Source organism: Camellia sinensis, chromosome 1, assembly GCF_055761805.1.
Source record: "Camellia sinensis isolate YWXY chromosome 1, ASM5576180v1, whole genome shotgun sequence".
NCBI lineage: Eukaryota > Viridiplantae > Streptophyta > Magnoliopsida > Ericales > Theaceae > Camellia > Camellia sinensis.
Window position 1 is genome coordinate 26,726,929 of NC_138961.1, and position 72,089 is coordinate 26,799,017.

The 72,089-nt window shown below is 34.0% G+C and overlaps 2 protein-coding genes and 1 non-coding gene across 11 annotated transcripts; 2 read left to right on the forward strand and 1 right to left on the reverse strand.

The window, feature by feature from the left end:
• Positions 1-10,164: 10,164 nt before the first annotated feature.
• LOC114323443 (N-lysine methyltransferase) lies at positions 10,165-18,544 on the forward strand. Of its 2 annotated transcripts, none has more exons than XM_028271051.2 (6): positions 10,165-10,481; positions 10,734-10,930; positions 15,934-17,340; positions 17,739-17,807; positions 17,879-18,077; positions 18,200-18,544. In XM_028271051.2, exons 2-6 carry the CDS (start codon positions 10,928-10,930, stop codon positions 18,268-18,270), a joined length of 1,749 nt encoding a protein of 582 aa, XP_028126852.2. In that variant the 5' UTR covers positions 10,165-10,481; positions 10,734-10,927; the 3' UTR covers positions 18,271-18,544. The 2 variants fall into 2 exon arrangements, with proteins under 2 accessions (XP_028126852.2, XP_028126853.2); XM_028271052.2 differs by having other exon boundaries at positions 10,347-10,481; positions 10,802-10,930.
• A 4,759-nt stretch (positions 18,545-23,303) lies between these two features.
• LOC114323442 (protein FAR-RED ELONGATED HYPOCOTYL 3-like) lies at positions 23,304-44,487 on the forward strand. 8 transcript variants are annotated; one of them, XR_014332984.1, is made up of 7 exons: positions 23,304-23,577; positions 26,715-26,877; positions 38,447-38,521; positions 38,690-38,859; positions 43,741-43,827; positions 43,903-44,106; positions 44,186-44,487. XR_014332984.1 is itself a non-coding variant. In XM_082874651.1 (4 exons), exons 1-3 carry the CDS (start codon positions 43,017-43,019, stop codon positions 44,104-44,106), a joined length of 924 nt encoding a protein of 307 aa, XP_082730777.1. In that variant the 5' UTR covers positions 42,874-43,016; the 3' UTR covers positions 44,186-44,487. The 8 variants fall into 8 exon arrangements, 1 of the variants encoding a protein (XP_082730777.1); XR_014332987.1 differs by lacking the exon at positions 38,447-38,521 and having other exon boundaries at positions 23,309-23,577; XR_014332992.1 differs by lacking the exons at positions 38,447-38,521; positions 38,690-38,859 and adding an exon at positions 26,953-27,078 and having other exon boundaries at positions 23,310-23,577.
• Positions 44,488-62,414: 17,927 nt separating this feature from the next.
• On the reverse strand, positions 62,415-63,877 carry LOC114323439 (uncharacterized). Its single transcript, XR_003651150.2, has 2 exons — positions 63,515-63,877; positions 62,415-62,753 (listed from the first exon to the last, which is right to left on the reverse strand). It is a non-coding gene; the product is annotated as an uncharacterized LOC114323439 (transcript).
• Between the last annotated feature and the right edge of the window lie 8,212 nt (positions 63,878-72,089).

Sequence of the window (72,089 nt, forward strand, 5' to 3'; positions counted from 1 at the left end):
CTTATTAATTACAATTTTAATTTTTTTCATAATCAATAATAAGAAGATAATAATAATTTTTAACTTAATATTAAGTATAAAAATTTAAATAAATTATTACAAAAGTATTTCACATAAAATTTTATAATTAATTTCGAATAAAATAGAAAAGAAAGTATTACATGTAACTGGTGTATTATGGACAATGTAAAAAAGTCATATATTTAAATCTTAAAATAAATTATATAATGGTAAGATAAATTAAATTTTTACAAAATTTGAGTAGAAATTTTATATAATAGTGATATCATGCCATCATTAACTTATGATATCACCAACAACAGTAAAACAACATATAAAAAGTGAACTCCACATGTAAATATAACTAACACTCTAGTAAGTTTTACATATATATAGTGAGATTAATTGGGCATGTTTGGTTTGGTTTTGGAAGAGTAGTTTTTAAAAATTGTTTTGGAGAGAGAGTTTAAAAAATTTTTTGGTTTGTTTGATTGTGTATTTTGAAAGTAGTTTTGGAGTTTGGGAGTTTAGAATGATTTGATATTTTGTTATAATTGAATAAATGTATGTGCGAGAAAAAATGATTGAGAATGAGATAGAAGAGAGAAAAAGTGATTGATTGATAGGTAAGAGAGACAAAGTGATTTTGAAAATTATTTTAGAAAATTTACAAACTAAACAAATTTTTTAGAAAAATTTTCTCAAAATCGTTCTACAAATCCAAACCAAACATACCCATTATGTTTGCATATCAATAATGATGAATATTACCTTTATATTGAGATTTTTTCACAAATTTTTCATAGTGTGTTTGGCTTGTATTTTGAGATAAATTTTCAAAAAAAAAAAATTTAGGGAGAGAGTTTAGAAATTTTTTTGATTTGTTTGATTGTATATTTTGAAAATAGTTTTGGAGTTTGGGATGATTTGATATTTTGTTGTAATTGAGTAGATATGTGTGTGAGAAAGAGTGATTGTGAAGGAGAGATGAAAGAGAAAAAGTGATTGATTGATGTGTAATAGAAAGATAAGTAATTTCAGAATTTTTTTGAGAAAATTTGTAACCAAACTTGTTTTTGGAAATTTTCTTCCAAGAACATGTTTCAAAATACAAACCAAACACTCTACATAAAAAAATTGTTGTTGTCCCTTCATTTTCAATAAAACAATCACTATTGTTCTCATAAATTTAAAAATACTATTTTTATTTAAAATCTATTTAAATATTATTTTTATTTAAAATTTTATTTTTATATATATAAAAAAAATGTAAATCCAAAACTCAGGAGGCCACGTAACTCCTAAGCCTTATTTGGGATAAATTAAAAAAGTCAAAAAGTTATTAAAAAAATTAAAAGTCTATACTATTCAAGGGTAGCTTGTGGGGGGAAGCCACTGAAGCAAAATTATTATTTTGTCCTTTGAATTCAACTAACCAAAAGTCAAAAGAGTAAAATGGTCATTTTGATTTTACTATAATATTTTATTATACATCTTTTGTTAAAAAGTTAAAAAGTTATCATAAACATACATTTTTTTTTCTCTATTTTTTTAACCGAAAAATTAAAAGGTACACTTAGAGCATCTCTATCAACTTACTTAAATTTTATCCTAAAATATTATTAAAAAATTCATTCCCTATTTTAGGAATCACTTTTTCATCTACCTTCTGTAACAAACTCTATATTCTTTCTCTATTTTTATTAAAATAATCTTTTAAATTATTTTTAAATTTGATATTTTTTTTAATAATAAAATAATTAAATAATATAAAATAAAGTCAAAAATGAGGCTCAAAGGCAGTGCTTGAGCAAATGAGAGAGAGAGGGGGGGGGGGGGGGTTGGGTTTGAAAGCTTAAGCAAATGGGAGGCCCCAATCCCAAGCCCCAAAAATGGAGGCTCAAAGCTGATAGGATAATTACAGAAGAAAGTAATAAAAGTAGAAGCCAGGGGCCGAACGTCCGAGGGGTCGATTGGTTAGGTCATCTTTTAGCATTCTTCTTCTTCAGTTACAGGACACTCACAGACATTCGGGAGATGTCAGGGGACTTCTCCTTCATGCCTAAAACAAAATAAGATAAGAATTTATCAGTTATAAGGGAGCTACAATGATTCCCTACAAATAAGAAGTCATTGTAGCAATCCTAAATTTAAAGGATGGTATAAAGGATCTATTAAAAAAGAATTTGTAAAGGATTAACCCCTTATAATAACTTTTGCTATTATAAAGTAACTAATAGAGATGCTATTATATAACATATCCCAAACAACTACCGGTCTCTATATAGCTCCACCATTGGACTCACATGATATGATGGTGAACTTTAAATTTCAAGAAATTGTTGTAATTATTATCGTACTTATTTGTGTTAAGATACCAATAAAATTATTAAATTATCAATTACAGTAAAATTAGAGATCTCAAAAATTCTATTAAAATTTTTATTAAATATTTTTCATGGGTGTAGGACCTACATGGATCCACATTGTGTGGGTCTCACACCTATATAAAATATTTGATACAAATTTTAGTAAAATTTTTAGGGTCTCTAAGATATTTGTTGTTATCTCTTAAAATAATAACTTAAAAATAATAAATTCTATTGTCTAGATTAATTACTAACTAGATAGAGCATCACTTTGAAATAACTTCTCGAGCTATAGATCAATCGTAAAGGGAGTGTTGGCCAGTCGAACCTGACTTCCAAATTAATAAAAATCTACTAATTACATGAGAATTTCTTTAAAATCCAATGAATTATTAAATCTATTTTAGCTAGTGGTCCATTTGTGAATTCACTCCCCCCACCCCCTCCCCCTCAATAATTTTATCTTTCGTTTTGTTTGTAACAATGTTAATTTATATAACTCAAATTTAAATCACAAAAATAAAATGGATAATATTTGTCATCCTACCCAATCAAAATTTAAAAAATAGTCTTGTTATACAACATTTAAAAAGATTACAGATTGATGATGACAAATATTCTTATAAATGCATTCATTATCTAATTGCTCTTTCTTATCAAATTCCACATCTACATTGATTTGTTTTACAAGGGCTTTTGCCTATGAGTTCTATAATTATAGCTTTGTTAACACAAGCTATTAAGATAATACTAATTAGGGTGCCCAGACCAACTTTGAAAGTTCCCCTAATCTAGTGTATTCTCCTACCAAGAGCAAAAAGGTGTTGAGGTATTTCCCTTCTAGATGAAAGTACTAAAATACCTTATTGGGATTAATAATCTCCTTGTATTCTAACTTCCTTATCTTTAAACAAAAAAAAAAAGAAAAAAGAAATATTGGGATGTGGGTTGACTTTTTGGCTTTTTAACTTATTGACTATTTTAGTTTGAGGTTAAAAAGTTTCGTTTGGAGTAGATTTTTTGACTTTTGTGAGAGAAAAAAAAAATTTATTTGGTTTGAATGTTTCATTTTGTCTTATTGGGTTAAAAAGTTTATTTTATTTTTTTGTAACTATTTTAGCCAAAAAATTTCATTTTAACTTATGTCAAACGATGGCCTAATATACATATTTTTGGTACATTGGTGGGGAGAGGAAAGAGGGAATGGAGTTATTTATGACAAAACTTGAACTCTTGAAGAAAGTGCAAAAGTTTTGATTAATTAGATTAATCTTAATTAATTTTAAACATAATTATTACTTGTTCTATATTTCACTCTATAAAAACATCTTAGGGTTGGTTTGGGAAGTGTGTTAGTTTTTTGATTTTTTGATTTTTTTGGTTATTTTAGCTTGGGCTAAAAAACTGTTTGGGAAGGACTTTTGGCTTTTTGACTTTTTTGATTTTTTTTGTGAGAGAATAATATAATGATTATGAGTTGGATGTGATGTTTTGTTGGTTATAGCTAAAATAACCTATTTCGTCTTTTGTGACTAAAATAACTAAAAAAACCTACAAACCTTCTTCCCAAACGGTGCCGCGTGGTATATAATATTTAGATACGGTTGTTGTATATAATATTTAGATACGGTTAAACTTTTCTTAAGTTTAACAAATAGTTTGGGATACATGAAAAAAGTTAAAAAATAAAAAATTACTCAAAAAGTTAAAAATTATTACTATTCATAAAAAAATATAAAAAAAATTAATTTTACATTTAATTATTACAACGGGTGCTTGTCTCCCCTACAGACTTTGCTGACTTTTTGGGAAAAATTGCACAGGCGGAGTGCACAAACAACACTGTGATGTTCGGCCCATAGGGGCCCATCACGGGTCTCGTTTTGATAATCTGAACCGTCAATATGTAAAACTCGTCGAATACTATATGCCTGTAAAAAATCACATTAATTAGATGTCGATAATTACATGATCAAATTAATTTTGTATGAAAAATGGATGGTGTTATAGTTAACGGTTGACAAAAAATAACACGATCAGATAGCTATCAATATCCGATCAACGTGTTTTTTTACAAGCATATAGTACTTAACGAGTTCTACACATTGAACGGTTCCGATTAGCAAAATGAGACTTGTGGTGGGCCCCCACGGGCCGAGCACCACAGTCCAATTCAAGTCTGAAAATGAGGCAACAATTTCCTATCTCCTAATCAGCCCACTACTCTGCCCAGACTATACGGGCTACTTCACTAACTTTTCCTATACACTTATTTATATAATTTTTTAATACACATTTTTTCGTAAAAAATTAAAAAGTTAACCTAAACATCCGTCTTTTTTTCTTCAACTTTTTAGTCAAAAAAAAAATGCACTTATTTAGGACACTCCAAAATATGAATTTGAGAGAATTGCTTAGGTTTATGAGATTCATCATATGTTTCGTTTTGATGATTTGAGCTATTCATTTTGTAATGTCCTCCATTTATATTATTCATGGAATAGATCGATATGATAACCATAATTTTTCATTTTTTGTATTTCTTTTAAAAAAATGAATAATTTGTTTTTTAAAATACACTTATCTATTTTATTGTAATCTTTTCACAAGGTGTATCTGACCCCGTTTGGTGGAGCTGTGAAAAAGTGATTATAACTTATACATTAACAGTTTATAACTTATAATTATGAACATAAGCTGATTTTTGACTTATAAATTAAGTTTTTTCTCCCCCACTCAAAGAATAAGTTGATTTTTGACTTACAAAAAGTTATAAGTTGTATTGTTAAGCTGAACCAAACACATTAAAATAGCTTAAATTAAGCTAAAAGCTGAAATAAGCTCTACCAAACAGGGCCAAAGTGTGACATGTAACAAATGAGAAAGAAAAATGTTCCAAAACTCTAAACAATGAGCTCTAAGGGAGCTTTAATCAGTGGATCCCACCTACTGATGTGATGGTTTAGCCTGTATTTTTTTCTTTTTTTTTATTGCCAGCTCATTAGAGCTGCAAATTTAGAGCTCTAAATCACTATTAAATGAGAAATATGTTTAAGTCTATAATTGACCAAGCAACAATGATTCATACCACTAAAAAAAAAAATCACTAATAACACTAATGTATTGGAAATGCTAAAAAGAAAGAAAAAAAAAAGGTATAGGTAGTATCATTAATGGTACTATTAGACCACTAATTTTAATACTCTTAGGCTCCGTTTGACAAGAGCTAAACGGGACTTTTTTGGCTATTTTAGCCACAAAAGACAAAATAAGCTATTTTAGCTACAAAAAAATAAAATATCACATCCAACCCATAATCGTTACATTCTTCTCCTCAAAAAAGTCAAAAAAATCTTACCCAAACCAAACTTTTTAACCCATACTAAAATAATCAAAAAAATTAAAATGCTAAAAAATCAATCCATTTTCCAAACAGAAGCTTAATTATTTTTCTTGACGAAGAACACAAATGAGAAATATGTCTATGTCCGTAATCGACAAGAAACTTGTTCTTGTGATTGGATTCGAATCCCAACATTAAATTGCCCTCCCCACTAAATGGTGACAATGAGTTCGTGAGGCATTTGGTTTGCTGAATTTTTAGAATTAGTTTTTTATTCTTTTAAAAAATTAAAACCTAATTTGATAAAAATAAAATATTAAAATATATTTTTTAATTTTGAAAAAATATTTGTAGCCAAAAAAAAAAGAAGAGAGAAAAGCATAAAAAATAATAATGTGTGTGTTTCGTTTGAGTTTTTTGAATTAACTTTTTTGAAAATTAAAATTTATATTTTTCATATTTTTTATTTTTAGTGAATATTTTTAAAATTTGAAGCCTTAGGTGTATCTAAAAAGTAAAAAAATGGTAAAAAAATAATTAAAAAAATTAATAAATACGTAAAAATACTATATTGAATTCTTGTGTTTTTTAAAATATATTTTTGGTATTTAGTGAATTTTTAAAAGATTTTTTTCACAAAAATTATACTTTTTATATGTATTTATGTTAAGTGTGTCTAAAAATTAAAAAAATCAGTAAAAATAAAAAAACACAGAAAATAAGAAAGTATTATTTTTTGAAAAATGTTTTTGGAAAACCAAAAACAAGCAAGCATTGTTTTAAAAAATTTCACTTAACTAGTTATTTATTTATTTATTATTATTTAGAAAATAGATTCTACCAACGTTAAGTTGTTACATTACTTTCTATTTTTTTGCATATCTTTTCATAAAAAGTTAAAAAATTTATTAAAATAGTATGTTCTCAAACTAGACCGATCAAACAAAATAACATTCCTTATTTGGGAACTACACATTTTAGCAAAAAAATAAAAATAAAATAAAAAGTCACTATAAGTTGTTGTATCACTCTCTATTTTTTTGTACATCTTTTTGTAAAAAGTTAAAATGTTACTAAAATAGATTGCTCCCAAACGAGACCATTGAACAAAATAACATTCCTTGTAATTATGTTTAGGATAAATTTCACTTTATCCCTTGCGATTTAGCCCATGTGTGATTTACTCCCCTAAGGTTTGGAAATGACTACATAACCTCCATGTGGTTTGTGGAATGAAATGCATTGTTAAACATTTCGTTCAACTTAACAACAAGTGTGAGGCACGTGGAAGATATGAAGGGGTTATATTCTCATTTTCATATTTCAAATGAGGTAAATCGCACATGGAATAAAGCACAGGAGATTAAAGTGCACTTTGCCTTCTAAATAAATAACGAAAATATAGGAATATTTTAGACTTTTTCATTAAATCATTAACAGGTTTAATGGTGCACTTCAGTTCACAAATCACAAGTAGGGCCGAATAAAGGAACTGTAAAAATCCACAAACCAAACCGGTCTAATCTAATCCAATCAAGTAGGTTTGGTTTGATTTTTTGAATTCGTGGTTCAGTTCTGGTTTGAAAAATTGAGGAACCGTTCTCTACGGATCGATTCCAGATTGAAGTTCATGGTTCCGGATTAAAACCGATCCAAATTGTATGTAACTTAAATCACATACATACCATACACCCTGTGAAATAGTACTGATGTGTTTAGCTTCAATTTTCTAAATTTTTTTCTAACTTAAAGTATATACATACCATATTCTCTTAATTCAAGAATTTTAGTTCCAGCTCTAATAATAGTTAGGCAATTTTCCCCTTACCCTTTTTTGCTTTTCTATTTTTTTTTTTTGAAAAAGCAATTTTCACAATGCAAATCTGTATCACAAGAACTATTAATCTTTGGAATTGTTGAGGTGAATAAAAAGTAAATGATTTTACTTATTTATTCGATAAATAGGTTATGGCCACGTCATCAAGTATAGTCTTTAATTGGATGCGTTTTTATGAAATAAGTTCTCTTTGATCGTAATTGAGTTTATTTTACAGGATAAACTCTTTAGATTAGACATTACAACAAAGCGATAAATTTTTTACAATGGATTGGTTTTGGTTTTATCCCAAATCGAACTAATCCGGACCATGTTCATCCCCAATCACAAGAGGATTATGTGATCATTTCTAAATGTTAAGAGAGTAAACCTTACATGACGTAAACCACAAAGGGATAAAGTGAAGTTTGCTCTTATTTTTGTTAGTGACTTTTTAATAGCGCCTCACTTATATCACCAACCATGCAAACAAAGATGGATCTAGGGGGTAGATGTAGGCGATCGCACCCCCAAAAAAAAAAAAAAAGATCATATATTATATTGAAAAAATTTAAAATTATATAGACTTATACATTTGAATATATTTTCACACCGTCATAGTGATAATTCTCATAGTGATAATTCTAAATCCTTCTCTAAATACGAAGTGCATAAATTCAAAATATAAAATAAAATACAAATCTCTCATAAAATGTGGGTCCTACATATGACCCCACAATATGTGGGTAATATGTGGGGCCTACCCCTACAAAAATTTCTGTGTATTATTTTGTGTTTTTAGATTTGTGCACTTACAGTTTATCTTTATCCTTACATCAATAACATAAAATGTCTTGAACTCATCATGACTAAGAAAACACAAACAATCTTAGCTCATCAGTCTTCAAACTAAGTATGTGGACACAAATTCACAATTTTACATTAAATGTATTATCAGTTACACATTTAATAGAGGAATCTCTTAATTACATGACCTTTCACACTACGCTGGCTTCAAAATTAGTGTGGACTCTGCAGTGTATGTGAGATGATACACTATTGGACTGTCAAAGCTATATCAGCACCGTTCAAATAGCTGACTTGTGAGATATTCTCAATCAATTGGGTGCTAAATCAAAGGCCGAGATTCCATTTCAATTCTAGTAACGTCAACCAATAATTTTACCACATATATGGTGTGTAATTATTACCCCACTCATTACAATAATCTAAAAAAATGTTATATTCAAATGTTAAAAAAAAAATGAAAAAAATTTCTTCTTATTACAAGGTTTAAAAAAAGTAAAAATATAAAAATTCTCAAAATAAAATAAACAAAGAAAGTTTAGAAAAGGTAATAAACAGATACGAAGGAAGAGGTGCCCTCCATGGAATTTTTAAAAGGGAGCAGCGTGCCTCCAGTTTAGATCGGACTGGACGGTACTGTTCGGCTTGTGAAAGCTTGTCACGAGTCTCGTTTTAATAATCTGAACCGTTATTATGTAGAATTCGTTGATTATCATATGTTTGCAAAAAATCACATTAATCGGATATCGATAGCTATATGATCAAAATCAGTTTTGTGCAAAAAAATGGACGGTGAACAAATTAATGATTGACAAAAAACTGATCTGATGAGATAGCTATCGATATCCAATCAATGTGATTTTTTACAAACATATAGTACTCGACGAGTTCTACACATTGAACGTTTAGATTATCAAAACGGGACTCCTAGTGGGCCCCCACGGGCCAAAAATTGCATGAGGATTTCAATTATTAAATTTATTTCAATTAATAATAATTATTATTATTACTTTCATTTTATCTCCTTAATTCAAGAATTTTAGTTCCACCTCTAATAATAGTTAGGCAATTTTCCCTTTACTATTTTTTTTTTCTTCCAGAAAATTAATTTTCACAATGCAAATCCGTATTACAAGAACTGTTAATCCTTTGAATTGTTGAGGCAAACAAAAAGTAAATCATTTTACTTATTCATTCGATAAATAAGTTATGGCCACGTCATTAAGTATAGTCTTTAATTGGATGCACTTTTACGGAACAGGTTCTCTTTGATCGTAACTGAGTTTATTTTTACAGGATAAACTCTCTTAGATATTAGATATTACAACAAAGCGACAAATTTTTTATAACTAAACCATATAACAGATTAAAAGAGTAGAGTTTTACTATATTTCTTAATTTATTACCCCCAACTACACCTCTTCTTTTGACATGACAAACAATTTTGAAAGGATAAAGGAGAAATTGAAGAAACTTAATTGATTAATATTGTGGGGTCTTTTGAGAAGTAAGTAAAAAGTTAACTTTTAACTTTTTATCTATTTTGTGTTACATAACATTTCATAATTTTTACTTATAAAAAGATAAAGTAGACTAAAAAAAATTAAGAAGTCAACTCTTTACTCACTTCTCAAAACGTCACTGTATCTCTATAAGTATTTAATTTTACTATTTTCACTAAAAATATAAATCATATACTAATACGAAATATGCAATTTAAATATTTTTTAAAATTTAATTTATGTAGATGAATATGGCCTTTATCGAAGGTGACACATGTAAGTACACACTGTATAAAGCAAGAACCCTAATCAAGTGGTTTATGACGTACCAAAGTAAACCATTTTAACGGCTGTGATTGATTGATCGATTTCACAACCCTCAAAACCGTATTCCATCATCTCACACAGAAACCATCCTATCCATATACAACGCCACGTGTACGGTCCATAAAATTCAACCATACTGGATAACAATAGACGGGACCACACCAGATCATTCGTCGTAGTATAAAAAGGCCCGAACTCTCATTTCCAATACTCAACCCAACACACAGGTCCTTTTCTTCTGCTTCTTCTTCTTCTTCTTCTTCGTCTCTTTTCTCCGGCGAGGATTCGCCGGAAAAATACTCCGGCGGTGGCTCTGGGTAAACCCTAGTTAAACTCAATTCTATTGTTAGGGCTTCATTTTCTTTTGTATCTATCGTTGATTCAATTTCACAACTACTCGGTTTGATCGTTAACTCTCTCTATCTCTGTGATCGATCGTTCAATGCATGTTATGTATATATATGTGTGAATGTATTTTTAATCGAAATTTGGTTCAAATCGAGTTTTGAACTTTAATGCTTGTTTATGATTTTTTTTTTTCTTACTAGGTTTTGGTTTGTTGTTTGTAGATTGATTGAACAGAGCTTTGAGCTTGGGTTCTATGGTGTTTTGAATGGTTTGTGGCAATGCCTTGCAGAGGCGAAATGGTTTCGGGAAGAAGTGTTGAAGGAGTTTGAAGGATTGTGAAGGGGCGATTTTGGAGTGTGGTGACTCTGTGAGTTTACTTGAATCGAAAGGACGAGTGGGTTTAACTGGCGTGAAAATGGTGGGTTTTAATGCTTTTTCTATGCTAATGCTGTGCTTTTTTGGGCAATTTATTTATTTATTTTTATAGTCCTTAGTTTCTTTTGTTGGTATGCTCGAACAATTATGGTATTTGTGTGAATGCTTATCTTGTGTATTATTTGCAAGTTTGGTTGGTGTTTTTGAATAGACTTAAATTGAATTTCTATCTTTGAAAGATTATAGATTTCCTACATTTAACTCTGGAAAAATTCCATATGTTGACAGGGTTGGATTACCTTGTCTGGGTGGTCTTTCAGATTTAATCGTGAGATTGGTGGTTGAAACTCTTTATTTTTAATTAATCTAGTATAGGCAATCAATTCAATTTAGAATGTTATGTAATGGTGATTCAAGTTATTACTCTATTTGTTCTTTTTCTTTTTCTTTTCTTTTTTATTTTTTAAAAACTTTTTTGAGTTACATTTGAAATTTTTTATTTGCACAGCCAACATACTTGGTTACTAAACTAGGTAGACGGATGGCAATTTGAGAATCTTCTTAATCCCTTTATTCTTGGTAATTTACCTTGTTGTTTATGGGTGTATACCTAATTTGATAGATTTTGGAAAGTTGCTCATTCGTCGTATTATTTTGTTGATTATTTACGAGATTTGAGCTTCATTGATGGTAGGAAATTTATTTTATTGCCTGTGTTCCTCTTGTGTTCTTGAATTACTACCCATCTGGTGCGTAGAATAGTTAGAAAAGAAAGTAGAGTTAGTTTGATATGGAAATGGAATATAAAATCAACCATTTATACATATGTTTTTTAAGTTCTTATGTACTTAGTATGCCCATAAAATTGTGTTAGATGCTTGAAGGACTCTAAAGGTAAGAATTACTTGGACGTTTGTGAACATTAAACCATCATATTCAAAATATGGGTTGCTGAGGTATGGAGAATGATAATGCAAATTTAAGGCGTTACTTGATTTAACCAGAGTTTTAAAAGGCTTTCTTGAGACTCGCCTCGATGCTCGCCTCGCCTTGAGGCTAAGGTAAAACGCATCAAGGCTTTGATTTTTAGGCATTACTCCCCAAAGGCTTGTTCATCATAGTTTTAGACATGCGCCTTAAGTGAGCTTTTTACGCCTTTTGCACATAAGCATGTGAGGAGTATGCACATGTAGAAGTTGCCTTGGAAATTTGTTAAACTTAGTCTATTAGATTGTTTAAACATAAAAAATTAAAAAGAATCTATTTTTACAACTATATTCTACAGGAAAAATTAAGTAAATGATCAATCAAGAAAAACACAGTTCATGGTCAAGTGAGAAGCTCAATCACTGAAGTTAAGAATATTGATTTCTCTTTCAGTGAAGGAAAACTTCTTTCTATGTAGTAAAATGTTCAACACATTAAAGTGAAGTATTTACACATTTATATTTAATTTTGTTTTTATTTTTTTAACTATTTAAAAATATTTAATTTATTCAGTAAACATTAAAATTCAAAATTTGAAATGCTTACGCTTCAACGCCTTGAGGCTTTACGCCTCGCCTCATGAGGGGTAAAACGCCTCAAGGTACGCATTCGCCTTTAAAAACTTTGGATTTAACAGGTTAATTATGAGTATATGTGTATTTAGACTGCTCTGCTCAAATGTGAATGATAGCACAGGGTTCATGACATGTTCCGTTCCATTTGGGGTGCCCTGATTAAGTGTGAAGCAACCAAACGGAGCGAGAAACGAAGATGCTGTCAGTTTACCTTTGTAGAACTTTGAGGATTATTTGTGTAGACACCTTTGTTTACTATGTACAAAGTTTCAAGACATTAGGATATTTATGACCATAGCTCTTCAATGGTGGGATCATAACTCTTTGAAAGAGAAACTTCTACCGGTGAAAATTACCGAATATAATTTGCTGTGCGAAAAATGGCATTGGGATATTGTGGTTGGAAAAGGTTCATAGTGTACTATTTTTGTGTTAAATGAGGTGTCATGTTATAGTAATCCACAAAAGCTAGACAAGGAGATGAGCCTTGTGGCTGTGAACCTTTTGGCTGTAAAACCCACGACAACCAGGGCCTTGCTTTTTTGGTTGAGGAGAAGTGAGGATGAGTCAACAAATTATTTCCAGGCTTCGCAGTAATGAAGGGCAGCTAAAACAGAAAGGAAAGAAAAAGAAAGGAAAAAAAATAAAATAAAAAGAGCAACAAATTCTTCACATTTGGCGTCAACCTGGTAAGGAACACACAAATAGAGGTTTCCCTAGTTTACGTGAATCGACAACCCATTATGAAAATATTAATAATTTCTTTGACTTTATCGCTAAAGCTATTGGAACTATTTATGTCTCAAGATTTTTCTACAGCTTCTATTTTTGTAGATATTTATGGCATACGCATACAAATTAATGCTTCCTTCTTGCCTTGGGGTATAATATCTACCACAAGTTTTACCGTATTTATTATTTAGAGTCTGGACAATTAGATGGGCAGTTATTGCCTCAAAAGGATATGTTTTATTTTCCTTCATATTTTACTATGTTGCATGGGGTTCGGTACAAAAGTTGGCCATTAGTGTTTGTCGGTATTTGATGTGGACATAATTAAATTTTGGAAGTCTCCAACTTTTATCCTACTAAAGTGCTGGGAGAAATGAATTCACAGTGTAACATTGAATGTCTGGTGTGGGATACTTTGCTTATACCAAAAATTCCCATGCAACAAGTATTACCGTGAGGATCACAAGGAAAAATGATATTGGAAGAAGGATGGGGTAAGAGAGCAACTATGCAGCTAACCCCCTAAAGAAAATTGAAATGGGTTGTTTCCGGACAATTGGCATGTTCTATTGACGATACAATATATATATTTTGTGCTTGGCTGATATTATTGAAGTATCCTTTCAAACGTAAGACCCTTAAAAAGGTAACATCTTTGCAAATATGAATGCTTTATATTTTCAATTGAAAAGTAAAAATTATGTTGCAAGTTGCAACAACCATTTATAAAATCATAACAAAAGAAATAGCAGCTGCCTTATGTTGTTTCCTCTCTGGTTGGCTTCCTCCTCTCCTCCTACCCCCTTCTCTTTTCTCCATTCCCCTTCCCTTCTGTCTTTTCTCTCCTCCCTTTCTTCCCTTCTACTCATTTCTTTCTTTTGAGTGACTGATCTAGGAGGGTTTTAGTGGGTCACTTGCCGGCTGGAGTGGATGCCGCCGTCCCCGGTGGTCTTTCTGCCTTTCTCTGTATCCCTTGCCTCAGTTTATATGTTGGTGCTGTCAAGGTTTGAACGAAATATGTAGCTTGATAAAAGAAAAAAAAATTACATGAGTCATCTCAAGTGTTAGACAAAACTTAGATGTGTTACAATATATACTAATCCAAATTTGTTGTAATAATGCATGCATAGATTGCCATTCTTTTTTCCAATGATTGCTAGTATTATTTAATCTTGAAATATTGCTGGCCTTGAATAATTGGAAATACTAATAACAATAATTTGATGTCATTGTTCAGTTTTGTTGTGTTTGACTGTGTAATGTTATGATGTATGTTCTCATTTATCTTGGTTTGGACTGATTTTTTGGTATTCATATATTTGTTTCTGATTTCAAATTTTAATACCTCTAGACATTGTGGCCAACAGCTATACGTAAGATAAATCACAAGTGTAAGCCGTCTTGTCAAGGTGTTATTGCACCTTTTCAACTCTTTCTTCTGAGCTGTTGATTCACCTTGTAGGATCTTGACAATGCTGTTATGGCCTTCAGTATTTCCACAGCTATAGCACTCCAATAGATAGGTTTCTACATACTTGGGTGTATTCTTTGTGTTGGCTTGCTTTACATTTACAATTGACCCTCAATCCCTGCCCTAGCATAAGGCCCATACCTTTTGTCCACCTACAGACCCCTGAAAGAAAATATATAATTGTGCTTGAAATTTGAGCCTTGCATGATTCACTTGTATGGAAAATCTATGACTTCATTTTTGTTGTGGATTAAATATTTGGAATCCATTCAGTAAACCCTTTTTTTTTTCTTTTTGATCAGTAAAAGGGAAAAATTATTCAAATAAGGGAGAGCTTATGTCTTATATTTCTTTTCCCCAAAACAAAGATAGCCTAAAATATAAAGAAAGTCACATTTCTAAAACTAGTTTACGGGAACAACGCATAGCTTATAAGGCAAAAAAAATGCATCACAATCGAGGAACCTGATTTTACTAGGGTCCATGTTGTCTGGATGTTGGCTGTGAGGTTCATTCAATCCCTTAGTTGAATGAACATGTACTCAATGGGTTTTATTCTCAAATCTTTCGATCTGACAATACATTGATGCTTCCTGTTATTTTCTAGCCACGATAAGTGGACAAATCCAGTCCATCAAGCGCTGCATATTGGGAAGTGTCAATGTGAATTGCTGTCTTTCATGTCACATAACGTAGATATATAAATGATAACTACTTAACAAAGTAGGTGTCATGTGTGAAAACCATTTACAGAAATTATGCTCCAAAGCAAGACTAAGGTGATTTGAGATTATGGTATACTCAGTCTGCTTCTCTAAGAAAGCATATAGTTTCTTTGGCAGTTGAGATTTGAATTAGATTCTTCTTCTTTTTCTTTTTACTTTTCATTTGGGTCATATATGTGAAATGTTGATTAAATATTCACATGTCTGAATTTTGCTTTACCATCTTTAATTTTGCAGTTAATATGAATTTTGTACCTTTTCTGTTTAGGTTGTGTTTGAATTTTGGATTTGGGTAGGATGTGTGGAGGCGGAGCAAAAGAGAAGGGAATTGTGACAAAATCAGCTTCTATGTTGATCACTTTTCCCTTATTTTTTCCTTTCCCTTCACCATCCCCTACTCAAATCCAAGATCCAAGCACAGCCTTAAAATTATTTGAGGATTGTAATTTTTTCATCCTTTTTGTTCGAAGAACTCATTTTTTTTTGTGATCTAGTAACTCCTGTTACTAAATTAAGATGTTACTCAATTAAGATGCTAAGTACATATTTTTGGCAGTCTTTTCAGAATAAGAGCTTTTGGATGCCAAGGGATGCAGGTTGTCTAACTGATGGAGACATAAATTATGATACTTCGTCAAGAATTGAACCAAAGCGTGCTCACCAGTGGTTCATGGATGCTTCTGAACCAGAACTATTCTGCAACAAGAAGCAAGCGATAGAAAATGTTAACAGCAGAACAATGTCAGAAATTCCAAATGCAAACATTTCTCTATGGGATAACAATTCAAGTTTTCAGACGGTCCCAGGGCAGTTTACTGACCGCCTATTTGGATCTGAGATTGCAAGGCCTTTCGATCTTATTGATAAGAGCATTCCTGCTGTTGGTACAGGGAGCTCAAATGTTGAAAGAAGGGGTTTTGAGGATCAATTTGGAAGCAATTCCTCAGTCGGTTTATCTATGTCCCACACAATGGAAGATCCCTCATCGTGTCTCAATTATGGAGGAATTAGAAAAGTAAAAGTCAATCAAGTTATGGACTCTGAAAATGGCATGTCTGTATCAATGGGACACCCCTATACTAGGGGGGATAACAATACTATTTCGATAGGCAATGCCTATAATAAGATTGATAACAACATCTCACTGGGCACAACTTACAATAGTGGGAACGAGGGTACCATTTCAATGGGCCCTACCTTTAATAAGGCGGATGACAGTTTTATTCCGATGGGTCACACATTTAACAGAGGAGATGGCAATTTTATGTTGATGGGTCATAATTTTGACAAGGGAGATCCCAGTATCTTATCAATGGGTCAGCCCTTTGACAAGGGAGATGATGGTTTCATAACAATGGCTCATCGATATGAGAAGGGAAATGGCAATATCATATCTGCTGGTCCTGCTTATAACAGGGGGCAGGAGAATTTCAATTCAATGGGTTCTGCCTATGACAAAGCGAATGAAAATTTCATTTCAATTGGTTCTTCTTATGACAAGGGGGGTGATAATATCATATCCATGGGTCCAACTTCTGACAAGGCAGATACTAGTGTTGTATCAATGGGTATCAACTATGACAAGGGAAAGTCCAGCATTCTATCTATGGGACAGAACTACAAGAAGGGTGAGAGCAGTACTATATCTTTTGGAGGCTATCAGAATGAACCTGAAACAAATCCCTCAGGTGGAATCATTAGTGGCTATGATTTGTCGGCAAGTCAGCCCTATGATCAAACTTCGAATGCACCTGGACAGCAAGAATCGGTTGAGCACAATACTGGTCTAGTTGCAAGTGTTGCTCCTGCAACAGCTTCTAAAACCAATGCCAACCCGAAGAATAAGGAGCCAAAGCCACCTAAGAAAGTCCCTCCCAATAACTTTCCTTCTAATGTCAAAAGCTTGTTATCAACTGGGATGCTTGATGGAGTTCCTGTGAAGTATGTTTCCTGGTCACGGGAGGTGAGTTTTTAATTCTTGTTCTTGTTTCTGCATGGTATTTTCAAGGGTAAATTTTACTGAATTCCTTTGAGGTTTGGAGAAAAAACAGTAACCTCCCCACATTAGTATAATTACATTGTGCTCCTTTAAGGTTTTAATTCACATAAAATTTAGCTCCCCTTTTCATCAGTAATTTGTTAGTCATATAGATAGAAAATGATGTTATTTTACTTTGTTTATCTTTGTATCTTCATATCATCTGCATTAATCCCGATCCTTTTAGCCTTACTAAAAGGGAGGTCAGTGTACTTATATCAAACCTGTTTGACTTGCTGCGTTTTCTCCATACCTCAAGGGAGGTTGGTGTAATTTATCGTATTTTTAATTATCCTGACACTAGCTTATTTTTGTTCATCCAGAAAAATCTTAAAGGAATTATAAAAGGGACTGGTTATTTGTGTGGCTGCAAAGATTGCAAGTTCACCAAGGTATGATTGTTCTTTGTTTTATTTCATTTTTTTGAGGTTTGTTTGAATGGCATTCAAATTGTTGTATGCAGGCCCTGAATGCTTATGAGTTTGAGCGTCATGCTGGCTGTAAGACCAAGCATCCGAATAATCACATTTACTTCGAGAATGGAAAGACCATCTATGCAGTGGTCCAAGAGCTGAAGAGTAGTCCTCAGGAGATGCTGTTTGAAGCAATTCAAAATGTGACTGGATCTCCCATAAATCAGAAGAATTTCCGCATATGGAAAGGTGAATTTTATTTTTCTGGTTAAAATACCACCCCTTTTTGAAACAAACATTGTTGTGACCCTTTTCTGAATTTAGATCAGTTAAACTGAAGACTTTTGTATTCATCTTTTTGTTCTTTTCAGCATCATATCAAGCTGCAACTCGCGAACTTCAGCGTATCTATGGGAAGGATGAAGTGATCGTGCCATCTTGATTTGTGAACTTGGCCTTTTTCAAATTTGTGATCTGTGAATAGGTTGCCTACACCAATATGGTGAACTTGTGAATTTGGTTTGGAAAATTTTAGGTGTTTTGGTGAGAGAGAACTGCTTCTTGCTATTTAGCTTTGAACCTTTTCATATAGACCTTAATTTTATTGTGGCTTTTTTGGACATGATTTTGGCTCTTAGGAACAGAGTTTGACTTTGAATGTGTTGGAAATGTGAAATTTGGATTAAAGCAATCAATCAACTTCCTGAGTTTAGTCATGGTGTCATGAGCTCATGATCTGTTTGAGCAACAGGATGGTGTGTTGAGAACAAAGGAAATAAATATGTGGCCTCCACTCCACATGCCAATTTGGGAAGTAGCAATTTACAGGATGTTCTAATTAGAACATAAGATGGGTGAGTATTGGTTTGGATCATTCCTTGTAGTAGTATGCACATCGACGAAGTATAAGAACTCCTCACAGTCCGCATGTGAGGTGCAAACAAAAATTTCTCTTAGATGGAAGACAATGTGCTTGTTATCTTACTGAAGTTGGAGCGTTATTTTACTACTTTTTGTGGTTCGATCTGCAGTAGTATCTTGTATATGAATGTTTTTAGTATGCAGGCATAGTCGTGAATCTGTCGGTTAGACCACCTTCTTGTGCTGCAGGACTGGAGTAACTACGGTATGTCAGTTGCTGTAGCTAATTCAAGCAATAGATTCTGTCCTTCTTTCTTTTTTTTGTCCGTTTTTTCTTTTCTTTTCTTAATAAAATTATCTAGTTATAAACTAGTTTCCACTGTTATGTCGTGTTTATAATTATAGTTAACTAGTGTTTTTTTTTCTTTTCTTTTTTTTCCCAATTATTTATTGTTATGTCTTGTTTATGATTAACCGGTTCCCACTGGTCTTTTGTTTGGGGTCCCAAGGTAAATATGGGGTGAATTTCCCTGTGTATTTCTTCTTTAGATTGGTCCAACAATCACGAATCCGTTTAATTATATCCATTTGAAATTCGTTAGTGTTACGTATACCAATTAGTATATTAACTAGTGTAATAATATATGTTATGACATTATTATTGAGTTCACTAATTATACGAATTATATATATCAAAAGACCTTTTAAATTATTCCACATAATCAATTGGTACACTAATAGGTATCTTAATTGGTACATATAATATTATTCTTTGAAGTTTGTTTTAATTTCTTAAATTCATAAATGAGTTTAAATAAGTTGCACCTAGATGTAAACTTTTATGTATACTAACAAATAATAAAATGAAATGCTCAATTGAAGTGGTGAATTATTTGAAAATAATGTATTATTATATTTCTTAAAAGTATAGGTTATTTATAGAATTTAGTTAAGTACACCAGTTAGGATTGTCTTTGGAGAAAGGAATTTTTTGAATTTTTTGTTTAAATTTTACCTTCTAGTAATAAGAGGTTTGATATAATTATATTTTACGATCATAATGTTTGAATTCATATATAACATAACTCATTTTTTATCAGATATATGTTAATTATAAAGATGAAATAAATGTTATCATCTCTTTCATATTAAAATAAAAATATATTTTGATAAAATTGTGATTAAATCAGTAAATCAGTTAAACTGAAAAAGGTTCAGCTAATCGGTTATGTCAAAAGACCATTCAACTTATACAAAAATTAATTAATTAAAACTTTTAATGTTATTTTAATTTTAAAATTTAAACTATCTTGAACTGAAACATGCATAACATTATAATATTAAATAAGAATATATTAATATATTAAACAATAATATAAGGTTAATTTTATATAAGTGAAATAACTTATTTTTTCATTCTTTTTCTGTTGTGTTATAATTTTGTATATGAAACATAAGTATTTGTCAAATAGAGTCGATATAACATTGGTTTTTATGTAGAACTTAAATGGAAAAGGCATGCTGATGTGGATTTGAAAAAAGAAAGCCTTTAGATTTTGCCATCTAAGCAAGAAAAAAATAATATTTTAATAATATATATTAGTAGGTGACCTGTGCAATGCACGGGAATTTACTTTTAAAATGAAAAATTAATTTTGAAACTTAATACTTTACGTGTAAAAAATTTTAAAAATTAAAAGTTAAATACAAACAGATTTGTTAATGGTTGATGAAAATCATTGTCATTGTGTGTGATCTTATGTAAAATAGGCTCATAAAAATAATATCTTTCAAAGTTAAAAAAAAGTGTATTCTCAATCTGAAATCAAATCCTCATTTGTGTTAATCAAATTTATCAAAAATTATGAATTCCACTTGTATCAAAATATTTTTTATGAAAAAAATAAAAATGAAAAATTATATAATATACAAATTATAACTTGGCCATAACTCATGGTGTATTATTTTGGTTATTAATCGAAAATGTCTTCGCTTATTTCTTATGTTTTTAGTTATGTCTAAAGTGGTGCATCAAGTTTTCAATTATGCTTAAAGTGGTGTTTGATTATGATCTATTGTAATATTTTTATATGAAAATATTTAAGTATTTTTTTATGCGAAAAAAGTGTTTGAGGTGGGTTAATTCAAATGCAAGATTTATTTTTATATTAGTAAGATTGTAAGAATTATTCACATTGATGAATAAAAAATTATAAATTCAAATCATAAACAGTGTTCTCAAAGAGAATCAAACACAAAATCTCTGTAACCTTAATAATTTCAGTTCTCAAAACGGTTCTAATTAATTATGTGACACATTATAATAATTGTAAGATTTTTATTCCAGTCAAATTATTTTTGCATATATTTTATGGCAAAACTCATGAAGGTGCATTATTAGTAATATTATAAATTTAAAATTTTTATTTCAAAATTATTCAAGAAATATCAATAGGATTTAAAATAAAATTTAAATTTAAATTACTTATTTTAATAATCTTAGCCTTATCGTTCTATAAAAATGTTACTTGAATACTTATATATAATAAATTTAGTTAAATTATTTGTTTATTTTGATAATTTTAGTTTTATTGTGCTATAAAACTGTAATTATCATATAATGATTTTATATGATATATATATATATATATATATTAAATTATAAGATAGTAAAATAAACACTCATTTTGGTATTAAAAATAATAGTTAAATTAGAAAGAGAATTAGTAATATAAAACTAAAAGTGATTCTAATTATTTAATTTTAATTTTATTTTTATATTTATTTGGAAAATAAAAATATGTTGAAATAGAGTTACACAAAATTTATTTAAAAGATTAAACATAAATATGTTGTGATTGGATTAAGAAGAAAATACGTAAATTATATTGATTTTTTTCTTTAATATTCTTTTTGAATTATTCATACATATTGTATATAGGTATATAAAATTTAAATTAAATATAAATATAAATATTTTGTAATAAATAATTTCATTAAATAAAAATTAATATTAAGACATCAATAAGATAGACAAAAAATAAAAATATAAAAGAAAATTAATTTGATTTTTGCGATGCACATAATTAAGCATATTCTGTCTTATTTATTTGTATATCGAGATAATTTTTTTTTCAAATATTATAATAATTAAATTAAAATATCAATTATATAAATCAAACCTGACAATGACAAAGCTAGATACACAATGAAAAATATATGAAAAATAAATATTTCTCAAATAGTGTCCACATAAAATTGGTTATTATAATTGAAATTGAGTTTGTACAGAACTTTATATGTAAATAGAAAATACATGTCGATGTGGCTTTTTTAGAAAAAAATAAAGTTTTAGAATGTGCCACTTAAGTAAGGAAAAAAATGCTATTTTTAATAATATATATATATATATATGTATATATGTATGATATGATGTATATTTATCTTTAATTTTCTCTGAGACACTAGCTACATTAGTTCGGTTGATTTTAGGGTTATTCTATTATGTTTAAGCTTTACAGTCTAATTAAAAAGCTATTAAAATTTAAGGTATTTAGATCTAGGAATGACAACGGATCGGGGTGGGATCAGGGATTACACACGTCCCTGATCCCTAAATGTATAAAATTTTTCGTTCCTGCCCCCGATTCTCGGCAAGGAATCTATCATCTATCATCTCCCCGTACCCTAATATGGATCGGGTTTCCCTGACCCCGGAAAATCCCAATACAAAAACAACAAAATCATTAACATCAACATCAACATCATCAATAACAACATAATCAATATCATCAATAGCAACATCATCTGTGTATCTGAGTGTGTGTCACAAATAGAGAGAGAGAGATTTGAGAGAGAGAGAGATCTGCTCAGATTTGTCGTGGCGGAGGGAACCGATGCCAAAGTATGCAGGTTTGGCGACTCTGGTATCGCACTACAACAAAAATAGTCTTTAGAGACGAAAACTAATGACGAAATTTTTTTTGTCACGATAAACGTATCTTTTAATGACGAAAATCATATTTCGTCTCCAAATGTACCATTTTTGGAGACAAAAATAAAATTTCGTCACCAATCTAAATCATAATAAAAAAATTAGGTGACGAAATTATTTTTCGTCATTATTTATAATTTTTTTTGTCACCAAATATTTTCCCGCTAATATTTTCGGAGGGTGCCAAACTTTTGAGACTTTTAGTGACGAAAAAATTAGTCACTAATTATAAAATTATTAATGACGAATATATTTTTGTCACCAATAATTTTTAATATTTTAATATTATTTAGTGACAAAACGATTTTTGTGGCCAATATTTCTATCTTTGGTGAAGAAATAATTTTGTCACTAATAAATAATTTAGTTACTAAATATTTAGGGGGGAAAAAAAATGTTTTGGCACCAAAGAAATAATTTTGCCACTAATAAATAATTTAGTTACTAAATATTTAGGGGGGAAAAAATGTTTTGGCACCAAAGAAATAATTTTGCTACTAATAAATAATTTAGTTACTGAATATTTAGGGGGGAAAAAAAATATTTTGGCACCAAAGAAATAATTTTGCCACTAATAAATAATTTAGTTACTAAATATTTAGGGGGAAAAAAAATGTTTTGGCGCTTCAAACACCCACAATAATTTATCGGTTCAAACCTGTTTCACACACACACACACACACACACACACAGAGGCGACGCCGCTGCTCACTCTCCTCATCGATTCAGACACAGATTCATCGCCGATCGGCTCACTCTGCTCACCGCCGTCACCCTCTCCTCACCGCCGCTGATCTGTTAGCTTCTCCTCTCCTCACCGCCCCTCGCTGCTGTGCCGATCTAGCCTCTCCTTCCCTTGCCGATCTCATCTCCTCTTCTCACTGCCGCTGATTTGTTAGTCTCTCTCTCTCTCGTTGCTCTTTTCTCTCGATGCTCTCTCTTTCTCTCTTTTCTTTTGCTACTCTGTGTTCTGTATACATTATATTGTTATACATATAATATATATATATATATATATATATGTATCCTGCTCTAAGATGTGGCATGTTTTCTTTTCTAGTGCGAAATTATAGCTTAATGGGGAAGAAAGGAAAGGGTCCTAAATACTTGACCATTGTCTTCTGTTTCTCATGTCCATAGTTGGAGTGAAGTAGGTAGAACTATTTCTATGTATGCTTCTATTTGTATTTGGTTGGTTTTATTACATACTTGAGTGTGGGTTGTTTTGCTATACAAAGTCTCTGTTTTATGTATTTTGGTTTCTGGATGATATTTGTTAGGGGCATTTACAAAGTAATTTATCATATCAATTAGGGGAGCTGGATTCTCACTGTTTCATAAATGAAATGGAGATGTCCATTACAAGGTCAATCGGTATAGGCCGTTGATTTTAATTTTTAATAATGTGTTAGCAATCTTATACATTAGAATGGAAACAATCCACTCTGATCACGTCAAGAAGATGATTAATTATGTTACAGTTGCATGCTGGCAACTGTAAAATACTTTTAAGTTATAAGGCTAGTGATTAATTATTTTTGTAAGAAAAACTTATTTACTTAAATAAAATCACGTTTAATGTAATTATAAGTAATGTCTATGAAAATATTTCAGACAAAGTAAATGGTAATAATTTAATCATAACAAATAATAAATTTAATAATTTGAGGGCAATAATTGGTTCATTTTACATTGAATGAAGTGCTGGTGAAAAATTGGTACATTACAGATGTCACCTTCTATTGGGAGGAGTTGCATCCATAAAACTGATTTGATATATATACGAAGAAGTAAAGCTCAAAACACACTAACAAATTTGATATTATATTACCAACAATTCATAATTAAATAAGTATAAATGATAAGGAGTTAAGTTCATACATTTTTTTTTAAAATGTCAATAATATAGTAAGTATCCTCTTCTTATTTTTAAGACAATTGACATTTTTCTTCAGATGATTGCAAGTTTACTATTTCAGGAGCATTCACAACCAAAATTATAGTTGGAGTAGAACTTCTTACTCTTACACTCCAGAACAGGATTTTGTGGTACACCAATTATTTTATAAAATCCACAATGAGTTGCGTGTTTCTTTCATTCTCATCATGCTCACCAAATTCCAATTTGATTGGAGATTGAGAGATATCTCATCCATATAAAACTCCAAATTATAGCCATGAAATGTTAGGAAGTAGAAAAGACCATATGGATTGTGTGGCCACTAATTGCTGATTAACAAACATGATGTGAAAAACAAGGACCAAATACTTCAACATAAGTTTGACAAATGTGGGCTCCACAGAGAAGTTACTGAGGAATGTAAGAATATGAAGCTTAAAACAATATGTAATTTGATCCTGCCTCAGCAGAAATATTTTACATTCATGCATATATATAAAATACAATATACTATTATAGGGCATTTCAAGGCCAATGAAATTATCCATAAGCCAATTCCATTCTACTTAATTCTGAGACTGTTAAGCCAAATACTTAATGTCGATGACTTTAGAGGCATTTAGACACAATATATATTACATGACAGGGCCAAAAACATTCTCAAAAAGACATATACAAGTTCTTTTGATAATAAGTTTTATGTATGTAATGATGCATTTGATATAGAAAACCAAAGATAATATACAAAGTATTTCAATAATTCTGTAAGTGAATGAATTACGTGTCTCCCATGATTATATGTCTGTCATATTTTCAGCTTCATAAATTCAAATTGCAGGTATGTGAGAGAACAAAACACTTATTAGTACTAACAGCAGCAAGGGAGTCATTCATAACAAGAAAAGAAGGGGACAAATAACAATCCACCAATTTAAAAAATTGAAATGCATAAATATCTACATAAGCAGAAGAAAAAACTGTACACATAGCAAGGAACATATCTTCACATTTAAGTAAATTGCATAAATATTTCAAAATTGACACAACAAATTAGAAAAGGAGAGAGGTTTTCATACATGGTAAGTAACTGAGCTACATTAGTATGCTGCTTTGCTAATCTACAAAAAACATCTACAGTCATATTCAAGGCCATTTCTTTTGCCTGCATGGACCCAAAAAAAACACCATTAACCGTAAGAATTTCAAAACCTAATAAAAAAAAATTCTAAAAAATAATACTTTTATAAAGTAGATTGTATACCCAAAAAGCTAAAAAATAATACTTTTGGGCAAACATAGTGAAACTGTCCATCCAGGAATTAGAAAATCAAATGTAATATATGATTAATGCAAGACATAATTATGTTAAGCATCAATGATCATCAATCCTAATTGGATTTAAAATATATGCAATACAGGAACATCACCTCTTTTAAGAAGAGGATCTCTTGTCTTGATTTTTTTTCCATGGAAACCTTCACTACTCTACAATATGATTTAAAATTTTTGCGTGAAATATTAATTCAAGGGATTGGAACTTCCTTGTTATGAAATATTTGGAGTTAAAATATATGCATTACAATTCGAAACATTGGGATTATGTTTGGGATTATGTTTTTCTTCTTTTATTTAATGGTGAATAATTATATTGTCTATATTTTCCAATTAAAGTTGAATTATGTTATATAGTTGTAGAAAATGGTCAAAGGAAAAAGACAATGGCTGAAACCAGGTGATTTGAGAACTAAGAAGCTAACAGAATATGAGAAACAAAGAAATAAGCGAATCAAGAAGAACTATGAGGTAATGAACAATCTTGGAGTGAAGAATATTACAAATTCTTTGATGAGTGTGGTTCAGCCCAAATGTGCAAATGCAAAGGAAAAGGGAATTAGGGTTGAGGTAGATGATGATGATGAGTATAATCCGTCAGGGAGTGAGAACGATAGTGATAACGAGTTATTGGGTTCCTTTTATCGCAAGGTATTATATACATTATTTTATATTTGTGTGTGAACATATCATTTACTATTTAAATATCTTCTTCATATATCTTAAACATCATATCTTTTTTAAAATATATTTTAACTGTGTTAAATATCTTGTTTACTATTCGATTATGTTATTTCAGGAACAAGAGATGCCACTGGGGTTACGTTTACAGCCTTATTCGAGGCCATTAACTCCCACCCCAGAAGAAGGGATGGATCCCCCACGTCAAGAGATTGGTACCCAACCCTAACCACCACATAATGTGCAACCTGTGCATGAGGTGACTGCATCTAGTAGTGTTGGTAAGTTTGCAAAGTTGTTTATATTTAATTTAAGGTCTAACTTGCATTTGTTTACTTATTAACTCGCGACAGTAGCAGGAAGAGAGAGAGAAAGAGTGAGAGAGAGAGAGAAAGAGAGAGAGAGAGAGAGAGCCTTGCCTTGCGATCTTCTCCGTTCCTTGCCTTGCCAGTCTTCTCCGCTCGTCTTTGCTCACTGATTCGGTGCTCTCTCTCTCTCTGTCTTTGCTCTCTGTTCACTTTCTCTCTCTCTGCTTTCTCTTTGCTCTCTCTTTGTTTTTTATTCTATTGTTTGATGGTGGATAGAGGAGTATATATATGAATGGATATAGGGGTATATGTATGCAATTTTAGTTCGAGGGGAAACGAGGACGGGGATGAAAATGGGATGGGGCCGGGGTTGGAAAACGTATAACCGTTCCCGCCCTGAAAATTGTCGGGGATTTATTTTTGAATACTATCCCCGACCCGTCGGGGGTATTTTTCAGAAAAAAAAATGTTATAATCTAGATTTGGGGGGTCAGTCCCTATCGGATCGGTTTTAAATTGCCATCCCTAATCAACTTACAGACAAACAAACGGAGCACAAAGGTTGTCCATATTTGTGCCAATTAGTGGGCTAAATTAATAAATTCAGTTAGGACTGGTCCTTAACCCGTGGGGGTGAATTTGTGTCCATTCAAGTGGAGGGCCTTTGAGGTTGTTGAACTTAAGATATTGGTATAAGGATAGAAAATATTTTTCAGAAAATATTTTTACATTTTTTGTCGTTTAGTACAACAAAAAATAAAAGTTAATAAAAAATATTTTTTATGATCAATAGAAAATAAGTCTATTTGGACGAAATATATTTTTATTTTTAAAAAACGAAAAACGTTTTCCAAACAAAAGTGTTATCAGTGCTATCATATTACCACCACTACCATCATGTTGACCGCTGCCATGGCCACAACCACCATCAATACCGATGCCTACAACCATCACCACCACCATCTCTACTCATCTATACTATATATTAAGAAAAATAGAGTTTTTAGTGAGAATAGCTAAGAAAGCTCTAAGTGCTCAATCTAAATTTTGTGATTTTCCAATTTAAAAAATAATTATTAAAACACACTCAAACACTTTTTATTATTTTTTTTTTAAAACAAAGAATGCATTTTTCATTCCTAAAATTATTCATTCCTTACAGTCAAATAAAATAGTTTTTCAATCAAAATATAAATAATTAATAAATCGCACACTCAAGAAAGAAGGAGTTTTCCAATTAAATAATAATAATAATAATAATAATAATAATAATAATAATAATAATAATAATAATAAATCACACACTTAAAAATATTTCACCTAAAAATATTTTCTATTCTTCACCATAAAGCATAAGATGATATATATAATTAAAATTTCATAACATTTTTTTTCCCCTTGCATTGGTCATTACTATTCAAGGTACATATCAATCCTCATTATTTTCATACACACTAAATGTTTATATATATATATATATATGTAGAGATTTACGTATATTATGATTGAGTAATTTACATTTATAATTTTAAATTTTAAATAATCTATACTATATATAATTCTAATTCAATAGGATTTCTTTAAGGTTCAAACTGTCAACTCAATTTTTTATATTTTTTTAATAATGAAAATACTAAGTATCATTATGTGTTGCATTTTAATTAGTTTATAATTAAATTCATATAGTTTTATATTAAACTCTTAAATTATGCCACCATAATTATCATTTCAAATTACTTCCTTAATTTATGTTTACCATACCAAATTTATTTTCAAAATTACTTCCCTAAGATTGCATTAATGCATGATTTTGATATATTCATACATACACATATGGAAAGTAATTAATTCTTTAACTTAAAATTTAAATATTATTGATTCTTTAACATATATAATAGTTATTCTAAATATTAATAAACAATGAGCTAATTATTTATATCTATACAGTATACTAAAATAACATTTTAACAACAAGAACTGTGAGAGCTCTAAAGGCTCAACTATTTGTTGACTTTTAAATTTTTTTAAAGAAGAAAAAAATCCATTGGTTACTATAAAATAAAATTTAAAATTTTAGTAACATTTATCAATAAACACAAATGATTTAGGAGAGTTTTTTTGATAAATCCACTTTCTAAGTGTTTTGTTCCATCTAGCCCAAAACGTTTTTGACTATTCCAATAAGTCTCATACCTAGCAATTTGTCCAAAACACCCCTACACATTTTTGAGCATTTATTTCCATTCAAAACGTCACAGCACAAAAACATATGAGCAAATCGCAAAATATACGGCAAGGCTTTCAGAAAACCTTCATTTTCATACCAGTTCTCATCGTCTCATCGTTTGAATCCTCCATCGCGATTCTCAACATCTCTGCATCCCACCATTGGGATAGAACATCTCTAGATGGGATTTATCAATAAAAAATTCATGATTTAGAGGTTTAAATTTTAAAATTCAAACTTTTAGTCACCAAGATAATTATAGTATATATCTATAATTTAGGGATTTTTTTTTCCTAAAATAAAAAACCTACTTAATAAACCCCTCTATAACTATATAGGATATTCAAAATTCCTTATAAAATGAACAACTTACGTAGGAAGCATGTCTCACTACTTTTATATAAATTAAGAAGATCTCTCAAACATATATTTCATTGCTTCCTTTTTACAAGAAAAAGCATCATCTCTACAATTTCATTTTATTTTTGCCTTCTTTGGAGGCTTTGTCTTTAGCTCCTTTAGATGCCTCCTTCAACTTCTATGCTAACTAACAAATGATTGTTGGCTTCAATGCTGCGATAGACAAAAGGGTGTCAAAACTTTTAAATTTTGTGCCTGGAATATATTTTGAGTTATTTTAATGGTATGTAGTAATGATTTGAGTTACCAGACTTTGTGACTATGATTATATTTTTTTGGTTATTCATTTGATCAAAAAAATTATGAGTTGTGATTGATTAGATCTGTTAAATAAATTATAAAAATTTGTATCATTTATTGATTCTATATATGTATTATTTAAAGTCAATAATTATATTTTTTATAATCTGATTTCAATTCTATTTGAAATCTAAGGTATTACATCACTCTTTCTAATTTTTTACACATTTTTTATTATAAAAAATCAAAAAGTCAATTAAAATAGCCACTTCCTAAACGGACTTTTAGTCATTGAAATGTGTTTTCTAGATGCATATATACTTTGTCATAGTTTATGCAAAATAATATCATAATACATTTCTCATCTATATACAAATTTCTTAAATTTATCAAATTTATTTTAATACCATTTGTTGCCCTGAAACAGCACTAATGTTATGTTGTGTTTGGTACACTGAAACGAAAGTATAATGGAATAAAATGATTATTTTTTAGCTTACTTAAAGAATGACCATTCCCTTATAATGTGATTAATGATCCATTTCAAGAATTTACTTCTCCCCACCAAATATTATATAGATATTTTTAGATAGTGATCCAAAACTCCTTTCAAACATTAATGTTGTGTTTGGTTCGTGGATTTGGATAGAAATTTTGAAAGGAAAATAAAAGAAAAAAATTGTGTGAAATATAGGTGAAATGTAATTATATCTTATTAGTATATGGTAAATTAAAATTACAAAACTTGTAAAACCAAGTGTATTTATATTTAATCGTAAATATAACTTTTGTAATTTATTATTTAATTTTTACGAATCAAATTATGACACGTATTTTATATTAAGAACTTAGAACACATTAGAATAAAAAAATCATTCTCTTATGTGTAACTCTAATAAAAATGAATAAAATTTAATTAATTATAAATCATTTTGCTACATATTTTAGATAAATTTTATGTTATTATTTAATTTTAAAAACTATTTTTTGATTATTTAATTATACCTGCGCAAAGTATGGGTAATTCGCTAGTTACTATTACTACCATCACCATCACTATCACCACCACTACCATCACACCACTACCGTTGTCATCGCCATTGCTGCTGCCGCACTACTACCGCCACCACCACACCCAAACGCCTCCACCTTACCGCTGCCACTACCACCACCACTAATATAACCGTTAATACATTAATTTTAAAAACGCAACTAAACATAAGAAAATGTTTTCTGAAAGAAAAGGCTATATTAGGAGGGATGGTGAAATGAATAAGTTCAATGATTTTATAAATACATTGGAGTTAATGGATGTCCCAATGATTGGGAGGAAGTATACGTGGTGCAACTCTTAGGAAGGGAGAGGTGGAGTAGATTGGATAGATTTTTAGTCAACCTAGACTGGTTAGAATGGTTTAGTTTCAAATTGTGGGGGTTACCTAGGTCATTATTTGACCACTGTCCAATATTATTAATGGAGGATGAGAGGGATTGGGGGCCTAAACTATTTAGATTTTTAAATGCTTGGGTTCTCCACCTTACCTTTATGAATAAGGTAAAATCAGTTTGGGACAGTACTTTGGTGGATGGATGGGCTGGGTTTAGATTAAAGGTTAAACTGAAAGTCTTGAAGGAAACACTGAAAGTATGGAATATTAAAGTGTTTGGGAATGTTGAATATGAGCTCAAAGAGGTAGAGGACGCAATGCATGCATTAGACTGGGTTGCTAAGGATAGGCCTATGAATGATATTGAAATATCCAGAAGAAGAGAGCTTAAATGGGAGATTTGGAAGCTGAGAAAAATAAAGGAATGGATTTGGGTGCAGAAATCCAGAATAAATTGGGCTTTAAAAGGAGATAGAAATACTAGGTATTTCCACATTTTGGCTACAAAGAGGCTGAGTAGAAATCTGATGGATTCCATCATAATCAAGGGTACGTCTTACAACAAACCTCAAGAAATGAAATGGGAAATTGCAAGGTATGTTGGAGAGGCATTTGTAGAAACTTAGAGGGTTAGACCGAAGATTGGTGGAGCTTTTAGGTTAATTCAACCCTGTCTAGATGAGTTGAGGGTGAAAAAGTGATAAAATTCAAGTATTATTGATTGATGTTTTTGATATATACAATGACTCTCCTATATATAGAAGAGAAAAACATATTCACCTACCACACTCAACTCTCACCTAACACACTTACATCTGCCTACCACACTCAACTCTCACCTAACACACTCAACCCTACCTACCACACTTACAGCCCCCCTCAAACTCAAGGGGGATAGGAACTAACCAACTTGAGTTTGGAGAGAGTAACAAAACAAGAAAATACACGAATACATAAAATAAAAAAGGATAGGAGACACTGTATGGTCGTGTCAGACCGTTGGTGAAGACGCTGGATGGTTGTGTCATAATGTTGTAGAGGACACTGTATGGTGGTGTCATAACGTTGTAGGGGACACTGTATGGTTGTGTCATAACGTTGTAGAGGACACTGTATGGTTGTGGCAGACCGTGGTAGTAGATAAAGCCTGTGACAGTTTACGGAGTCTTGCTGGACCCTTGTAGAAACTAACTGGAATCAATGTCGGGACAGTTTACAGAGTCTTGTCGGACCCATGAAGGAGCTAACCGGAATCAATGTCGGGACAGTTTACAGAGTCTTGTCGGACCCATGAAGGAGCTAACCGGAATCAAAGTCGGGACAGTTTACAGAGTCTTGTCGGACCCATGAAGGAGCTAACCGGAATCAATGTCGGGACAGTTTACAGAGTCTTGTCGGACCCCTAAAAAGTCGCACCCTCAAAAGGTGTGCCCAATCTTTCAAAAGGCGTGCCATCAAAAGGCGTGCCCAATCCATAAAAAGGCGTGCCATCAAAAGGTGCGCCAGACACGCGGCGATGCACATGATCGACAGAACGCGTGTCGGCCTCTTTGTCATGGTCTTTATAAACCGAAGCGGAGGCTGAGGCTTGGAAGTAGAGACAAAAACCTGCTAGAAAAACTCTGAAAAACTCTTCGTTTTTCTGAGAGAGATTTTTGAGAGAGATACTCTGTAACACTCTGTTTTCTGAGAGAGATTTCTGAGAGAGATACTCTGTAACACTCTGTTGTCTCTGTTTTCTGAGAGAGATTTCTGAGAGAGATACTCTGTAACACTCTGTTTTCCAGAAAATGGCTTCGTCTTCCCGTGGTCTGCTCACTCTCTTTCCAGACCTTAACGAGTCAACAAGAGAGATAACTGGTGCGGGGGCCAGTGAACCTCAACCAAGCACCCCAGGGTTTGCTCCGTTGAACTTTCCTATGCGGTCTGTGGAGCAAAAAATGGCAGTGCAAACTGACATTGAAGCCAATCAGTATACTTTGAAGTCCTGTGTGGAGACGATGACGGCAGTCACAAACTTGTCGCATCGGCTGCAGAGTAGGACAAATGAGGTGCTGCAATTAAACTCCCAGCTGGCTCTGCTCCAACGCATGTATAAGGATGCGCGAGCAGAGATAAGTGTGCTAAAGGCGTAAAATAAGGAGCTGAAGCGGAAGGCCACCGTGATGTTCCGTTTTGGAGGTCCGCCATATTCTGCAGTGGAGGAGCTGGGAGTAGTGATCATGCCCAGTGGAGTGGGAAACACGGAGGCAACACCTGCAAGGGCCGCCTAGGATGGAGGCAAGAAGAAGAGACCGGCGGCAGAGTAGAGAAGGGATGTCGGCGTGTGGCCGTCTGCAGAAAAGAAAACAAAGCCGTTGTGGTGTTGGTTGTTTGTTTGTTTGTTTGTTTGTTTGTTTTTTTTTTTTTTTTTGTGGTGTAAAATGGTGATCGGGGTGAGTCCCGACATGAATAAAATGAGTTTGGTGTGCAGTTCTGCCTCTTTGTGCTTTGTGAAAAGTGGGATCAGCAGAGATAAGTGGGTATGAATGCAGTTCGTCTTCTGCCTGTTTTTTTTTTTTTTTTTTTTTTTAACAACAATAAGAATAATAATAATAATAATAAGAATAATAATAATAATAATGGAAAACCGTGGGCTTGAAAACTATATAATAATAATAATAATATATTAATGGTTTGATTGTGTAAGAATAATAATAATAATAATATATAGTAATAGTGAAAGCATGTGCCGTGTGGTGGTGAAAAAAAAAAGTAAAGTGAATGAAAAGAAAAAGATGAAGATTAGTTTAAAAATAAAAAAAAAGAAGTATGGGTGTGTGCAAAAAGTGGGGATGATGGAATTTCGGTGGTGTTGCAGAGGGAGAGTGAGATTTTTTGTGATGTTCATCCTCATGTGCCCTCTGTGTTGAATTGTATATCAAAAACAATCTGTATCTTCTACCCACATGAACACCACTCACCCCATTCACCAGAGAGAGAGATGTAAACCGGAGGGAGAGAGATCAGTGATTGTATAATCAAAAGAACAGTATGTTCCTGAAGCTGGAGCCATGAAGGGAGAGAGATCAGTGATTTTTTGTATATTCCAGCCTATATATTTTCTCGATTTCTTGAAGCTGGAGCCATCAACAGGAACCAGGAGTCGAAGTAAGGTTCGTCGACGAGATCGGAGGTTCAGGACGGCGGAGGGGAGGGGTTCGCGGCGGCGATGGACTCGACGAAGCCGTTCTTGCACTCGTGACAGACCACGTCGGGGAGGGTTTCGATGGAGACCCGTTTGTTGCAGTGGTAGCACCAGTACTGTAACGGATCAGGATCTGAACCCGATTGGGTCTGTGATGGTGGGGCTTCTTCGGCCATAGAGATTCGAGTACCGATACAGACGATGAAGACTTCGCACCAAGTGGTGAAGACTTGCGCAGAGAGAGAGAGGAAGCTTGTGTGTTGTGGGGTTGTATTAGTTGGAAGATGAGAGGTCCGGCGGGCGGCCAAGGCGAGGCTGCCGCCCGCCGGTGAAGCAAAAATACGAGGTTCTTAACAAAGCTCTGATACCATGATAAAATTCAAGTATTATTGATTGATGTTTTTGATATATACAATGACTCCTATATATAGAAGAGAAAAACATATTCACCTACCACACTCAACTCTCACCTAACACACTTACATCTACCTACCACACTCAACTCTCACCTAACACACTCAACTCTACCTACCACACTTACAAAAAGTTTTCTGAATCAGAAGTATGGGTTACTATTAAGGAGTGTGATGGGAATAAAGCCCCTGGGCTTGATGGATTTAATTTGATTTGCATCCAAAAAGGATGGAGGATAATGAATGATGATATTCTCAAATTTATGGCAGATTTTCATGTGAATGAGAGGTTGGTGAAGGGCCTGAATGCTTCTTTTTTATCTTTAATTCCCAAAAAGGAAAACCCAACAAGAATCCAAGATTTTAGACCAATCAGTCTCATAAATTCCACGTACAAGATTCTATCAAAAGTCTTAGCTAGTAGATTAAAACAAGTATTACCAAATATCATTAGCTCAACACAGTCTGCATTCCTGAGTGGGAGAAGTATACTGGATGGGATTTTAGTAGCAAATGAAGTGGTAGACTGGTGGAAAAGATCCAAGGAAAGTGGGCTAATTTTAAAACTTGATTTTGAAAAAGCTTATGATACAATAAATTGGAGTTTTCTGTTTGATATGTTGGGCAAGTTTGGGTTGGAGACCAAATGGGTGAAATGGATGAGGTCTTGTTTAAGTTCAGCTACAGTATCTTGCCGCCTAGTTAATGGTTATCCATCCGAGGAAGTGTGTCCCCAAAAAGGGTTAAGGCAAGAGGATCCAATCTCTCCATTTTTGTTCATTATTATAGCTGAAGGGCTAAATATGTTGTTATCGAGGGCCAGAGAAATAAGACTGATAAAAGGGGTCATTATTGGTGATGAAGGATTGAAGTTATCTCACCTACAATTTGCTGATGACACAGTCTTATTTTGTGAGGCAGATTAGGTAGAGGTTTCAAATATGAAGAGAATTTTAAGATGCTTTGAAGTAGTTTCTGGGCTAAAGATTAATTATCACAAAAGTGCTATCAGTGGAGTGGGAATTGATGAGGCTAAAGTTGCTGATTTTGCTTCAAGATTAAATTGCACGAGTCAAAAACTTCCTTTTAAGTACTTGGGTACGCCTTTAGGGGCTAATCCTAGAAGAAAGCAATTTTGGAAACCTATGGTGGACAAGTTCAAGGCAAAATTAGCTGGATGGAAGAGAAGAGTGCTCTCATTTGCTGGTAGAGTGACACTAATTAAATCTGTGCTCTCGAACCTGTCAGTTTATTACATGTCCTTATTTAAGATGCCTCAAGGAATAACCAAGGAGATTGATAAGATACAATCAGCATTCCTATGGGGTGATTTTGATCTGAAGAGGAAGTTACACTCAGTGAAGTAGAAAGAAGCTACAGTGAGTAAGAATCTTGGAGGCTTGGGTATCAGGGACATTAAAGCAGTAAATGACAGTCTATTGGCCAAGTGTGGTGGAGGTTTGGGGTTGAAGATGATGCACTATGGAAGATTATGATTTGTAGAAGGTATGGTGATGAAGGCAGGAGATGGTTTCCTTTTCATATGGTTGATTGTAATAGCTCAAGGATCTGGAGTGATATACTATCAGTAGTTCATTCTAATCCTAGGTTCTTTAATTTTTTTATGGAAAGTGTTGAAATCAGAGTTGGGAATGGAAATAGGATTAAGTTCTGGGAGGATGCTTGGCCGGGTAGGCTCTGTTTGAAGGATAAATATCCAAGACTTTTTAGCATTTCTACTGATTAAGGGGCATCACTGAAAGACATGGTGGATAGAAAAGGTAATATTGATGATTGGATTTTCACTTTTAGAAGATTTTTACTAGCATGAGAGGAGGAGGATTTAAGAAAGTTGAAAGAGGAATTAGGATAAGGACCAAATTTGTGCCTAGAAAATTTGGATAACATTAGATGAAATGCTGATTGTTCTGGTTGTTTCAGTGTTAAGTCAGTTTTCAACTGGTGTGAGTTGCTTATTGGATCTAGGCAAAGGTTATCTGGTTTGATCTGGAACAATCCAACAGCTCCAAAAACACAGTTCTTTGCTTGGTCGGTATGGAAAGGGAGAAAAAAGACAATGGATTTTCTACATAAGATTAGGGTTATTGACACAAGAGTTGGATTATTTTGTGTTCTGTGTGGAACAGAGGAGTCGTCATTAAACCATATAATGTTGCACTGTCATTTTGTATGGAATATATGGTCTAGCATAATCAAATGGTAGAGAGTGCAATGGGCAGTGCCTGATATAGTGGAAGGTCTGCTTCAGTGGTGGAGTGGCTGGAAGTTTAAAAAAGGGGAATTACAGATATGGAAAACAATAACAGTAATAATTTTTTGGTCTGTTTGGAAGCACACAAATGATGTCATTTTCAATGAGGTTCAGCCCAATAGTGAAGATCTGTGTGAGCTTATCAAGGTTAGAGTGGCCATGTGGTTGAAGTCAAATATAGTGGGAAGAGATTATTCAATTTACCAGTTTGTTTCAAACTTAATAGATTAGGAGATGTATCAAGTGACGGGTACTGGTGTTTAAAGAAAAGAAGGTGTGCTGTTGTTGAGTGAACTTCTGGGGTGAAGTAGTGGAGGTGTTAAGCTGAGAATGGCTACTGATTAGACAGTGCTTGAGGTGAAGGGTGAATTTCTGGTTTTGTCTGGTATTTCTACTCTGTTGCTGGTTTGTCTGCTGGGTAGTTTTGCTATCTTTGGATGCTGCTAATGGTAATGGTTGCTGTAGTGCTATTCTTAGTATTGGGTTGATGCTAGTTGCTGCTGATTGTTGCTGCTGTAGAGTTGTTTTGGTGCTGTGCTGTTGTGATGTTTTTGGTGTTGTTTTGATATGCTTATTGTTGTTTGTGTCTTGGTTTTTGAAAACAAATGATAGATTGGTGGGATGCTCCTGTGCTGTTTTGTTTTGCCAGTTGTTGTTTTTTCTTGGCTTTGGTTGGTTACTCACCAACTCTTGATGGTGTGCTAGCAAGGGATTGGGTAGGCATATTTGTGCCAACCTAGTTGGGATTGGTATGTCTCGTTATAATGCTTTTTTCTCCCATCTTTTTTCCTTCCTTGATGTAATGAGATCTTTGTTCATCAATAAAGGTTTTATTTTGCCAATCAAAAAAAAAAAAATGTTTTTTGTTAGAACAAATAGAATGTAATAGAAGAAACATGGGCTGTTAGCAAACATTTGTGGACTTTTTTGGGTTGTTTGTCAAAATTCATGTCACATTAACTTTTGCATTAAAAAAATTAATACTTTTTTAATATTAATTTTCTAATAAAAAATAAAAAAACCATTAAAAAAAGTTTGATTGATTTGTAAGGGCCACGTAGAATCAGAACTCATCTAAAGATCAAAAGCTAACACCTTGTGTCATTTTCTCCTCACCTCTTTTCCTTTCATTTGCCATACCTCATTTCAAATTATTTCTAGTGGCTCCTCGACTATGATAAGAATAGGGGTGCCATTGTTGATTTCTACTTTAACTGAAAGAAAATCATACTTCTATGTACACATGCTTCGCTAGCCGCATCAATCTCTAGGATGTTGGGTATGTTGAATTGAAAATGTTTCCTTAAAAAAGAGTATATATGATAAGTCAAGTTTGGACTGAGGTTTAAAAATAATGAGTAGTTTTATTATTCCTCATTGCTTTCTATATTGCAGCTTGCTCTGCCCTCTCACACTATCAATTCAGAGAAAAAATTGACTTGAGTTGATGTTTTATCAACTAACAATAAGGTAAAAAACTTGTCACTCTATTATCAGACGCTGCTTCTATCTGGTGAGTTTGGTGGGATAGTGAGGAGTTGGGATCTGACAGATTTGACCCAATGACACGAGATTGTACTTTTTATTTATTTATAAATATTAACACATTTTTTTGATTTTTGAAACTTAAATTTATAGAAACAATAGAGATACAACAGCAAAACTATTGTTGTAAGCCCAGATGGAAGTCATATTTATGCAACAAGCAACTTGGCACGTCTATATGACTAAGAGTACATTGATTACGAGGGGAAAGGAGATTAGGGGAACACTATGGTGCAGTGCATTTTCCCAAGGCTTGTTGTAGGGTAAGTTACATTTTATAAATTCTACTCCAAACTTTCTGCTAATTATAAAGTTGACCCAAGATAATTTGAGGCCTAAGGGCAACCACTTTAAGAGAAGCTAAATAAATTGATATGAAATCATACATTTATACTTTGTCTATAATATTGTCGGTGGGCAGTATTTGCATCTGATAAATATCTAGGAATCTATGATCCAAGTGTCAAGAATGTGACTTAGAAGAAGAACATGGTTGATTACATCAACCAATCTGTAATCACATCATTTGTTGTTAATCAGAATGCTACTACTTTCTTCTCTAGTAAACTCACCATTATCTTTGTTCAATTTTTTTCTTTTATTCAAATTTGTTTTGAAATAAGAGTTTCATTTTGTTATAGTAATTAACTTGAATTTATGTGTTGTAATAAGGCTTGACAGTGGTGGAGTAGTGGCTTACACACAACACGGTGATCTAGCCAAACCCATTCCTTTGAAGTTAGGTGCACCTATATTAGCTTTTGACTATACGCTATGATCAACTGAGCCTAGAATTTAGTTATTAATCTTCATCAAGGAGAAAAAGTGAATTGTTTGCCTGGTGTCATGTCCTTGGTTTTTTTTCAAGGTTTGCACCTAAATCAGCCTATTTGGAAGAGAGTTGAAATAGATTCACATACAAAAAGAAGTTTTAGAGAGAGACAGAGAGAGAGAAACACTTTCTAGAGAGAAACTTTTGGAGAATATTTTGCTTTGTTTCACTTAGATGTTTGGGCAAATGAGGCCATCCCTTTTTATAGGTTACAAGGACTATTCTAGAAATGTAAGAATGGAGAGGATTTTAGATCATTTCTACATCTTCTCAAATATCTTATTCTATAATATACAAAAATAGTATATACAGTTCTAGAACTATTTAGAGACTTCTACCATCCTCTTGAATGTTTTAGAGAATTCTAAATTCTTCTATTAGTTTCAATTTTTGTTGCCTTTCCCTAGAAACTTTGGTGGGTCATGACATTTGACCACAATTCTCCTTGGATTTGCTTCATAGCTTTTTTGATCAATCAAACATTTTTGGTAAAGTTAAAGAGATTTCCAAGTATACATCCATGCGGCAAGTCCCCCCATACTCCAAACAAAAAGCCAAATAATCATAGAAAACACAGGAATACTTTTTAAAAGGGTAAATTACATTTACCTCCCCAAAGATTTAACATAATTACAGAAATCTCTCCTCATGTTTCAAAAATAACATTAACATCCCTTTTGAAATTATTATACAAATTAGTCCAATGTTAGCCATCTGTTAGTTTTTTTAACAAAATGCGCTGATGGTACATATTTTCAAGCATTAACTACCCACAATGTCCCTTAGTTGTCTTCCATATTTAGGGTCGGTTTAGGATGTTGCAAACATGAATCTTTTGACTTTTTATAAAAAGATGTGTAAAAAAATAGAGAGAAAACAATGGTACTAAATGCACCAATTACCCTACTAACTAATATACCAATAGCTAATGTGACATTGCTACCTCAAAATTACTGACCTCACCTAATTTACAAAGACCTAAACCCCTACGTTCTCCAAACCCTCTCGCGATCCATCACTACACAACTTTTCAGCTCCCAAGTTGTTTGGCCTCTCATGTTCCACAACAACTCAGATGACGATCACCAGCAGTAGCGACATTGCTGAAACAAAAATTGTTCTCGTTTTCCATCTCTCATCACCAGGCGCATACTGTCAAAGGTTGAACATAACTTTTTGCTCTAGATTTTGTGGCTTCTCATAGTCCGCAACAAGTAATCATGTTTTGCCTCATCTCACCAAACGCAAAACTGTTATTATGGTTTTGCATTTTTTCTTTCTCTAAATTCTTTACATAACTATTATTATGACTCTGCGTTTTTTTCCTATATTGGTTGTAGTCATCTGTTGTTCGCCCAATATATTACTTTGGTGATGATGGTGCCCCTGCATTGTTTTAAGTTGGTTGTTTTTACTATAATTTTTTTTAATTACCCAGTTAATGTTATCTTCATTGATGTTGCAATAGACCAAGTCTACTATCTTTTAAATGATTTTCAAATTGGATTATTTTTGTAGGGGTTCTTGTTTGATCTCTATTTTGTTGCTTTTGTTACTAATGAAATTTTCTGATTTTTTTTTTTTGGGGAAAAAATAATTTGATTAATGCACTAGTACTATAAAAAGCAACAATGAAGAATAAAATCAATGTATCTACATTTTAATTGTTGATATGCTACAATTGGTTTCGTGCTTTATTGAATACTGTATAATTTATGTTGCTTGTGATCAAATTAATTGATCTGGTTTGAGAATATAATTTTTTTAATTTTTTTTTAAAATTAAGGTTCTCTTTCTTACTCCTATTATTAATCCTAATAATCTCATATATTTTTTCATAAAGTTTCATATTATTTATTGCAAAGAGATGGAAGGAATATCAAGTAATTATCAAAGTATGGAGTATAATGAGAATAACATTCAGAATGAAACAGAGGAACAAATTGTGGAGTTTAATGAAAGGCATATTGAGAATAAAACAGAGAAACAAATTATGGAGTTTAATAAAGGGCATATTGAGAATGAAATAGAGAAACAAATTGTGGAGTTTAATGATGGGCATATTGAGAATGACAAAAATAAAAATATTGAAGAGAAAATAGAGGATCCTTAAGGTTGGAATGCTATTTGACTCTATTGATGAGATTGTTAAATTTTACCAACAATATGCGAAGGGAATGGGTTTCGGTATGTTAATTAGAAGCTTTAGAAAAGTACAAGGGCAAGTCAGATATGTGACAGTTGCTTGTAGCCACACTCGAAAGCTCAGGATCAACTCAAGTAAACTCCATCAATTGCAACCACAATCAAAAACTGGTTGCAAAGTTAAGATTTGTGCAGTTTTATGCAATGATGGGAAGTGGATGTTGAACTCTATGGTCCTTGACCATAACCATGGAGTGAGTCGAAGCAAAGCTCGATTTTATAGATGCCATAGGTTTCTCACTACAGCTGTGAAAAAGAGGCTTGAATTGAATAACATGGTTGGTATTAGAACGAATCAAAGTTTCAATTCACTTGTCGTTAAGGTAGGGGGACATTAAAATTTGTCATTTCTAGAGAAGGATGCAAGAAACTATCTCGATATAGTTAGGCGTTTATAGCTTGGGAAAGGAGATGCTATCACTATGCATAATTACTTTTTGAAGATGCAGGCTGGCAATTCTGACTTCTTTTATATGATGGATTTAGATGACGATGGTCGACTAAAAAAGTATTTTGGGCAGATGCAAGGAGTAGAGCCGCATTCAAAGAATTTGGTGATGTAGTTATATTCAACACAACATACTTGGTTAAAAAATATGCCATGCCATTCGCTTCTTTCGTGGAGGTAATCCATCATGGGCACTCAACATTATTGGGGTATGGATTGATATTAGGGGAAGACACCGAGACTTTTATGTGGCTATTTCAATCTTGGCTTGCATGGATGTCTGGATGTCCCCCCAGTGCAATTATTATAGATCAAGACAAAGCTATGAAAAAAGCTATAGAGTGTGTTTTCCCTAATTCATGACACCGATGGTGCTTATGGAATATCATGAAAAGCTTCCTGAAAAGTTGAGTGGGTATAAACAATATGAATCAATCAAGTTTTGTATTCAAAATGCGGTTTATGATTCCTTAACAAAATAAGAATTTGAAAAGAACTAGGAACATTTCATTGAGCAGTATAAACTTGAAAGCAATGAATGGTTACTTGAGTTGTACAACGAGGGGCATCGTTGGGTACTAGCCTTTGTTAAAGATAGTTTTTGGGAAGGAATGTCAACCGCACAGTGGATTGAAAGCATGCATGCATTCTTTGATGGGTATGTCCATTCCAAGACTACTTTGAAACAATTTATAAAACAATATGAGAATGCTTTGGCAAAAAAGGTTGAAAATGAAAACAATGACGACTTCAGTTCTTTCAACTCGTGCATCCCATGCATAGTTGGTTATGACATGGAGAAATAATTTCAAAGTGCTTACACGACTACAAAATTTAAAGAGTTTCAGCGAGAGTTATTAGGGAAGATTTCTTGTGATTTGTCTTCATGTAAGAAAGGTGTTGACATTTTTGAATATGAAGTTGCTGAAGATGTAATGTTTGAAGAGAGTCAGCGTCGTGTAACTTTTAATGTTTGTTTTCATGAGGATACCAGTGAGGTTGATTGTAATTGCCAGTTATTTGAATATAGGGAAATAATTTGCAGCCATCAAATTGTGGTGTTAATTCATAAGAAGGTTGATCAAATACCAGACAAGTACATCTTAAGAAGTTGGTCTAAAAATGTCAAAAGGAGCCACACAAAAGTTCGGATCAGTTATGACAATTGGGCTATGAAACTTGAGGCACGTAGCTTTGCTAAAATGTGCAATGCCTTTTATGAGGTTGTTGAGTTGGCAGAAGATTCTGAAGATAGATATGAAAAGGTGATGGAGCGAATATGTGAGCTAAACATCAGCTTTAAAGAAGGGAATTGTGGAAGCAATAAGGATAGTTCAAAACCTCATCAAAAGAGTCCAACCTCATGTGGGAATGGTTTTGGAATTCTCAAAGAAAGCATAAACATACTTGATTCATCAATTGTTCACCAAAAAGGGCGCCCGCCATACAAAAGGAAGCAATCTAAGGTTGAAAAGGTTATTAAGAAAAGAAAGGAAAGAAAAAAGAAAACACAGACCACTAGTAGTAAAGAAAATATGCACAAGCAAATTGATGAAAGTGTGGAGAAGGTGGTGGTGTAGTTGTATTTTATTGATTGATTATTACTTTATACTATTGTTAATAATATTTCCTAACTTCTTTTATTTTACATTTTTGTAGGAGCCTATGAACCATAGAAACATGCATGATACGAGTTGTGCTATGAGATTTATTGGACTTGGAACACAAGAGAGTATTAATTTAAATGTAAGAATCTTTATTTTATATCATCAATAGTTGTTAGTTGCTTTAAAATATGTAATTATGTTATACACAATGTAGGATTCTGCATTCCAACAGTCACAACATATTGGTGGTAGGAGTTATGACTTTCAGAAGGTGTCACATATGTGGCCAAGCATGGTTGGGCTGCCAAGTATTACTGGGATGAGTCCATTCTTTGGGCAGCCAAATATGCTACAAGGAGGAAGTGTGCATTATTCGACTAGTATGGTTGGAAAAGGGTTTGGCATTTATCCATCTTAGGTATGCATTTTTTCCATCCTAGTAGTACATCTTTCTGTTTAAAAAAAAAATGTCATTTAATTTTTTGTTTTGTTTTTAGGATCATCATTAATCTTCATCGTGGAGAGGAGGCTTTGAGATGGCACCTATGCATCCCACTGGCTTAACTGGAATGTTGACAAAGAATGATTTGATGCAAGTTAAAAATCCAAGATTGCACAAGGATGGATTAGGAAAAGAAAGTCATGATGGAAAGTGATGTTGATTGAGCAAACTTGCAAATGATCTACTTTGTTTCAATGTGTTTTTGCTTGATCTTTATATGACAATGGGAATATTGGTTTTTTTTTTTGGAGGGACAAGCAACTTTAAGTTTATTTAAATCTCAATTTGAAGTTTAAACCTTAGTTTATTTTATGCATTTCACCTTATTCAAAAAAAAAAAATAAAATCTGCATAAACATGTTTCATTTATGCCTTTTAGCTTATACAGATTAATGCATTTGTCAAACAGTTTATTTTTAAAACCATTAAGAAAAGATGATTGAACAATCCAACATTATAATTCTAGCACAGTTTTGCACTATTTCAACATAATTCCGACAAAATTTAAACATATTTTCTTTAGTTCCTATGAACAAAACACAAAAAAAAAGTCATTATTAACCACTGCCTTCTCAACCACATACAAGAAACAAACCATCATTGCAACATGTTGGAAAAAATGGTTTTTTGGTGAGTTTAATGTGAATTTAAAGTAAGTCCCAACCATTGGCTAAGGTGGGATTAAATGGGTTTAGATTCTGTGTAACAAGGTCTTTACACCATAAAGAGAATGATCAAAAACCATTAAGATTATGAGAAGAGCATGAGCCCTTTGGGACATCTAAATTTTCCGAAGGAAGGGTGGCATGGATGCTCTCAAAGATGGGCTTGGGCCAAGACTATGGTCCAAGTTGATTATGGCAAAATTGCCACACGCACGCGCGCATGCTGCTTGCTTGCCCGGACTACCGGGTCCGCCTCTATGGTTCGTGGTCCATGGGTCGTGAGGCTTGAGGGAATGGGTTACGTTTGGGCTAGGCCGAATTGGTGGTCCACCAACCTATTGTTTTTGGGACAGGTCTGCTGCAGGTCCAAGTCTGTTGCAAAAATGTATATACACATATGTGTATATTGTGTGTAACTCACACGTTGAATTCCCATCAGTTTTGTGCATTACTACAGTAGTTTTGTAGGAGTAATGACTTACATTAGTGGCTAGCCTTCATGATTGGAGGCTCCTCCTCTCTCCTCCATGGTGTATAAAAGGAGACCCATCTCCCTTGGTTTTAGTATAGCTTTTTACCTTCCAGAATTATACAATTAGTCTGTTTGTGTCTATAATTTTCTTCTTGTGTTGAGAGAGTGCTGCCATTGTTTGTTTGCCAAAGCTAATAGAAGGTGCTTCTGCGTTAGCTGGTCTAGACCATCTTATCATGGGAGACAGAAGTCGACGTTCCTCCAATACTCACGGGGAGACGGCTAATCTGTTTTAAGGACACTGTTGTATCACACAGAATTTGGTTTGTTTTCTTGTTTTTAATATTTCAATTAAACATGTACTTCTGTTAATCATGTTTCATGTTTCATGTTTCATACTCAAGAATGTAATTTATCATATATGGATTTATTTAATGGTCTATTATTTAATTTAATCAAATATGAATATATTTGTCTTGTTTAATCACACAATTTGATTAACAATCTTAAAACAGATTAGCATATTTCCCATGAAATTGTACAAATAGATTTGTAATTTCAATAGTTTTCTGTTTTTCAGAATATAAATTGTATAATGAAATTGTACAATTTGATTAACAATCTTAAAACTGGTTTGCTTTTGTACATAGATTAGCCTACTGTTACATGTATGTGAATCTTTAATAATATATATATATATATATATATATTTGCATGTTATTGTTTGCTGGGCACATGTAATGGTTATTGTTGCATCTATGGATTTGTAGGCCACTGTTACATATAGAAAAGAGTATGAAAATCCATGATTAGGAATTATAGGCCACTGTTATATATAATTGTCTGCATGATAAAGAAATTATGTTGGAGATGATTATACAATTAGTCTACTGTTTTGTTTTGGTTGCATATTTTAGGAGTATGAATTTTAATTTCCCCACCTGCAAGTTTTAATTAAAAATACAACTTGATTAGAATTGTTCAGAATTTCTAATGTGCACTATTTGGACTGTTTTTTAAAAAAAATTAGACATTCATTCTAATCTTTATACAAGCCTTTGTTTCATTTCTGTGGTTTCATGTTTAGTAAAATTCATTAGTATAGTTTTTTTTCCAGACCTTTAATAAACTTGTGCATGCTTATGTGATTTAGCATGATTCATTGGGTCTACCATGATTTGTATATCCTGTTTGCTTTTATAAGTTTATAATCTAATTTGCATGCTAATGGGTTAATAACTTCTAAAATTATTTACATGTTTATTGAGAGTTAAATCCATTTGTAACTCTTGCCTATTATTTTAATTAAGTGTTTAGGAGTTGTAAGTCTTTGTAACTTGTGTAATAATTTTATATATAAAACTCTTAACTATTAATTTTTAATTTAATTCTTAGAGTTATAGGTTTAATTGTATATTTATTTACATGTTTATTGTGTAAATTAATTGTAAATTTATTTTGGAGTTTTAGTTTAATTTGTGTAACTTATATAGCATTTTAATTTTACTTAATGTTGCTATTCATTATATATTGTTAAAAGGGGTGAATACAAGTTTTTTTCAATTAGTTGCTTTGTCTTATGTTGCGGGTTACTACTAACCTTATTTGTAGGCATACCTATGCTAAAGGGAATGGAAACAAGACAAATCCAAATGAATTAAATTTGGGATTGCAATAAGAATTTGGACATCTAACTTTTTTGATTGAACAGAAATACCTAAGTGAGGAAAGGAGTTTTAGACAAATGATAATCCTATTTGGATTAGTTCACTCTTAGTTATATTTGAAGCAATTTTTCTTGAGATTTATTTGGTTTGTTTACCAAGTTGTAAAAGCAAATTTTATTTGCTTATATTGTTGTAGCAATTTTCTATATTGCTTGTAATTTGGTTAGCAATTTTTAAATTGTTTGTAAGTGTTGAACCTTGGTTTGTTTTAACTTAGTTCATCCCTTCGAAAACTTAATTCCAAAATTGTTTCTCACGGAGTAGGAGTCAACATGCTCTTGAAAGTTTTGTCAAAAGGTTAACTGGGTTTTAAGTGGGACCGATGTGACCCCTCCAGTTTTCTTGGGAACATTCTTGACCATGTTTGATTCTAAGTTTAGTGGTGAGACTAATTTTGAATTAACTTTTCAATTATGGGATTTTCTAGTGTTAAGTTTAAATTCTGGAAACACAGAAAGTGATATTCTGAGGTATTTTTCAGAAATGGCAACTGTCACCAATGATGTTGTTACTGCTAATGTTGGTAGGGATCTGAACCCTGGGGCAACTGAATTGCCAACCCCAACTGTGACCTCTATGGTCAACCTTGGTGTTACTCTGGCTGTTCTGGGAGGATCGCTCAATCACCATGAGCGCCCAGAGAAATTTGCTGGGGTGAACTTCAAAAGATGGCAGCAAAAGATGCTGTTCTACTTGACCACGTTGAACCTTGCAAAGGTTTTGAGTGAGGATCCTCTAGCTGTGGCAGAGAATGAGCCAGACAAGCAGAAGGTCATAGCGCTTGACACATGGAAGCAGGCAGACTATCTTTGCCGGAACTTTGTGTTTAATAGCTTGGCAGACTCACTCTACAGTGTGTTTTGTGCTAAGAATTCAGCAAAGGAGTTATAGGATCTCTGGACAAGAAATACAGGATTGAGGATGCCAGGGCAAAGAAATTTGTTGTTAGCCAGTTCCTGGACTTTAAAATGATAGATACAAAAATTGTGATAAGCTAAGTCTGGGAGTTCCAAGTGATCTTGCATGAAATTCATGCTGAGGGAATGCCTTTGAACGAGTCATTCTAAGTTGATGTGATCATTGAGAAACTTCCCAATGGTTGGAAGGACTTCAAGAACTACTTGAAACACAAGCGCAAGGAAATATCAGTTGAAGAGCTGGTTGTCCGACTCCAGATGGAGGAGGATAATAGAAAGAAAGGAGGGAGTACCTCCTCTGTGAAGGCCAATTTCATTGAGCATGGAAAATCTTCTTGGGTAAGGAAGAAGCCTCATATGAACAAGGGCTCCAAGCTGGGGCCAAGGGGTGGTGCTGCAAAGAAGTTGACATACAAGCCATAGGAACCTGGTTATCGGTTCTTAAGGAAGTGTTATAACTGTGGTAGTGAGGGGCATTGGGCTAGTGACTACCGTAAGCAGAAGAAGCCATACAAAACCAAACCTCGTGCTCACATGGCAGATATGCAAGAGCACTCTCATGATGAGGATGACATGCGCTTGCTTGCCTTTGTCTTTGAGGTGAATTTGGTGGGTTCAAACCCAAGAAAATGGTGGATTAATACTAGGGCTACATGCCACATTTGCTCTGAGAAGAAGCTGTTTATAACTTTCAAGCTGGTTGGGAAACTCTGTTACCTCAATTGTTGAGGGAAAAGGAAAGGTGGTCCTAAAGTTGACCTCAAGAAATGAGCTGACCTTGAATGAAGTCCTGTATGTTCTAGACATTCGTAAGAATCTTGTCTCATGGTCTCTTCTCAGCAAACTTGGTTTTCGCATGGTCTTTGAGTCCGACAAGGTTGTTTTGACCAAGAGCGGAGTGTATGTGGGTAAGGGTTATATGTTGGGGGTATGTTTAAACTCAATGTAATGACTGTTATCCCAAAGATGAATAAAGATGCATCTTCTTCTGCTTACATGCTTGAGTCTTCCAATTTGTGGCATGGTAGACTAGGACATGTGAACTTTGAATCTTTACGTAGATTAATCAAGTAAGATCACATACCATCTTTTAAGATTAATCCGAAACACAAGTGTGAAACTTGTGTTGAAGTGAAGTTGACAAGATCTTCGTTTCATTCTATTGAAAAAAGTTAGAGCCGTTGGACTTAGTGCATAGTGATGTGTGTGACTTGAAGATTATACAATCACGTGGTGTCAATAAATACTTCATCACTTTTGTTGATGATTGCACTAAGTATTGTTATGTGTATTTGCTCAAAAGCAAAAGGCTATTGACAAGTTTGTTCTTTATAAGAATGAAGTTGAGAATCAATTAGGCAGCAATATTAGGGCTTTAAGAAGTGATCATTGTGGTGAGTATGAATCACCGTTTATTGAGATTTGTGCTCAATCCGAGATTATCCATCAAACCACGGCGCCTTATTCTCCTCAGTCAAATGGGATTGCTGAGCAGAAGAATAGGACGATAAAAGAGATGATGAATGCAATGTTGATCAGTTTTGGATTGCCACAGAACTTGTCGGGGGAAGCAATTCTCTCCGCGAATTACATTCTAAATAGAATCCCTTGGAAGAAAATAGACAACACTCTATATGAATTATGGAAAGGCCGCAAGCCTTCTTATAATTTCCTACGAATGTGGGGGTGTTTTGCAAAAGTGGCGATACCTACATGCAAACGGGTTAGGATAGGTCTGAAAATCGTGGATTGTATATTCATTGGTTATGCACAGAATAATAGTGCATATAGGTTTCTTGTGCACAAGTTTGATATTTCAGATAGCTGCAAGAATACTATAATGGAGTCAACGAATGCGTCTTTCTTTGAAGACATATTCCCTTGCCGAACCCGAGGAGAGGATCATAGTTCTAAGAAGGAACTTGAATATGATCAAGATGATGGTCAAGAAGATGATCTAGTAGATGATCAGGATGAGGAAGTAGATGAGCCAAGAAGAAGTAAGAGAGCTAGGACTGCCAAGTCCTTTGGCCTGGACTTCTTGACTTATATGTTAGAGGGAGAACCTCAAACTTTCTATAAAGCCGTGACTTCACCTGAAAGTCCCTTATGGAAAGAATCTATTAAGAGTGAAATTGACTCCATCTTACAGAACCATACTTGGGAGCTGGTTTATCTACCCACGGGCAGCGAGGCCTTGGGGAGTAAGTGGATCTTTAGAAGAAATATGAAGGCTGATGGGTCGATTGATAAATATAAAGCTAGGCTAGTTATCAAAGGATACAGGCAGCGAGAAGGCCTAGATTACTTTGATACGTATTCACCTGTGACAAGGATTATATCCATTCGCATGGTGATTGTGATAGGTGCTTTACGTGGTCTAGAGATACATCAGATGGATGTAAAGACAACTTTCTTAAATGGAGATTTAGATGAAGAAATCTACATGGAACAACCCGAGGGGTTTTCATCTCCAAGGAAAAATAAGAAAGTCTGTAAACTTGTCAAATCATTATATGGTTTGAAACAAGCGTCTAAGCAATGGCATGAGAAGTTTGACAACGCTATATTTTCAAATAGGTTTAGAATCAATGAGTGTGACAAGTGCGTATATGTTAAAGACACTGACAGAGGTTATGTCATTTTGTGTCTATATGTAGACGATATACTCATTGTTGGTAGTAATGATGAAATGGTTCGAACTACCAAGAGATTGTTAAATTCTAAGTTTGACATTGAAGATATGGGCCTTGTAGATGTCATTCTAGGTATTTAGATTACCAGAACATCTAGTGGTATTATACTTTCTCAGTCTCACTATGTTAAGAAGATACTTGAGAAATTTGGTAAATCAGATACAAGTGTGTCTAAGACACCAATAGACGTGAGTCTACATTTGACCAGGAATAATAGTGAGAGTGTCTCTCAGCTAGAATGTAATGCCCTAAAATTCACACTATAGCACACCAAGATAACATGATATTTTAATCCAAAAAGTCATCTTTTTCATTGAACTAAGATTTAAGTGATTACAATTTAATAAATACATTCCCACCATATCTGAAATACATGTTCCAGTTCAAGAAACTAGATGTCTTAACAAAACATAAGCCCCTTGGGCGTACAACGTCATAAGATACATTTAGTAGTCCGGATACAAAAGTCCCAATTTAAAACATTCAACACCCTCTTGACTTCTACCATTCCCAAAAAGAGCTAGTGCTTGGACCAGTCTATCAACAAGGCTGTCATTCGTCAATTCCTAAAAAATATAAATTAGGGTTGAGCTATTTGCCTAGTAGGAACACATTTAACCAAGTATTTAATCCTTTGAAAAAGATTATGGCATTCGTGTGACAAACTTTACAATAAATTTATCTTCACAGTTAGTCTTTAACAAATCACAAGGAACCATGATATTCTAACACAGATAATTGCACATCATATCTTCATGTATAACAAATAAACATTCACAACCATGAAACATCATGCCACACGTTCATCTACAAGAGTCCAATTGAGAACACCCATCACTTTTATTTTTGGAAACCACTCTCCATATTTATCAGCTATTATACGACAGGAAGTGGGCATCCAAACGAAAATCACCCGTTTTTCCACTTTCGCCGGCTATTATACGGCGGGACTATGTGGACACCCCAAAATATTTTTCCTACATTCATCCAGCGATAAGCCTAGATAGGGCATTTGGGAACCTTTTTAAACTCCCATGCACGGGTACAAACACAACACCACATTCACCCAAAACCAACTCTCACTTGGACTCATGCACAATCAATAAACATATCACCTTTCAATCCTACCAATAAACATCAAACCTCAACATAGATGAACACCATATAAAATTTAAGGAATAATAACAACCAAGCCACCATTCATTTTACTATATCAATAACCTCAATTTCCATCTCTCCATTGCTCACAATATTTCATGAACTGAGTGAAATTCCACTCCATGTAGTGATTTCTGCACAATTTGGGTATTTAGGGTTTTACCTAATTTGGGAGTTTTTCTTCTTTGTCACCAATCTAGGTTTTAATAACATTTACATTCATGTTTAAAAGAATGGATTGAGAAATTTCAAACTAAATGTTGGGCAAAAATGATTTAAAGTGTGAAATAAGGGTTTAATCCAACAAAATCCTCAAATTAGTTCTCAAATCATACGATTGCATGAAATACCTTCAATAATAAGAAATACAAGGGTAAAAGTATCCCTACCTCAACAATCAAGCAAAAATCCAAGCTCCTACAAGAATCTTTCGCAAACCCACAATCCAATCGGTAGATAATGACAATCTTTAAATGTTCTTCACTCCTAGCAAGAGATTTAAATTGGATCTCAAGGATATGAGAGGTATTTTATAGTGAAAATTTAGGGTTTCATAGAGAGAGAAAGAGGAGGTGGAGGATAAAAAAAGAGAAAAATAAGAAAATGATCTAGAATCATTATATTTAAAAAGCTGATATCGCGACCCTCGCTCGAGCATGACTTCCTACGCTCGAGCGACCAAACACAATCAAGAGGACTCGCTCGAGTGACAACTTCTTTACTCGAGCGAAGAAAGAGAAGCCTCAGAAATTTTGCAGCGCTACAGTGAAACTACTGGAAGCTAACATTCCACGCTCGAGCGAGGCTTTCCTCGCTCGAGCAAGCACGCCTGCAATTCAGCAAGATTCTAGGAGCAACGATTCTATGCTTGAGTGATAGTTTCCTCGCTCGAGCGACCCTGAAAAAAAATGTCACAATTTCTCCCCCTTAAGAAATTGTGCCCCCGAAATTAACCTCCATCTCTCACCTGATATAACATATGGCAATCTCAATAAATGCATACACTTGCATTCTAGTTTTCTACCATCTTCATTGTACCACTCATCAATCTTTAACAATTCTACTCGTAAACATCATACATATATATATATACCTCCACTTGAACATAGGAGCTAACAACGGGGAACAATAGAAAATTTGGCTTACTTCCAATACAACAACAATTCAAAGCAATACTAATACATTTGTAAACCCACTATAACATCCAATCCAGACATGATACCACCTCAAACTCAAGGTCAAAAATAAAGGAAACATTAAGAATTTGTGGCTCATGATTAATTTCATTAGATACTTAAGAAAAACAAGAAAATTAATACTTCACAAATTTGTGAGAATAATTCTGGATATTTCTTGCGGACTTCGGCTTCTCGTTCCCATGTCGCTTCCTCCATGCCATGATGATACCACAACACCTTAACTAGAGGGATTGTCTTATCTCTCAACACTTGTTCTCGTGTATCAAGGATTTGGATTGGCTTCTCTTTGTAAGATACATCATTATTTACTTCAATTTCCGTCCAATCTAACACATGAGAGGGGTCGGGTTCATATTTACGGAGCATAGACACATGAAACACATTATGGACTCTTGAAAGCTGGGGTGGTAATGCAAGACGGTACGCCACTTCCCAAACTCGTTCGATGATATCAAAGGGACCAATAAACCTTGGCGATAACTTTCCACTTTGGCCAAACCTCATTAAGCCCTTTCTAGGGGAGATCTTCAAGAACACATGATCACCAACTTCGAAGGATAAGGGTCGTCTTCTCCTGTTTGAATAGTTCTTTTGCCGGCTTTAAGCGATGACTAACCTTTTCCGAATGAGGGCAATTTTCTCGGTAGTTTCACAGACTAAGTTCAGGCCTAACGAGGGTGAATTTCCCACTTCAGTCTAGTACACCGGTGATCTACACGGACGCCCATACAATGCCTCGAAAGGTGGCATACTTGCTTGAAAACTATTATTATACATAAATTCAACCAAGGGTAAATGCTTCTCCTATGACCCTTAAAAATCCAACGCACACGCCCTTAACATATTTTCTAAAATCTGAATAACACGTTCGGATTGCCTATCGATTTGTGGGTGGTATGCAGTACTAAAGGTCAATTGAGCACCCAAGGTGCTTTGAAGACTCTGCCACAACCTGGCTGTAAAGCGAGGGTCTCTATCAGACACTATACTGACTGGTATTCCATGGAGGCGGACAATCTCCCAAACATAAAGCTTAACTAAAAATTCTATGGAGTCCCCCATACTCATGGCGAAGAAATGAGCCGATTTAATAAGTTTATCAACAATCACCCATACCGCATTGTTACTTCTTTGAGTCCTAGGGAGACCAGAAACAAAATCCATGTTGACGTATTCCCACTTCCATTTGACAACTAGAAGGGGTTGCAATAATCCAGCCGGTCTTTCGTGTTCTACCTTAACTTGTTGACATGTTAAACACTTGGACACAAAAGAGGCTATATCTTTCTTCATTACCTTTCACCAAAATTGGCGGCTTAGATCATGATACATTTTGGTGTCCCTTGGATGCACAGCGAGACGAGAATGATGGAAGTCCCTCAAAACTTCACTTCTCATGGATTCAGGTACAAACAATCAGTCGAGATAGCGAGCACTAGAGTCTACGTGAATAAACCCCTATCTTCTTTCCCAAGATGAATTCTCTCTTTAATGGCCTCTACTTCCGGATCACTCAGTTGTGCTTCAATTACTCTTGCAACAAGGGTCGGTTGTGTGATGGTGGCAAAGAGGGTAGCTTGTCCAGGAAATTCACCGAGTTGTAGGGCAAATTCATTGGCATCCCCCATCATCTTCCATTCATTCATCGCTAAATTGGCTATTGTACTTATCGACTTTCTACTCAAAGCATCCACTACTATATTGGCTTTACTGGGGTGATAGTGTATCTCAAAATCATAGTCCTCTAGGAACTCTATCTATCTCCGTTGACGTAGGTTTAAGTCTTTCTGGGAGAATAAGTACTTGAGGCTTTTGTGGTTAGAGAAAACTTCAAATTTCTCACCGTAAAGGTAGTGTCTCCACAACTTCAAAGCAAAAACAACAGCGGCAAGTTCTAGATCGTGAGGCAAGTAGTTTCTTTCATGGGTTTTCAGTTGGCGTGAGCCATATGCTACCACCCTTCCCTCTTGCATTAAAACACATCCCAATCCCTCTCTGGAGGCATCATAATACACCATATAATCTAACTTTAATTCTTGAAAAGAATTCTTACATGCTTCGCTCCAACAAACTTCATTCCTTTACGGGTCAACCTAGTTAAAGGCGACGCTAAGGAAGAGAAATTCTTTACAAATCGATGGTAGTAACCGACTAAACCCAAAAAGCTACAAATTTCTGAGGCATTCTTAGGCTGCTCCCAGTCTAGCATAGCTTCTATTTTTGAAGAATCCACCATAACTCCATCTCCGGAAACTACGTAACCAGAGAACTTCACTTTCCGGAAGCCAAAATTCACAGTTCTCATATTTAGCGTATAACTGGTGCTCCCTAGGAAGTTGTAAGGTAGTATCAAGGCGCTTTTCATGCTCTTCTTCAAAAGGTGAATAGATAAGGACCACAAATTTGTCAAGGAACTCCCGAAAAATCCTATTCATTAGATCCATGAACGTAGCTGGGGCGTTGGTCAACCCAAAGGCATAACCAAGAACTCATAATGACCATATCGGGTACGAAAGGCGGTTTTGGGGATGTCTTCTTCTCTAACTCGAATTTGGTGATAACCCGACCTTAAATCTATCTTGGAGAAACAACGAGAGTCCTTAAGTTGGTTGAAGAGATCATCTATTCTAGGCAAGAGGTATTTATTCTTAACCGTAGCTTGATTCAATTTACGATAATCTATGCACAATCTCAAGGACCCATCCTTTTTCTTTGCAAACAAAGCCAAGGCTCCCCAAGGTGACATGCTAAGGCGTATAAAGCCCTTACTAAGTAACTCTTGCAACTGTTCCTTCAAAACCACTAATTCAGTTGGAGCAAACTTATACGGTGATAATGAGATAGGCGTCGTACCCGGGAGCAAGTCTATGGTGAACTCTACCTCCCTGTGAGGTGGCAACTCTGTAAGATCTTCAGGAAAAAAGTCGAGGTATTCACGCACTACCCTTGGGAATTCATCCCGAACTATATCACTTCCGTCCTCCCAAAGGGTTGTTAAAAGGAAATTAAATTGACCTTGGCCACATGGGTAGTATGAGGAGGGTAAGGATCTATCATACCTATCCCCTAAAAATGTGAAGCAATCACCGTTTGCAGTACATATCGTGACCCTCTCCCGATGGCAATTTATTGTTGCCCGGTACGTGAACAACCAGTCCATTCCAAGAATAACATGAAAACCCTACGTTTCCAAAAATACAAAATTAAACGGAATCTGTCGACCTGCTACCTCAATTATACATCCCTGACATTCCCTAGTCAAATGACATTTCCTCCTATTGGTGATTCTATTGTAAGCGAGGCCTGCAGTTGCCTACTCTCTAGCCCCAACAATAATGCAAATGATGTGGCAATAAATGAATGCGATGCCCCAGTGTCAATCAACACCTTAGCCCACGTACTGAAGATGAGAAATGTACCTCTCACAACTGATGGCCCTGTAGCTTGCTAAGAGGCGGTGACAGCATACACTCTTCCCTGCGACCTCTGCTCCCCTACGTAACCTCTTTGAACATAAGCTTGTTGTGTAGATTGAGCAGACATGGCTCCCTAAACTGTCCTAGATGCTTGTCCTGATTGAGCCGGCTGGTACGATTGCCTCTGCCCCTAACCCATTTGTAGACTTCCAGACTGCCTAGATCCCGCCACCTCCGGAGTCCCTACTTTCTACGGACAGAACTTCTTCAAATGCCCAGGTTGACCACATTGATAACAAGATTGTGGCTGGCTCCTATTTTGAGGTTGACCATGTGGACGCACAGGCTGGGACCGTGCTCCACCTTTCTGTCCGCACTTCGCGGCCTTGTGACCCATTTGGCCACATCTATAACAAGCACCGGTAACTCTGGTCATATTTCCCGAACTCCCACTCGTCACATAACTAGAGGACTTAGCTGGTTGTGCAGATGATTGCAAGGATGACGATGAACCCCTGGACCTCTTAGAAGAGCCCGTGTCACTCCTAGCATCTGACTGTCCCGCCCTCTTCAATCTTTGCCTTGCCTCTTCGGCCTCTACAGTAATCTCCACATGAGCTGGAACTTCGACTAAACGGTCATAGTCACGGATCATATTGCCAACCACCTTCATCAAGATTTTCGGTCTCAACCTTTTCTCAAATTCAAGGCACTTCCTTTCTTCCGTAGCCACTAATTCGGGTGGAAAACGAGATAAGCTAGTGAATTTAGCCTCATACTCCGCCACCGGTGTATCTAACTGCAATAACTACTCAAACTTTTTCCTCAATCGCTCCCTAGGCGTGGGAGGGAGGAATTTGTCTTGGAAAGCTTGCACGAATGCTTCCCAAGTATGTTCAACCCTATGCTTGATGGATTTCCACCACTGCCCGACCTCCCCCTTCAGTTGGTAGGCTACTAATGCTACTCGTAACTCATTTTCTCAAATGTCTAAAATCTCAAAAGACTTGACCACTTGCTCCAACCACTCGTCAGTCTTCATCGGATTGGGCTCACCATTGTACTCGGCAAGATTGGAACAAAAGAACTCCTTTTTCAAAAAGGAAGATCTCGTTTCATCTTCAATAGTCCTAGCTGCTTGCTCGGCTCTCAATATTTCCACGGACTCCGTAGAGCCACCATTTCCCTAGCTGATACCCCCATAGCTTCTTGGGTCGGTGGAACGGGTATGTTGTTTTGACCCACTCCTTCCTCTTGCGGAGGAATCTCAGGTTGAGCTAGGATGTTTCGGCAGCCCTGATGGGGTTTACCACGAGCTCTAGCGCATCTAGACATCTATAAGAAATAAGGACAAGGTTAAACTCAATAACAACTTTCCACACCTAAGTGCTCCATACTCATTCCTCACACTCACTCTCCCTGTAAACTTCATAAACTTTCACATCAAAGAATCCAAACAGATACACAAACATTCACATAGAAACACACATGAATTATCATCCCTAGATGTTAGCTAATTCCATGGCAATCAAGGACCTTCAAGTGGAAAGAACAGTGATCAAGTGTCTTTCCAATAGGATTTCGATGAATGCGACAGACAAAGCCACATCATAGGAGTTTAATCCCACATCAATACAAGCACATAGGAACACATAACACACAAGGGATCCTAAGCATTCCATCTTGACCTAAGGACCCTACTGTGACACACGTCACTTCTCACGAGCCCAAAGTATTCTAGCCTATTACTCTGATACCAATTTGTAACGCCTTGAAATTCACACTATAGTACACTAAGATAACATGATCCTTTAATCCAAAAAGTCATCTTTCTCATTGAACTAAGAGTTAAGTGATTATAATTTAATAAATACATTCCCACCATATCCAAAATACGTGTTCCAGTTCAAGAAACTAGATGTCTTAACAAAACATAAGCCCCTTGGGCGTACAACGTCATAAGATACATTTAGTAGTCCGGATACAAAATTCCCAATTTAAAACATCCAACACCCTTTTGACTTTTACCATCCCCAAAAAGAGCTAGTGCTTGGACCAGTCCATCAACAAGGTTGTCCTTCGTCAATTCCTGAAAAATATAAATTAGGGTTGAGCTATTTGCCTGGTAGGAACATATTTAACCAAGTATTTAATCCTTTGAAAAAGATTATGGCATCCGTGTGACAAACTTTACAATAAAATATATCTTCAGGGTTAGTCTTTAACAAATCACAAGAAACCATGAGATTCTAACACAGACAATTGCACATCATATCTTCATGTATAACAAATAAACATTCACAACCATGAAACATCAAGCCACACATTCATCTACAAGAGTCCAATTGAGAACACCCATCACTTTTATTTTTGGAAACCGCCCCCATTTTACGGCAGGAAGTGGGCACCCAAACGAAAATCACCCGTTTTTCCACTTTCGCCGGCTATTATACGGCGGGACTATGTGGACACCCCAAAACATTTTTCCTACATTCATCCAGCGATAAGCCTAGATAGGGCATTTGGGAACCTTTTTAAACTCCCATGCACGGGTACAAACACAACACCACATTCACCCAAAACCAACTCTCACTTGGACTCATGCACAATCAACAAACATATCACATTTCAATCCTACCAACAAACATCAAACCTCACCATAGATGAACACCACATAAAATTTAAGGAATAATAATAACCAAGCCACCATTCATTTTACTATATCAATAACCTCAATTTCCATCTCTCCATTGTTCACAATATTTCATGAGCTGAGTGAAATTCCACTCCATGTAGTGATTTCTACATAATTTGGGTATTTAGGGTTTTACTTAATTTGGGGGTTTTTCTTCTTTGTCACCAATCTAGGTTTTAATAACATTTACATTCATGTTTAAAAGAAAGGATTGAGAAATTTCAAACTGAATGTTGGACAAAAATGATTTAAAGTGTGAAATAAGGGTTTAATCCAGCAAAATCCTCAAATTAGTTCTCAAATCATACGATACCATGAAATCCCTTCAATAATAAAGAAATTCCAAGGTAAAAATATCCCTACCTCAACAATCAAGCAAAAATGCAAGCTCCTACAAGAATCTTTCGCAAACCCACAATCCAATTGGTAGATAATGATAATCTTTAAATGTTCTTCACTCCTAGCAAGAGATTTAAGTTGGATCTCAAGGATATGAGAGGTATTTTATAGTGGAAATTTAGGGTTTCAAAGAGAGAGGAAGAGGAGATGAAGGATAGAAAAAAAAAGAAAAAGAAAATGATCTAGGATCATTATATTTAAAAAGATGATATCGCGACCCGCGCTCGAGCATGACTTCCTACGCTTGAGCGACTAGACACAATCAAGAGGCCTTGCTTGAGCGACAACTTCTTCGCTCGAGCGGAGAAAGAGAAGCCTCAGAAATTTTGTAGCGCTACAGTGAAACTACTAGAAGCTAACATTCCACACTCGAGCGAACACGCCTGCAATTCAGCAAGATTCTAGGAGCAGCAATTCTACGCTCGAGCGATGGTTTCCTCGCTCGAGCGACCCTGAAAACAAAATGTCAAATAGAATATTCTCGAGTCATTGGAAGTTTGATGTATCTGATGAGTTGTACAAGGTCAGATATAGCCTACTCTGTTAGCAGGCTTAATAGATACACGAGTAATCCAAATGCCACTCATTGGAGAGGCATTATGCGAGTGTTAGGTTATCTACGCTACACCCGAGATTATGGGCTGCATTATAGCAGATACCCCAGTGGTACTAGAAGGGTATAGTGACGCTAACTGGATATCTAATATAAAGGACTCCAAATCCACTAGTGGTTATGTGTTTACCCTTGGAGGGGCAACTGTGTCTTGGAAGTTTTCCAAGCAAACATGTATATCGAGATCAACGATGGAATCTGAGCTTATTGCTTTGGATAAAGCAACTGAAGAAGCTGAATGGCTTCGCCAGTTCGTTGAGGATATTCCACGTTGACCAGCACCTGTGTCTGCTATTTGTATTCATTGTGATAGCTAATCGGCGATTGGACAGACACAGAGTCATATGTATAATGGAAAGTCTAGACATATCCGTCGTAGACATAATTCCAAAAGACAACTACTCTCTAATGGAGTTGTCTCTTTAGACTATGTAAAGTCTAAGGACAACATTATGGATTCGCTAACCAAAGGGTTAACTCAAGAGTTAGTAGAAACATCATCAAGATGAATGGGGTTAAGGCCTTTAGTAATGTTATTAGAACGGAAAACCCAACCTAGTTGACTGGAGATCTCAAGATTTAGGTTCAAAGGGACAACCTAATTTCGTATAACGGGTAAGTCACTGAAGAGGTAAATCATCTTGCCCATTCCTTTGTACAGTGATACCCTGTGGGGGTAGAAGGTTAAGCTAATGCTTTTAATGCCTGAGTGATATGAATAATCAACCGTGGTATAATGCGATACCTTATATAAGTCACCTATGTGAGTACGAAGTGGGGCCGCTTTTTTAAGAATTAGTAAGGCTGAATTCTTTAAAGCCAGGGCTATACCGGGCACACCAGTGAGAACAAGAACAATGGTTAGACTAACTCTTGTGTAAGGTCTATTGTCTCGGTTTACACAAACGACAGAACAGTTCAAGACATTACGTTCACTGGTCAACCAGTAAATCCAATAGGCTTTCACTACGAAAGGTTCAAGGCCAACAACTACATTTTCTGATGTAGGGTTAGTTTGTGTGCTCTCTCTCCAAGTCTTTGTTGTAAACGTTGTCCGTTTTCTTTATTTGGTCAATTTTTATTCATGTGGGGGATTGTTGGAAAAAATAATTTTTTGGTGACTTTAATGTGAAATTAAAATAGGTCTCAACCATTGGTTGACATGGGATTAAATGAGTTTAGATTCTGTGTGACAAGGTCTTTACACCACAAAAAGAATGACAAAAAACCATTAAGAATTGAATGAGAAGTTGTCTCATAAAAATGACCTCATGAATGAGATATTGAGAATTGTGTATAACTACCAATCTCACATTGATTGTAGAGGAAAGTTTTGATGGGTATTTAAACCTCAAAATTATGAGAAGGGCATGAGCCCTTTGGGGCATCCAAATTTTCCGAAGGAAAGGAGGGATGGGTGCTTCAAAGATGGGCTTAGGCCAAGACTATGGTCCATGTTAGTTATGGCAAAATTGCCACACACGCGCGCGCGTGCTGCCTGCCCACCCAGACCGGGCCGGGTCTGGGTCCGTGGGTCTTGGATCATGAGGCTTACTAGAATAGGTTAGGTTTGGGCTGGGCCGGATTAGTGGTCCACCAACCTATTCTTTTTGGGCTAAGTCTGCTGCAGGCCCAAGTTTGTTGCAAAAATGTATATACACATATGTGTATATTGTGTGTAACTCACTTTGAATTCCCATCAATTTTGTGCACTACTCCAGTAATTTTGCAGGAGTAATAGCCTGCATTAGTGGCTAGCCTTCATGGCTAGAGGCTCCTCCTCTCTCTCCCATGGTATATAAAAAGAGACCCATATCCCTTGGCTTTAGTACAGCTTTTTGCCTTCCAGAATTATACAGTCAGTCTATTTGTGCCTATAATTTTTTTCTTGTGTTGAGAGAGTGCTACCATTGTTTGTTCGTTAAAGTTAACAGAAGATGCTTCTGCGTTAGCCGATCTAGACCATCTTATCTTGGGAGACAGAAGTCAACTTTCCTCCAACACCCATGGGGAGACGGCTAATCTGTTTTAAGGACACTGTGGTGTCATGCAAAATTTGGTTTGTTTTCTTGTTTTTAATATTTCAATTAAACATGTATTTCTGTTAATCATGTTTCATGTTTTATGCTCAAGAATGTAATTTATCATATATGGATTTATTTAATGTTCTATTATTTAATTTGATCAAATACGAATCTATTTGTCTTTTTTAATCATACAATTTGATTAACACAACATTCATTTCAAACCATCTCATCTCAACCATATTCAAGACAATATTCAATCTTCATATCAAACCATAACAAAAGTTCCATTGCAGTACAACAAATCATAACCAATATTTGATTACAAAATACAAAACAAATTTCATTTCAAACCCATGATTAACATCGTCATTACAAAACAAAACATACGAAATGTCATAACCAAATCTTTCAGAATGAAATATTTTGCTAAAGCATTTCAATCTTCAACTTCAGCCTCTTGTTCCATAATTTGGTTATCAACAGCAGCCATGCTCTGATTATATCTGTCAAGAGCAGCTACAATCTTCACCTTCCAGATTGCAGTATCACAAAAAAACTCCTTTGAAACTTCATATCAAACTAAACAACAAGGGGGAAAAAAAGTTAAATCAACTAGTGAATATGAAAACAATATAGCCATTAACAACATTCAAATCTATCAAACTACATACAAGCAGGATAAGTGATGATACAAATTTCAGTCACTTGAATCTTAGAAATATATATGATCAAATACATTTCATGCAGTTTGAATGGGGTTATCTATTGAAGTTGCCCATGTGCAATTTGAACTATAATTGTTACCTACAATAGAATGTATTTGAAGCAGGAGTGCAGGATCCAACCCTTTTTTGAGGCAAAAATTTGTTCTTATCAAATTTTATTATGCCTATTGCTTAACAATAATACAATAAGAAAGATGAAACAAACAAGAAAAAAAAATGTCAGATAAATTAAAACTGAGGACAAAAATTTTAGAAGCATTTGAGAAATGTTAAAATACTTTTAAGTTCGCTCTGTTTGGTTGAGTTTTCAAATTCGTTTTCTAAATTTTTTTTAGAAACTAGTTAACCAAGTTGTGAAAATTGAGAAATACAGGTTTTTCTTTAGTCATTTTTCAATACACAGTTCTATCAAATATTTCAAATTTATATATTTTCGTATAACTTTAGTTGCAGTATTCATGGAATACCCCCAAAGTGAATTGCTTCTGCTTATGGAAAACAAAATTCTCGAAATCTCAAATCAAACAACGAAATCTCTAATCCTAATATCTTGTAATCAAAATAAGCTTTTTAGCAATACCCATTTCAATCTATAAAAATTGAAAAATTATTTACCCAAATCAAATTGTGAAAACTTTTCGATTCTCCATCGACTTTCATTCGTCGACTATAAGATATACTCTGAATTTAAAGAGTTTTAGCGGGAGAGAGAGAGAGAGAGAGAGAGAGAGAGAGAGAGAGAGAGAGAGGAGTTGAACAGAGATGATTTCACAACTGCAAAATTTGATTCTCCATCGACTTTTACGACTTTCACAAAATCCCTAATCTTCCAAGAGAGATGAATGAGAGGTTGAACGAAGATGTGATTGAACGGAGTAGTGCTCAGAGAGAGAGAGAGAGAGAGAGAACGGTTCGTCCATTTTTGTTTGGGTCTCTACAGGAGTAATTTTAGGAAGACTTTGGTTTTGTTTCTTGAATAATGTTTAGGACCACTAAAGTAGCAGCTCTAAAGCTGCACTAATGAGATGGCATTACTGTGGGTCCCACTTTGATGTGATAGTTTGGCCTTTATTTTTATTTTTTTACTGCCAGCTCATTAGAGCTAGCATTAGTGCTCCTAAATTAGTGATCTGTATCACCACTGTTGTTTCTTTGTATTGGGTGGGTCCTGTAGGTCTGAAGTGGCAATGCCACATCATCTGTTGGTACGTTGTTAGTAGCGTAATTGGTGTATACAACTTTACTTGAGAGAAAATATTGATTGATATGACTCAAATAAATACACTTATACAAAAAGGTGTACATATATGGTTTAACCCAAACAAGACTTTAAAGACCAAAAAAAAAATCTACAACCAAATAGTGTCATAACCACCACTTGTACATCACAACAACCATAACCACAACTGCTACTCAACATCATCATCATCAATTTACCAGCCAAAAAAATCATATCCATCCACCTCCTACCATCACCACCCACAACGACTATCACAACCATACAACACAACACCATTGAACCGCACTGCAACACCCAAATTAAATATATACAAAACATAACTAGTTTTCCGTTGATGACTAGCATAGACATTAATCTCATATTGGAACAACATTCTAGAGCCAAAAATTAAGACTGGAACCCATCTGGAGTAATAAAAAAATTAAACCTGATTCTAGAAACACACATATTGTTAGTGATGAGAAGAGGTTGTGGGATGAGATGATGACTGAAGTGGCGGGCTGTGAGTAATGGTTTATGGTTGAGAATGGGTATGAAGAAGATGACAAACTTGCTGGGTTGGAGATGAATATGGGTTGTGTGGAAGGTGAATTGGGGATTTGATTTTCTGTTCATTTGCAGTTAGGTTTGCGTGGGAGGTCTCTGTCTCAATTGGTGATTTTGGGCTCGAACCTCTTCAAATCTCAAGTTGTAGATGTTGACATCGACGAGGATGGTGATTAAGTCGTAGATGCTGACATCACGTTCTCTAGGTGCAACCCAGAACATATCCAAGCACACAACCTGCACTTAGCTTTTTGTCTCTCCTCCATTCACAAGCCCTCTTTGCATGCCATGATCACTACCTTACCATCCTCTATCAACAAAAACCCGTTCCTCTAATATATATATCCCTTATTCTAAAACCCATAACTTGTCCATAGCCAACACACCAATGCTTGCCTACTCAACAATTTATGCATCAATTGATTCTTGATTATATCACTTGGGAGAGAGGTGGATGAGTTGGTGGTGTAGTAGAATTATTGGTTGGTTTGCAAAGAGCTCTAGGACCGGTAGTGGTTAGTGTCAATGGTAAGTTGGGGATGGAAGTGGTGCTGGTTCAAGAAGGTGGGGTTTTGGACAATAGGGTAAGAGAGGTGATGTTAGGAGTAAGGTAGATTATAAGGCTATTTGAGTCATTTTGTCGTTTCTATTAACACTCTTTTGTAGCCAAGTTAACAGAAGGTGAAATTTTGATAATAATTTTAGAAGTAATAGATGTTAGTGTTATTTTTGAAACTTAAGATAAATGTAATTTACTCTTTTTAAAATTCTTGGTATTATATAAATACAACCCTATCATTCTATTCATGTAAAAAAAAATATTGATGTAAAGTTCATGTCCATGAGATATTTCATTAAGGATTTTTTTTTCCTTTCCTTTGGTAACATGGACAAGTTAGGAAAAGTTGTTGGCAATGAAAAAATTGCCGATAATGATAGGTGATGATAGTTGGTGATGGTGAGATAGATATATAGGTGAATATATAAATGAATAAATAAGTGATATGTGTAGGTGATATTTACAGACAAACAAGATTCGAATATATAGAGGGATATGTAAGATTCGAAGAAATAAATATTCTTTTGGTTGTAAAAGATTAAAGCTTAGGGTTATTGGCTAAAAAATTTTAAAAATAAATTTGTGGTCAAAGTGCTTTTTATGAAATACAATATAATTAATTGATTGATCAAAAATACGGAGTCCTCTCTTACAACTTGAATGGATCTCAGGGTTTTATGAGAAGGAAAAAAAATAGAGAGTGAGTGTTTTCATCTTTTATTTGAATGATTAAGGAGATGAAAATAATGAAATATTTGGAGAAATGAGAAAAAAAGAAGAGAATTTCAACTCAAGTTTCGTTTATTCATATGGAGAGAAATCAAATTATTCTTATAAAAGATTTTTAATATTTAAATTATTTTTTTAAATATGAACCACATAAGACCAAAGTATTCGTAATCACAATACACATTTTACATTATTTAAAAGCGCACACTTTATTTATTTATTTTTTACAAATGTCAATACAATTTTACACATTTTTTAACACTAACAACAATCTCAACTCAAAGTCTATTTTTAACAGTTCTTAACAAATAAGACTAAAGGATACATATTTTTCTTTTATTTATTAATTATAGTAAAAAATACAATCACTCTTTTTCACTTCTCACTATGCCGTACAATCATTTATTTTGTTTTATTTTATTTTATTCCCTTAGTCATCCATGTGGAGACTTCAAGGTCATGAGGACTTTGTTAGAGAGGCAATTATGTGTGTGCCATGTGACGATGATGACCATTATGCTGTGTTTAGTTAGAGGATTTAGGGAGAAATTTAGAAAAGGAAAGACAAAATGTGTATAAAATTAAGTGAAATTTTAGTGTATTTTATTCACATTTCACCTACCTCTTCAAATCTTCCAACCAAACACAACATTAAGATGATACTATCGACCAATTTCTTGATATGGCTTGTGAGGAAACTTCCCTATTGTCTTATGTCTTTAGTTATTATGAGTGAAAAATGTTTTTCGATTAAAATTTTTATCACCACATACACACTCCCCCTCACTCTCACCAAAATTTGTCAACAAGGATATAATATATAGAAGAAATTAAATAAATAAATAAATAAAAACTTAAGATTTAACTCAAATAATAAATCAAATTTAACTTTTTAATTATTTTAATTTTTAAAATGATATCAATTTTAACCATATATTAGTTTTAATTAACAAAATAAGAGATATTGATAATATGATCACTTTTTGTCAGTACTATTAGATGGTAGTGGTGGCTATGTTATGGGGAAGGAAGGAAATGAGGTAGTGATATGGAAAAGGGAAATAGTCGCAGCAGATGAGAACAAGTAATGGAGAGATGACCGTGGATTGAGAAAGAAAATGGGTGATAATGGATGATGGTAAGAGTGGGAGGTGATTGTCAATAATAACGAAAAGAAAAAAAAAATCGTTAAATTATCTAAATTTTTCCCTTTGTGTTAGTTATAATTAATGGATACAAATAGATAATTAGAATTGTTATAATTTTAAAAGTTCAGAATTTAAAATGAAACAATCAAAAAATTTAAGTTTGATTTGTTATAGAGGTTAAACCATGGAGGTTTTTTTTTTTTTTTTGTAATTTTTACATAAAAAGTATCTAGTTCGACGAAAATAATGTCAAAAGGGTATTTTCTCTCCAAAAATGAGAAAATCATATGAAAATTACAAGTGTTTTCATTTTTACTTTTCAGCAAACTAGTTTTCAGTTTTAATAAAAAAATCAGAAAGCAAATTTTGAAATTAAAAAAAAAAAAAAAAAAAAAAACCAAAGGGAATAATTCTATAAGTTTGACAAAATTATACCCAATTTTCCTTTTATTAAAGTTAAAGCAAATATAATTAACTCAAGTTTATGTAAACACATGAATAATTATGGTAATATATATATATATATATATATTTCAATGTAAAAAAAATATTAACGTAAGTTTTTTAGTCCAAATGAATGATGATAGAAAAGGAGTTAAGTAGTTTGAAATTACAACATTAAATTTAGTGTATTTTTATCAAATTTAAAATAAAAAAAAAATTAGTGTAATTTATGATTAAGTAATGCTATTCAAACCCGATCACGGTTTATTTGGAATTAAGAGGTGATGGTAACACAATTCTTTTTCTTCTCTCCAAACACTTCCTTGATTGCTCAGATGATGTCCAATTCAACCTACCGTGAGCTCAGCGACGGAGTCAGGAAACTAAATCAAAAACTTACCGATTAGTCTTATTAATTAGACTTATTTACCTACAGGCCCCGTTTGTTTTTAGAAATAGAATGGAGAAAATTCATAGTGGGAGGATTAATAGTGAAGGGATTGATAGTGAAAAAATTAAGTAAAATTATGTTTGTTTTGATGATAGTTGTTAGTGTAAGAATTGTTAAATTATTTTTATATAAAATAATAAAACAAATAAAAAAATATAAAAAAAATTAAACATTAATATTTAAAAAAAATTCCCAATATGTAAAAAATATAAAAAATTCTAATCCCTCACTATTTTTCTAATACCACCTCTACCTCCACCTCCACCTCCATCCCAATCCCCCTTCCAACCTCCATCTATAACCCTTCCTTCATCCTAATCCCCTCCCCAACTCTACAAACAAACACAACACTATATAATCTTACCTTCATTCTAATCCTCTCCCATCCATTACACCCAAAACAAACGGGGCCACAAGTCCTAACTTAATAAATTTATCACTATAAAAACAAGAGACTGATAAGTCTTAAAATTAATGTTTGATTTTAGTAATGTTCTTAGTAATATTTGATTTTGTCTAACCTTCTGCTTCTAAAATTAATTATGATTGTTTTCGATTACCCTTGTGATATATGATTTTTGATGTGTGTTCGTGTGTGTGCGCGCGCGCAGGAAGGAGTACTGGCTTTGGGAACAAACAAGGGTGAAATGGCCCTTTATGACCTTTCTTTGAATTTGATGATACACAACAAAAAGTTTTCAAATGGCGCAAGTTAACTAAAGGAATATGCATTGTCATAGAGTCTCCGTTATCATGTTTTGCTTTGAAAGGGTTGGGTTTCTGTTTTTGATCAGTGTTAAACGTAGATTAGGAATATTGAATCATCTATATTATGAATTTATGTAGTTAGCTCTAATTTAGATCCTTTTCATATTTTCATATCTTGGTGGCAACTCCAAACTTGCCTATATAATAGATCTTCTCCATCGCACCAAGAAATATATCTTTCTTTTATTTTCTTATCTTCTACAATGACAATGGAGTTGGCATTTTTCTTCTTCTTTTATATGGGATTATTTTTTAATTGGACATACCATAAAAATCTCTTTCCTCTCTTTCTCCATCTCTTTCCAACCCGCATCCACCACAATGGGACCCCCACTGCACTGCCCCTTCCTGCCACCCCCTCAGTAATAGTAATTGTTTTCACTCTTTTAACGAAACATTAATAAAATTCATCATTGAATCATTGTTAAATTTCATTTTTTACTAACTTGACAGAACACAAGCTGTCAATCGTGTGAAATTCTCTCCAGATGGAAAAATAATTTTTGCTGCCCTTGATCATTAAATTTCATTATTTACTAACTTGACAAAACACACAGGCTGTCAATCCTGTGAAATTCTCTCCAGATGGCAAAACAATTTTTGCTGCCCTTGGTCGCATTCTCCTTGCGTATTGAGGGAAAAACCTTGGCGAGGTAAACTTTCGATATTCTCTCCAATAACTTTGGGATATGTTTGAAATTTGGTTACTATCTAAGAAGCACGGACACGAGACACAGTGTTTCAAAAAAATAGGGACACGGCAATAAAATATGTTTTTATACATTTTTATTTTCTATAAACAATTAATATTAATAAAAACTAACTCCAATTCTATTTTTTTATTTTTTATTTTTTTAAAAAAAAAACACTTTTAAATTAACACTTACAGTTTATATCTTTTTTTATGAATGATCTATTAAGTATTTAAATTTAAGAAAAAAATAATAAACATTCAAAATTCATCAAAAATACTAAATAAAATAAAAGAAAAGACAACTTGATATGTCCCTAGTGTGTCCCAAAGTGTCCCCAGTGTATTCCTTGAATATAAATTAATTAAATAAGGAAATACGCCATATGGTGTGTCCCATACATGTCCCCATAGTGTCCATGTGTCCAACACGGATACAACACTTATTTTGAAGTGCCGGTGCTTCATAGGTTACTACTCTTATTTGTAATTTAGAATCAACATACTGTTGAGTTCACCCATGTGGATAAAAGTAGCCACTATTGTTGAAATTGGTTGGCACAAATGTAAAGAAGCCACCGATTGTTGACAAAGGTAAGAGAGGAGCTAAGAAGACAAGCCGTCATAGGGAAGTGACAAGCCATACCTTCACATGGGAGAGGTATGGGCTGTTGTCTTCAACTCCCTCTATATATATTGAATTAACTTGCAAGAGAAAAAGAACAAGAAAGGGAAAAACACAAATGATATACAAGTGAGTGTATATCTCTGTGAGAGATGGAGGAAAACCAGAGAGTGTAAGGCAGTAGAGAGTGTGAGTTAAGTGAGAGAGTCTCCCCTTCTGTGTAATCTCTATTTGTTTTAATGAAAATCTCTGGTTCTCTCCATTGAGATAGGCATGGAGGCCGAACCACGTAAATCTTGTGTCCATTATTGTGTGTTTGATTTCTGATAGTTCAGGTGGGTTGCCTTAAAGCATAACAATTGATATCAGAGCTCAGGCTGAGCAAGGAGGCAAAACAGAGGCTCAGATATTCTGTTTTTGGAAACTGCTAGAAATCAAGTTGCTCAAAATTTACTTTTGAGCATACTAGAAAGAAGGTCTCGACGAAAGAAATCCAAATCTAGAAAAAACAGGCAAAACGAAGGTCAGGGTGGCCTACACGCGCCAATCAAAGTTTGGCGCATAAAATCAACTCTGAACCAGAGTCCTACTCATGACTAGGGGTTGAAGACGACCATTTTGTAACCAATCCAAATACTTTAAATATTTATCTGGGGAAAAGATATCACAAGGGTGAGTTTGGCTCAGTGGTTAAGGCTTGTGGTCTTAACTCTTTGGTTTGGAGTTCAAGTCCCACATATAGCATTATTTTATTTCTTTTTTTTATTTCTTTTTTGGTATAGCTGACATCAGCGCTAACTCACTGCCAGGTCATCAGCCAGTCAGAGCCATCTACAACATATTGACAGCTTTGGCATTGTCTTGAATATCTTTATAATCAACACCAATCCATTCATTCTCAAGTTTGGGAACCTTTAGGTCATCTATGGTTTTGGTAGGGACTTTCGGACCATCACAAATGATTTTCCACACCTCATAATCAGTGGATTGAATATGCATAATCATACGAGATTTTCCAATAATTGAAATTTGTGCCACTAAAAAAGGTGGTCTATTTAAAGCTTGACCTTCAAGAAGAGAGGAGCTAAGGGTTGTCATAAATCACTCTAAGGCGGTTAAGTCACAAAACTAGAGACGAAGCTCTGATACTAATTGTTACCCAAGTAGGCAACTCAAGAGAAGGAGTGAATTGGGTTTAAATAATTTTAAATGCAGAATATTGAATGTAATAAATCAAGTAAATAAATCCCAACAAGCAATCAATAATACTGAAAATAAAAGAACAAGGAAAAAAGGAGAGCTCAAACACAAGGATTTATAATGGTTCAACACACCAAGCCTACATCCACTCCTCAAGATTTTCTTCACTATAAATCAAATCAATACACCACCACAGCCTTACCAAGCTTGTGGATTTTTTTTTATAGGGCTTACTTTATTTGTTGAGGACCTCTCAACCAAATGTCTCACTTTACAAGATTTCACTCAAAATAAAGGAAATAAGAACAAGAGGTACAACTGTCCTCTTTGACAAGATTTCTTTCTCAAAAGATATATATGAAAGTGCAAGAGTAGAGGAAATTTTGAGATACACTCAGAATAAACACAGATATGAAAGTGAAAGTACAAGAGTAATATTCAGTAGAGATTGATTAGGAATAGTTCTTGAATGCTCAGAGTAGTTCACCTTTTCAGATCTGGAGAAGTGCTGCCTTTATAGACTTTAATGACTTCTAGCCGTTAGAGAGAAGCACATCTTCTAGCTGTTGGAGCAGAGCATGGATGACGTCTTCCAGCTGTCAGAGCAAAGCATGGGTGTATATAGGCTTGTCAACAATAAAGCCTCCTCAAAAGATACAATGTCCATTAAAACAAATCTTGGTAGATAAAGATAAGATATGTTTCCATAATAATGATAGCAAAGTCTGATCAAGGTCTGCTTATAATGATGACTACAAAGTTTACTTATAGATCAAAAAATGGCGGCTA

Excerpts from the sequence above, each read along its gene's own strand:
- LOC114323443 (XM_028271051.2), top strand. Across the intron at positions 17,341-17,738 it reads ATGTTTCCTGGTCACGGGAG|AAAAATCTTAAAGGAATTAT; the intron begins GTGAGTTTTTAA and ends TTGTTCATCCAG. Across the intron at positions 17,808-17,878 it reads AAGATTGCAAGTTCACCAAG|GCCCTGAATGCTTATGAGTT; the intron begins GTATGATTGTTC and ends TGTTGTATGCAG.
- LOC114323442 (XM_082874651.1), top strand. The coding sequence starts at position 43,017 with ATGTTTGAAGAGAGTCAGCGTCGTGTAACTTTTAATGTTTGTTTTCAT. Across the intron at positions 43,650-43,740 it reads TTGATGAAAGTGTGGAGAAG|GAGCCTATGAACCATAGAAA; the intron begins GTGGTGGTGTAG and ends ACATTTTTGTAG. Across the intron at positions 43,828-43,902 it reads AAGAGAGTATTAATTTAAAT|GATTCTGCATTCCAACAGTC; the intron begins GTAAGAATCTTT and ends TACACAATGTAG.